Source organism: Xiphias gladius, chromosome 7 (assembly GCF_016859285.1).
Source record: "Xiphias gladius isolate SHS-SW01 ecotype Sanya breed wild chromosome 7, ASM1685928v1, whole genome shotgun sequence".
NCBI classification, from domain to species: Eukaryota; Metazoa; Chordata; class Actinopteri; order Istiophoriformes; family Xiphiidae; genus Xiphias; species Xiphias gladius.
In genome coordinates, this window is record NC_053406.1 from 25,287,988 (window position 1) to 25,348,935 (window position 60,948).

At 41.4% G+C, this 60,948-nt stretch overlaps 1 protein-coding gene and 1 long non-coding RNA gene across 10 annotated transcripts; one reads left to right on the forward strand and one right to left on the reverse strand.

Moving 5' to 3' along the window:
* Nucleotides 1-23,471: 23,471 nt before the first annotated feature.
* Nucleotides 23,472-42,805, reverse strand: LOC120791746. Of its 3 annotated transcripts, none has more exons than XR_005707735.1 (4): nt 42,462-42,696; nt 41,306-41,395; nt 26,344-26,423; nt 23,472-23,571 (listed from the first exon to the last, which is right to left on the reverse strand). It is a non-coding gene; the product is annotated as an uncharacterized LOC120791746 (long non-coding RNA). The 3 variants fall into 3 exon arrangements; XR_005707736.1 differs by lacking the exons at nt 23,472-23,571; nt 42,462-42,696 and adding exons at nt 25,670-25,735; nt 42,745-42,805; XR_005707734.1 differs by lacking the exon at nt 23,472-23,571 and adding an exon at nt 25,670-25,735.
* A 243-nt stretch (nt 42,806-43,048) lies between these two features.
* Nucleotides 43,049-60,583, forward strand: pld3 (phospholipase D family, member 3). 7 transcript variants are annotated; one of them, XR_005707729.1, is made up of 15 exons: nt 43,050-43,351; nt 43,757-43,874; nt 45,706-45,802; nt 46,611-46,658; nt 46,864-47,021; nt 47,626-47,806; nt 47,900-48,017; nt 48,550-48,677; nt 49,476-49,673; nt 49,967-50,106; nt 51,118-51,283; nt 51,383-51,482; nt 52,026-55,362; nt 55,551-56,008; nt 60,161-60,583. XR_005707729.1 is itself a non-coding variant. In XM_040130396.1 (13 exons), the coding sequence occupies exons 3-13, from the start codon at nt 45,776-45,778 to the stop codon at nt 52,211-52,213; spliced, it is 1,452 nt and encodes a 483-aa protein (XP_039986330.1). In that variant the 5' UTR covers nt 43,050-43,351; nt 43,757-43,874; nt 45,706-45,775; the 3' UTR covers nt 52,214-57,004. The 7 variants fall into 7 exon arrangements, 1 of the variants encoding a protein (XP_039986330.1); XR_005707730.1 differs by lacking the exon at nt 60,161-60,583 and adding an exon at nt 56,366-57,004; XR_005707728.1 differs by lacking the exon at nt 60,161-60,583 and having other exon boundaries at nt 55,551-57,004.
* The last annotated feature ends 365 nt before the right edge of the window (nt 60,584-60,948 follow it).

The following is a 60,948-nucleotide window of genomic DNA, read 5'->3' on the forward strand; positions in this document are numbered from 1 at the left end:
ACAGAGAGAGAGAAGGGAGAGAGAGAGAGAGACAGAGAGAGAGAAGGGAGAGAGAGAGAGAGAGAGAGAGAAGGGTGCACTTACAGTTCAGCCCTCAGGTGATACTCTCCCTTTTTTTTTAAAATAAATGGGTTGGATGACAGACGGAAAGACAGATCAGTCAGTCAGTTAGGTAGTTAGGAGATGAGCTAGTCAGTCAAGATCTGAGCCTAATCTCACAGCAAATTTGCACTTATTTGAACAAAAATGTCTTTTATTCATATAGGAATTCTGTGTGGACACTGAGGACTCCGCCAAGCACTCGTAACATCAAACTAATGATTCTGATGATGAATTATTTCTGATGCACCCATAACAGGAAATATTCACATCAAAAGGTCTTAAAATGGAATCATAAGAACATCAAAAACACAAATTTAAAAAGAGACACAAAGGCATAAATTGAGTTTTAAATTAAAAAAAATACACAGTCAGAAAATGTCAGTATGATGGTCAGTAAACAGTCAGATGGAGCTGTAGCTAATAAACAGGTAAGCTGGGAGACAGTTTGGCAGTTAACTAAAAGCTGTAAAGAGGCCATCAGACGATCGGAGGTTCAGTAAGACAGAAAGATAGTAAAACAGGTACGGCAGCAGAGGAAGACGAAGAATAAGAGACAGACAGTTCATAAGACGGTCAGAGAGAGCGGATTCCCATTTCACAACAAAGTCCAAAATGGTATGAAAGGTTTTCAGATATGTTGGATTTTAATGTGAACACCGAGGACTCAACCAGGCAGTTTTATATGAGTCACTGATTGACAGAGCATTCATTCTTTCATTCCTGTTTCAAACAGATATGCCCAATATTTTCTTTCAGGTTTGGGGACGGTTGGTTGGATAAAATAAGACATTCAAAGTTTATTGGGCCTTTTTTTTTACAATTCTCTCCCAGTCAATAAAAAAAAATATGAATCAAGAAAATAGCACATTCTCTGATAATGAAAATAATCATGACTCGCGAGCCTAAACATTACATTAATGATCCTAATGACAGATTATTTGTGTAGCAGATGTCATAGATACATTGGAGCAAGATTATGGAATTGTAATTTTATAAAATGATTTAAAAGTTACAAATGCAAACAAACCAACTAAAATTATAGTATAGTTAAAACAAAACAAAATAAATTGTAAAACGTAGCAATTAGTTGAGGGAGACACATTTAGAAAGAGATTCAATATGACCTTGGTCAGATGAAGTCGTAATAAACAGGGAGGTTAAGAAACAGTTTAGCAGCCGAACAGGCAAACAGAAAGTCAGAAGGACAAAAAGCTGCCAAAAAAAAAAAAAAAAGTCACTCAGTCAGTCAGTAAGTTATTAGGACAGAGAGACAGTCAGACAAGTAGAGCTGCAGCTAGTAAAAAAGAAAGAGAGACAGTCAGTCCATGGGACAGTCAGTTAGTATGTCATTCAGACAGACAGACAAAGCGCCACTGGACAGCAGAGAAACAGATAAGCAGTTGGACTTTGCTCCATGAGCCATGGGTGTTGCAAAGAGGCCTGAGATAAAACTGCTGGCCTGAGAGAGGAACACAGAGGAGGCGGCTGATTACATTTAACCTGGTGGTGTGTGTGTGTGTGTGTGTGTGTGTGTGTGTGTGTGTGTGTGTGTGTGTGTGTGTGTGTGTGTGTGTGTGTGTGTGTGTGTGTGTGTGTGAGTGTGTGTGTGTGTGGGGAGGGATGGACAGGGAGGACAGTATCGATCAAAACAGGACCATTGACACAGGGAGGTAACAGATGCAAGCCTGGAAAAAAAAAAAAAAAAAAAAAAAACAGCAGGCGGCAAGCGGCCTCTTTGCTGTCAAGCAAAAAGCAGCAACAACAGCAGGGAAGTGGGTTTCTAAAAAAAGGTTGCTGGTTCTAATCCCTGAGTCACTGGCTCAGATGATGCTTTCACCGATTACTGTTAATGTGCCCTGGAGCAAAAACATTATCGTTTAGTTGTAAATGATGTAGTAAACTTTGTAAATGTAAATGAAAGCAGGTCACTGCAAATACTCGAACAAATTCATTTTTCGTTCATCCAGCTTGAACAATCAAGTGATGTTTATACGATCCCTTTTGTTATATTTCCTGCCTCTACTTGTTCTCCCTGTTATGATTTTCATGATTAATTTGGATTTTCTTTCACTGCATCCTGTGTCTGTTTGCACTGACCCGGTTTCTCTCCAGGAATCATTAAAGTTTCATCTTATCTGATCTTAATTTCTCTGAGTAACATTGTCTCTGTTATGATTACACACAGAGCACCTGCTGGGCACGTCAAGTTCACTCTGTAACGTGATACGCTGCGGTTTTCAAAATAAAAGTCCTGCGGTTTTGAGAAGTATTACATTGTTTAGTGCGGTGTCTGCTTCTGCCACCGCCTGTGGATCCAACAGGGAAACGAATCTGTCTGTCACATCAGAAGTTAAAATACTGGCCAGGCTCCTGCTTCTTCTCTACGGTTTCAGGATGTTTGTATACGCAGTGGAGGAGGTGCGAAGTACAATATCCTCAGGACATTGTGCTGCCCTCTCCTTCTTGTGTACCTCCGGTGAGCCTCAGGTTGGATTTTTATGACGCTGGGCACCAAGCTCGGCGAGCAGCTATGCAGGGGGAAACCCCGGCACGGCTTGTTTGCATCACTTAAATAAACTTTGATCAACACAATCACCTTCACTTCCTAGACCTGTGGGACATCACACATCTATCTAAATGATAAATCCACTCCGACATGCAAACTAATTCTAATCACTGTATTGCTTCACCCAAGGCAAAGCTAATGCTGCTGGGATCCCCCCCCCCGGTACTGGCTGACTGCCCATACCATCAATACAATTACACCCTGCCGAGGTGCACTTGAGCAAGGCACTTATTCTCAAAATGTGGATGCACAGGAGAAGAGATGACATGTTTGATTGACTTTATCAAGTACAGTAAAGATTCATAAATGTCTGCATTAAAACAAGATTGTCAAAATGAACACATGAAGCTTGGCGGCACGTGTTACCACACGCACATATTTGAAATCACATTCCTGTGACTCCACAAAAACCCGCTGCTGCTGAACAGATGATAAGATGGCCGCCATTAAGGACTTTTAACCAGAATCCATCGAGTTGCCATGTTTGAGGCATGTAATTGTTATTTTTACCTCTAGCATCCACATCCATACACTGAGGGGAGCACTCAGATATTCCTTTTATGCATTTTTATTTTCTTTTATGTATAGCCACAGTCCATCGGAGATGTTTCATCCGTGGTCCTCCTCAGCAAACATGTTAACTGGGTTTGTCAGTGGCTGAGCCCAATTTGGCTTTGGCTTGTTACCTAGCAGCATGGCACGGAAACGCTCAAATGATGTTTATATAAAGCAGCAGGTATGATGTTGAACTGCTATCAGCCCACAATCAAACAGCAACAGGTAGTGGAGATGCTGTGGTAATCTCTGTGTGTTTAGACAAAACACGAGGCAAATTCTAGAGGGAATACAATTCCAGCCAAAGCCACTGGAAAGATGCGATTAGACCTCAATTCGCCCGGGGCGCCAAACAACGCAAAGGGTTTCGCGGGTTTCAGCTTGAGCAAAACATTCACGCTTTTACCCCCAGACTTTTCTGCACCCGCTACATAAACACGCAGTGATGAGAGTAAACAGAAGGAGACCGAAGTGAAATGACAAAAAGAACCAGAGCTTCTGCCGAGTTGTGCCATCTTGCAGGCCAACATAAGACAAACCAGAGTATTAAAATAAACAACCTTAACCCCCCTAAAAGAAAAAAATCACAAAAATAAAATTCAATAAATAGGTTTACACGTATCCTGCTTAACCAATCAAGATCTATATTACTATACTATATATAACTATATAAACTATAGCCATCATATTTTTAACTACACTCAAAGTGGGTAAAACAACTGCTGGGATGAAACAACACATTCATGATCACGCACACACAGGTCAGAATGAAAACAGACACAGAGCAGCACCTGCCCAGGCTCAATCCCAACCTCTGCTGCCGCCCATTGCATCTCATCTATCAACTGTTCAACAGTAATAGTACAACGCTTTAAAAGCAACCAGAAATCATAAATCAAGCAATATCATGTACTGGACAATACCGTTTTATGACATTAAAAGATGCACTACACTGATCTCCCAAGATCACCAAACTTTCTCCACGTTCTGGCAGAGCTCTATAAAAATCTATGCGTCATCAAGTGCGGCTTTAAGAGTCAAATCAGCCTGGGACCGAAACGTCCATTTAAAAAAAAATCTGTGGTTTGGAGTCGTGTGCAGACGTTTCTCTGTTCACTGATACAGCTGGGAGCAGAAACAACAGATATCTTTGGCAGCTCGCTTGTTATATTACCCCCCAAAATGTTACATTCAGCCATAACAAAAGAGTTACAGGCCAGTGTTTCAGCCCCGAAGCAGAGTCGACATCCTGTTTCTTCATAGCTGCTTTAAGTTTGAACAAACCGAAAAGTGGACTGTGACAGTTTCGGGACGGTGTGAGGAAACATAAAATGTCCACAAGTGTGATGAGACCTTCAGGAATGTTCACCAACATCTGGAGAGCATGTGTTGGGTCAAACACACAGTGAAAGTGCCTGTGTGTAAGTGTGTGAGAGCTACTGGCTAGACTTTAAGACAACACCACTTGAATTGACATGACAACCACCACTGTCCGCTGCCTTGTAAATCACAGACATTAAGACATACACACACACACACACATAAAGACACACAGAGCATGTCAGGGGTGCTGTTTGTCTCCAGCTCACAGACGGACAAAGACAGGGCGTCCATCCTTTGCCAAGTGACAGAATCTGACGGAGCGATGTGTCAGACTGCTCTGTTGAGCCTGGCTCTGTTCCGACATCCAAACCTGACTTTACATTGGATGTTTGGGGCCGACTGGGAGAGAACCAGCTTTGATTCTCAGCTTGAAACCAATTTGGTCGAGTCGGGCTCTAATTTCTGCGTCGAGTCAGATTTCACTTTATTTGTTCAGTTTTAATGTTTGTTATTTTAATCCCTGTATCAGAGCACATGAAACACTGACTTGTTTCAGGAAACTGCATTTCTTCTGTCCGACGTCCTGCCAGCTTTTTCTGAGACATTTAGGGGTTTGCCGGTTTGCTCTGGTTTATGAAAACGGATTCAGATGGAGAGAAGAAATAAGCGGCAGGAGGGCAAGTCTGAGGTTTGGAACAACTTCAACAGTTTTTTGCCAAAACGCCCTTTTCTGAATTTTTTATCTAACCTAATTTAAATAAGAGTTTAAGGAAAGGACAGATGAATAGAGAGTGAAAAAGTGAGAAAGGCGAAGAAAGATAGACAGATACATTAGAGCAGTAAATAATTATTATTTATTGATTATCATTATTGATTAATCTGTTTACTATTTACTTAATTAATAAATTCATTGTCTGGTCTATAGAAAAGTCTGAAAATAGTGAAACATGCCAATCACAATTTCTTAAAGCCTAGGGGATGCCATCAAATTGCTTGTTTTGTTCGACCAACAGTCCTAAACCCAAAAGTCAGTTTACTATTACAAAAGACAAAGAAAAGCAGTAAATCCCGACAATTTAGTAGCTGTCATTTGACGATGTTAAGTATTTTTGCTTGAAAAGTGACTTTAATGAATAATATACTATCAAAATAAATCCTGATTAATTTTCTTCCAAACAACAGACGGACAGATATATAGATAGATTTATTTCAGGATAAAAGAGGTAAAAACTATATTTTAATAACCCACTCCTGCACTTAATATGATGTTCAGATTTGCCTCAAGAACGCCAAAGTATCAGTAAGAAAGCAAAAAAAAAACCATTTTCCTTTTAACTCATGCAGTTCCGAACCTTTCTAATGTAGAATTTAGTTTCTCGGACCATCTCGCAGTAAATTACAGCTTAATAGTTGACGATCAAAAAACCCAAATAAAGTTTCTGCAGACTGCAACAATCAACAAGTCCTCCAACCTGAACGGCCATATAGGTCGTTTGTCCCTGTCCTCTGATACCATCCATGGGGGCGTCTCCTGAAATAGCGCCCCTACGGCGGCAGGCCTACCTACCGGACCTTCACCGTCGTGGTTACAATAATAAACACTTATGGAACAGGCCACTGACAGGGGTTTGAGAAGCAGCTCGAGCGTCCTCTCTGCTGTGACTTCAGGGCAAAATGACCCCTAAGGATTCCCAGAATTGACACGAAACATTCACAGACGCAAACACTTCATTTTGTCAACTTGTGTAAATCAAATATAAATTAAACTTGGCCTAGACTTGATCTGTGTGCGAGGAAGCAGCAGAATGGTGAGGAAGGCAGCCAGGACTTGGCAAATATCCTGATTATTTAGTGCAAATATTTGCTGCAAATCAGAGCATGAATCTTTGTTTACATCACAGACAGTCTCTGATTGTTTAATATTCTACCAGTTGAAAACCAAACTCGCTTTGAGTGGATCTCTATATATGTATCAGTGATGAGACAACTCCTGCAAAGTGTGATGACCCAGAGGCCGACGGCTCGGTTTGCCTTCGCTGAGAGGAACAAAAAAAAAAAATTCAGAACTTTTCAGCTGCAGACCCATCACATACAAACACATGCAGAAATACATACACACATATATTATACAGTATAGAGGTGCATGACAGTACACACACACACACACACACACACACACACACACACACATACATTATGCCGGCAGTTATCTTATCAGTCATCACAGGTGCGCATGTTAAAAGGACCCCACCCATTACTGGTTTCCTGCTATGAATGGATGCTTATGTGTGCTGTGTGTGTGCACGTTAGTCCCTACCTATGTACCCGTCTTTTATTAATTACTATTGTGATGTCTTTGTTAGGCAGCAGAGGAACTGATGCGTGGAACCGTCAGCTCATCTTTGCAGGCTCAGAAAAATACAACAGAGAAAACTGAAAATTACACGGGGAAAAATGAAAAATAAAATTAGGCAAAAAAATATTTATGATGAAAGACAAATACGCCAGGTGACATTATTGATAAAACAAAAGTTAAATCTACCTTTTTGATTTGATAACAGATGTGTTTCATAGTTAAATTAGACCCCAGAGAGCAAACAGCTCCATCTTCGTTAGTTAACTGCTATAAAACACTGATAACAAAAATCCAAATACACTAACCTGGGATTTGTGTACTGTCAACATCAATTACCAAAGAAGTAATGCATCATTTCTGAAAAATGTCATGAGTTCAATCATTTTCAATTCGATCATGACTGTAAGCAATTCTTCTAAAATTAGGAAAAGTCATGAAATACCAGGCCGATGAAACAATGTTTTTTAAGCATGTTCTTGGGGCTGTTAGAGAGGCCTAAACAGAACATCAGGATTCAATCTGCACCTGGAGCACTTAAATAACTGCTCTAGCCTCTATTGCAGTTTTTTTCATCATCAGCTACTTGTTCCAAATACTTTAAAAATAAATTTAAAAAATACATTTTATCAGAATATCTAGAAAATAGGCAAAAAAAAACAAAAACAAAAAAAAAAACATGCAAATTCCTGTGCATTTCCATCTACTACTTTTACACAACAGTAGAGTACAGGGAGATAAACAGTTGGCGGTGCAAATTTTCCAAGGTTTCGCGATTGAACCATTGCACAAGAAGAGGGTGCAATGAGATGATGCAATCAAAATAGCGCCAAACCTCATACAAACAAAAACTATGTGGAAATTCGGCATTTCTGTCTGTTTCATGTGTTAATTTCAGGAATCCACAATTTCAACCTTGTTTGAAATTCCAGTATTTGCATTCGGGTTTTTAATGCTCAAATTAAAAATTTTCATTAAAAAAAAAGGTGGCTGTGAAAACTCTTATTGTCATTTCAGCCAACAAAAGCTATGATAAGCGGCGGTTGCGAATGAAACCTTCTCTATAAATGCTTTGTACATTGCTCTTTACTAATAAATAAGACCCCGGCAGGAGATTTGTCAGCCTCTGAGCACCGTGAATCTGTTTTTTCCTCCACCCCGAAACCACATCCAAAATCCCCTTTCTAATTTTTAAGTTTCCCACTCTCCTTCGTTTGAATCTGTCCTCCCCCGCAACGTCAGACCAAAACGAACTCAAATCGAGCTGTTTTGTGGCCCTTGACCGAAGGCACTGAGACAGTCGCATCACTCTGACAACTGCAGCCAGGCACTTAGAGTTCATTAGCTGTGTGTGTGTACAGCTGGACACACAAACACACACACATGTAAGCAGGGACAATATAACAGCTGGGGCTGTGGCCTGTAGTGCTGAGAAGGCAAAAGGAGCTGAGAGGTTACAGAAGCAGGTTACAATCCACAGACCAGCAGCGTGAACAATTCTCTCCTGCCGTGGACGTGTCTTGGAGCAAGATGCTTCGACCACAAAATGTCCTGTGTGCAACAACAGAGGACCGATGCTGAGAAGGACAATCTTCTGGGTAATATGAACATTCATATCAGTGCTAATCCAGTTTGCAGGACACTTAAAACCCGAGAACAATACAAACATACAAAAAGTAGCGGATTAAATGTGAAGGTCTTATACATTATGGGTGTGTACAGACGATGTTTGATTGGCAGCTCTTATGTTACTTTTACCTGAAGAGGTGGGACAATTGAGGACATCTGCCACATGGCTTTGTAAACATCAAACTGAGAATGAGCCAAAATAGATGGAAACACTTGTGTGGGTGGATCAGGCTGAGGGCAGCACCTTTAAGCAGATCCTGCTTCTGTTTATTAAGCAGTTAATTTAAATATATTCACAGCAGCGCAACAAAAAAACAAAAAAATCACTGCATCTAAAGTATTTTCCCTATAATTAGTGCCAAATTACACAGTAGTTTCCAGGCAATTTCCTAGGAAATGATGAGGAAACTACAGACCTGTAAAATGAAGTGTTATAGATTAATACACATAACTTAATAAAATTGCAATGGTCTGTGTGTTTGAAGACATTTTTAAAATACAGTGAGGCCATGGTCAGCATCCCCACCCCCGCCAAGGAATCTGGAGGTCCCTCTCACTTTCACCGACCTGCTACTGCAGCTGATTTGTTTTTCCACCGCCTCCAATCAGAGGCCCCCCGGTTAGCACCAATTAACAGCAACACACACACAAACACGCGCACACATTTACCGAGTCAGCGTCTACTACAGCACCCAGCTGGGGCAGATTAGTGGCCCTCTACCCAACCTATTGTTCTGCCACGATAATCAAGGGGTCAAAGTTAACACCTACACATGAGGGACAGAGAGAAGAATAAACCCTTTAGATTTCCTGATCGGAACCTGGGCCATGTGCAGATCGGAGTCGGCCCTCCTCCAGTCCAGAGGGTGGTGATAATGAACCTGAAGCTTTGTGGTAACTGCCAAAACTGCCAAGGAAGAATAACTTCCACACTTTCGCACTCTAGATAAAACGCCAATAGTTAAGGTAGCATTCGCTAACTAACAACTATCCATATATTAACGCAAACACATGGATGAATGTATGGATTATGGGCGAGACTAAAGTTTTATCGTCGTCAGAGGCAGTAATCCACACCACTCTCTCACCCATACAGATCATTCAGCGGTCGAACTGATCAGGAGTCAGATGAACAGCACGGCGCGACTTCTGTATGACCGTGTGTTGAAGTCGCTGGAGCTGCTTTTCTTCTGTCCCAAGTGACAGGGGGAACAAGTAATTTCAGAGGAGGTTTCAATCCATTCCAAATGCTTCTTGGATGCCTTTAAATTCAGCTACTTTGACATCTGATAGCTAACCAGACTAACGACAAAATGGAAGCTATGGAAGCACCTTTTTTGAGGAAAAGTTTGAAGGGTTAATAAAATACCAAGAACATGGACAGCGTTGTTTTTTTAAGTATCTATACAAATATTGATTTCGACACAAAGAAACTTTTTCAAAACCCTGTCTCAAGCCTACTGTTGGTTAGTGTTTGATACTGAAAGGATCTTAGGAGGATTATTCCTTTGATTTTCTTCTTGTTGGAAGCCAAGTTGAACAATATGAAATCAACATTGAAGTGATCCATTTTAATTGAATGTGAATGTAGAGTCATACAAGGACTGTTGTAATATTTCAATGTCTGCAAGGAAATTTTCATTTTGTCTTCTGAACTTCCTCAAGACCATCAGAGGTCAGTCACAGCTGCATAACACTAACGCTGGACCCCGAAGGGTCCATTCAGTGTCTTGCTCAAGGACACTTCGGCGGGTGAACCAGTCTTCACTGTTGTGTGTGTTGCAGCGGCACGTGCTTTCCACTGACAGCAGAGAAAAACAAGGCAGGACTGTGGAGACAGATCACCAGTGGACACAGTCTTATATGGCTTGGCGTGCTCTGGTGTCTCTAATGGGCCAAGTTGTGTTATAGATGTATCCATCCTGTCTGTTCATTAGTCAGACTGTTTTTCTACCTTCCCAAACCCCAAAATGGACGTGGTCTGAGCAGGGGGATGATGAAGAGGAGGAGAGGAGGAGGGTGGAGGGACGAAAAAAGAAGGGGGGAGGACTGAAGGCCATTGGTTGGGGGGGGGCAACTGCTGCCAGACGATGAATGAGTGCTACTATGTCTGCTGGCTCTGGACTTTGTGTGTGTGTGTGTGTGTGTTTGCATGTGTGTGCGGCTGAACAGGGCTCCTTGAGGAGAGCCTGACAGCGTCTCACGCTCAGGTAGACAAGCTCCACTTCACAGCACCAGCTGAAAACACCACCGCACAGTTTGGGCCACTGCAGACGCCGTACAAATGAAACAGGGCTGTGACGATTTTTTTTTTTTTTTTTTTTTACATTACTGTTTAAGCAAGAGTGGTCGATGTTAATTACAAATTGTGTTTTCAGCTCTACAGCATTATTAAAAGACTGTACATGTGGGTTTCCTGCAGTTTCTGCTTATGCGCAGCCTTAAAATGGAACGTGTTGGAGTTTGTTGTTGTCTGCATTGGCAGTCGCCAAAAATATTCTGTGAATAAGTGGTTATACGGGCTAAATCACACAAAAAAAAAAAAAAATGGAGAAAATATTCCTATGCTGTTTCTAAAATAACCCACTCATCACTCTTTCACTGTTCTCTAAATGAGAATGACCTGGTACTTTAAAATGGGCACTAATCTGAGATTTCACACATTTATGAATCATCAGGATTTTGTGTCATTACCGACAGGTGTAGTGTGACACACATGGCGAACTTAATTTGATTTACTCATCTATGAAAGGTGAACCATTGCACTGTGGGATTGTAAACTAAATGTTGTGTACATGGCGGTTCAACATCCTGGTCTTGTGTCTGCAAAAGCTCTCGAGTCGGTAGGTTTCACAAATTGTTGTTGCTGTTTTAACAGTTTGAGCTCACTGATGCTTACTCCAAGACTTTAACACTATTAACAAGAGGAAGCATTAAGCTGAACAGGCTACAAAACACTCATTACCAATTAAATATTGTTTTATTATGCCGTAATCAAAATTTTATAGTTGGTATACACCTACGGCAAACTAACCTGAGCAGCTCTCATGGCAGGGCAACTACATATATACAGAAACAAAGCAAAACCATTCAGCAATGATAACATTTGAATATAGAAAGTGTATTAGCACAGTAAGCATCCAAGGTAATTGTCAGGTTTTAGGAACTGTCCTTCAGAGGGAATAAGAAACTTCATTCTACAACTGTCATTTTGCAAAATGAGAGATTAATGAGCATCGACTGGTTCTCTACCAACAGCAGCCTCAATATGCCGGGCTTCAAATCAACCATGCGTCGCCATGAGTAGACACACTGCACATGTCCTCTTCCTTGAACTCTCTGCAACTTTCCTCCCCCATCGCCCCCATTCAACCTCTAGATCTCTCTGTTTTTTAAGGGTTGGCACAGTGTTCTGGGTTAAACTCCCCATCAAACCCTCTAGCTTCTAGCCCATAATTACAAAATCTGACACTAAAATTTAAAGAGGCTGAGCAGAATTTTTACAAATTGCAACCTATCTGGACTGATAAAGGTGGCGTAAATGATAACAAATTCACAATTTAAATAGCCACAGCTGAAATACAACTGGTCCACAGTTGAGTTGGTCAAAGGCTGCCTGCATCATTTATGATGGATGACACGTTTACTTGCCAGTTGCAATTCGGCATAAGTAATATCAGCAACATCTGCGTCATAAATAAGGAAAATGTCCTGAAGTAACATGGCGCTGTGTGACGCACTCATTAATTTCCCCCCTCAGGCCAATGGAAGGCGGTGTACTCATGCTGCAGGCTCCCTGACAGTGGAGCAGAAACAGTTAGGCCCTGGGTGTATTTACCTTAAGTCCCCAGGGCCTGGAGCCATCTTCATTGTCTCGTCTTTCCTCCACCCCTCCAGACCCCCACCCCAACCGTGAGTCACTTTAATCACTGAGTGAGAAACAGAGTAAGCTATTGGTGTCACATACTCCTCATCCCTGCAGGTCAAAATATTAGCATATTTGCATTGAAATCCCCCATTCAAAAAAAAAAAAAAAAAAAAAAGGCAGGGCTTTCTGTACAAACTCTGTTTCTCTTGCCTCACTGGAACTCTGTTTTTGGAAGCAAAGGAATGTCAGAGCCTGAAATACTTCTACCTTCTCCTCTCCCTCTCTTTCTTTCTCATCTCTCCATTTCTGTCTCCCTCTGTATCCCACCCTCCCCCCTCCACTCTCGCTCCCTCCTGTCAAAATAAACACATTGAGAGCTGCCCTTCTTTTCATGCAGACACTCCGAGCCGACAGCCTCATTTAGAGCCCCGCTGTCCTCCCGTCTGTGTGTCCTGTGTCCCCTCAATGTGTGTGTGTTTCTCCCAAGTATTTATAACGCACATTGAAAAGCAGCTTTTTTTACACCCTGGCCCTCCTCCCCCTCCCCCCCCTGCCCCGGCGTGGTATCTGACATAACCGGCAATGGGTTTCTCTCCGCAGCCCTGCGTTCCTGGCAGATAGAGGGGCCGCCGACCGCCGCTGGGGGAACTTTCCTGGCTCGGGGAAGCCGTGGGACAATCACACCTTTCATGGGCCGGAGAGAACGCCGCCTGTCCAGCAGCTCCTCAGCCAGGGCACGGGGAATTTCTCTCCCTCCCTGGACCCACTCTCTCTTTTTCTGTTTCTGCCTCTAACTTGTGTTCTGTGCCACTTGTTCATTTCTGCCATCAGCATGCTCTACTATCAAAACTGACAGTTTCAACACAAGCAGTTTCATGTTTTCGTATGACGGCCATTTTCGTTTTTTGTTGCGGTGTTATTTCACCTTGAGGATAATCAGGCTTTTTAAAAGGACTCAGCATTTTTGCCTTTAACTGACTATGAGTAGGCACCAAACATGGAGGGGAATGATGAAAGAAGGGTCCCCGCCTACGTTCAAACCAGGGACAGTGTAGGTGCACATTTTACATTTTAATCTTGTACAGAAAATAAACGTAGTAACCTTATCACTACTATAACAGACAGAAACAAAACATCTATATGAAAATGTCATAAATTGCTACTTTCAGAGGCAAATATTTACACTAAAGGTACTTTTTTTTCTCAAAAGACTGTAAAAAGCTCTGGTATAAATTACTTTAATATTGTGTTCTATGATGTATGCTTGACATAGGTTATAGGAATTATTTATTCCCACACAATACCCACACATGACAACAACATTATTGTTAAGGTCTGTCTCTGGTTAGGTGACTAAAACTTACTGTCTACACAGCTGACCGTGCAGCCACAGCACTGCTGCACGGTCAGCTGCATTTCTGCAGCAATCACTGCCCCAAAACATGACCACTGTAGTTACGCACGTATGTCAGAGGCCGTCAACTCAAAGTGTTAGAAATATGCTCCAGGTCGCGGTTGTATGTATAAATCCCAAGGGAAACACGAGCCACGATGTGGCCTGTGCAGATAATGGTATTGATTAAAACTGAGGGAACAGCTGAAACACTGTAACACTGCACCATTTTAAAAAATTTGATTCCAGTACAGAGTCCACTTCTTATATTAGAATTCTTTCAAATCCCTATTTCATTTATACTGCACGTTTATTATGATATTCATCAATCCTAGCCTCACTTTTCCTGTTGTAATGGCAAAAGACCCTCAGTTGAAAAATGTGGGTACATAGTGTTTTTTACCTTAAAAAACTTCACTAATATTTATCTCATCTATCCTGTTTCTATCATACATAAAGCCGGATAGGCCATACATATGTTATCACTAAATAACTAAAAGGATGGTTCTCATACTTAAGGCAAATCGTTTGCCTTAAATACAAGGCAAACAGTAGCAGTAGGCTCTCCAGCCTACTGCACCTTTTCACACTCCTTCTCCACCCTGTTTTTTTTCCTTGATCTCTCTGCAAATTTCCTCCCCCATCTCCCTCCTTCGTCCTCTAGATCTCTCTCTCCCTCTGAAGCCACCTTGGGGTTTACAAAGCTACCTTTTTGCAGTTTTAAATTTAGAATCACCTTCTTTGGGGCCACGACTCGTACTGGAGGTTGTCCTGAAGAGAGAGCGAGAGGAGAGAGACGGAGATTTGCTAAACTCGTCCCCATAAATTGGCAGATTTTGTGAAAACCAATTTGGAGAGGCTCGGTTTGGAAGCATGAGCGGGCCGGTTATGATGTTGCGCTGTGCGCTTCCCGTAAACGCGCTGAGTAGCTTTATTCAAAGAGCTGTGGTAAAAAGGCCAAATAAAGATCAAATCAACATGGAGGAAGCTCACAGGGAGGGTTGGGTTTCTGTGCAATGGTGGGGGCAACCTGGGACATGGAAAACACAATAATAAAGGAAAAGGAGGAGCAAGAAAGGGATAAGTTCCCAATATTAATGGAGGCTTTAATAAATGGAATGAAATATTGTGGCACCATCTGAAGCACATCACAGAGTAAGTGGCTTTGGAAAAAATCTTAAAATATTATCACAGAGTAAATAAAGACAACTCATAACTAACAGCGTTAATCATACTTTAAAACCTGTGTGATTCTGAGGTATCTGAGATTAGGAAAGTTCAACAGGGAAGGAATACAAGTGGTCAAATGATCAGAGAGGATGTGAACCAACCGCCAGTTTAGCCATCTTATCTAGAACATTTATCCGTACGTGAAACACACAGTGAGCACACTCAACGACATGAGTATCTGTACAAAATGGCCTGGCAGTCCATTCAGTAATAGTTTAGATATTTTACTCTGGATCATAGTGGTGGACCAACCAACCCGCTGCTGAACCTGAGTCTCACCGCTAGCTTGGCCAAAAACACTGTGCACACAATTCAGTGAGTACGATCAAAGTTGAAACAGGAAGTCAGTCTGCAAAATCTAATAACTGACAGACAGTCGTCGTTTTCTCTTTCAAATAAATTTGGTATAGCTGGTCCATTTAATTATGATACTTTCAAAGCTAATTACTTGTTTCTTTGATCATTTTAAAACCAAACACTAGTTCCCTGCAGACGTATAGGTTGGCTCTGAGGGGTCTGTAGTTTTCCCATTCCTGGAGACAGCAGCCGCACTCAGCATGGTTTCACTGCAGCAGCAAATGGATTCTGTTAGAATCCAAGAGTTACAGCAAAAAAAGACGTTAACACAGACGCTTCTTGACTACTCCTGCAGTATAAATCACTTCTCTGCTGCTGTTGATCCATGTGCTGAGTATGCAAGTGTATCACTAAATTACATTACGTATAGGTTGACAGTGGAGCAGTGGAATTGGAGAGGTTTGTGAAGTTTCCATGGACGTTTTGATACACGTTATGTTGCACTTTTTGTTTTAAAAAGATGTGCAGGACTTCAAACCGTAAAGGAAGATATTTACATAGTCCTACTGCTAATTAAAGGATTTGAGTACATCTTCCACCACTGCTGAAATGTGCAGACTTTGTTTCAGGTGGAGTGAGCCATGAAGAAGTGTTACACATCCGCAGGATGAAAAGACACACACACACACACCCACACCCACACCCACGCACGCACACACACACACACACACACACACACACATCCTGACATGGATCAGCAGAGGGGTGGGACCTGCAGTCAGTCTTGCATCCTGGTGTCACGTCAGCCTTTTTAATTCCTTCCAGGAACCTGTGAGGATTTTCACCGTGCTAACAATGTGTACTCATGACTCAATCTCTCTCACACACACAAACACACGCACGCACGCACGCGCACACACACACACAATGTGTACTGCAATGTGTACTCATGACTCACTCTCTCTCTCTCACACACACACACACACACACACACACACACACACACACACACACACACACACACACACACAGACTGCAGCACATCACGCTCTCTCCCCATTCACCTTTCTTTGTATCCACATCTTTCTCTGTTTCCACCTCTCGGTTTCTGTATGGTTACATACTTGTTTTTGTGTCGATTTGTGTGCTTGTACCTGTGCGGGTGTTCACGCACGGATGCAAGTCTGGATCTTACACCCACATCTCTTTAGTATGGTCTGTTGCTTTTCAGTTTCCCGTCCTGTCGTCTCCTAGCACACTGAGCTGCAGTGACTCCGCTCTCTGTCCAAACTCCATCATCTCAGCCAATCAAGTGCAGTCAATGTTTCTTTCATAAAGGCTGCATTTCGCCTCATCGTAATTTCTCCTCAACCTCAGTTTGGCCAGAAGCCCCAGTATCTATAGGCTCATTCAGGAAAGGCCACGCAGTCACTGAGCGTATCGCTGTTGCCACACTAAAACCAGGCATCTGCAGAAAATGTGAGCTTTTCAGGGATGAAGAAAATAATGCTGGTCCACTCCAGGATATAGATTAATTTTTTAAATGACAGAAAATAGAAGGTTTCAGAGGGTTTACAAGTCATGATATCCACAGTCAAAACTTAAACTCTGCCTTTGACGTGACTCGGTTCTACAAAACATCAACATACTTGACCGTTTTATCCCAACAGAAAATGAGACAAAAGGTGAACCGATGCATGTCAATAAAACCCTAGCTTTAGAATGTCACTCCCAATTAAACAAAGAGAAGGCAATATGATTTACAGTTATTTTTTTGCTTTCTGGGGTCTTCCGGAGCTGTTTTATCAGCATCCACATTTTTTTTTCTAGGTTTTTTCCAGCTGTGAACAGCTCCTCCATTTCCTTTGTGCATTGCATTGTTGGGAATTGTGCATTGTGCATGCAAACTGTTTTGAGTATACCTACTTTTGTCACTTTTCTAGTGCGAACACACTACGCACTCAAATTCGCTACACACGATTTCAATAGAATTAGTGTGTAGTGTGGATTTGGGACCGGCCTTGAGAGTTTTAAGAAGTAGTTCAGTTAAAAAAACATCCACTGCATGACAGAAGTGATGACAGACAGAGAAGCAATTAACCAAAGTTAAGATTCATTTTTAGTGGTTAAAGGAACAAAACCAGACCAGAACAAAATGACTTTCATTACAAACAAACTTGGAAATTTATTTAATACACACCTTTTTCCTCTGTGCTCAGTTTTTGACTTCTCACTCACTTCAGCATACCTGAAAAGACTGGTCAGCTAACTAACATGAATTTTTTTTTTTTTTTTTAATTTTCAAACGTCACGGCTGTTTCACTTCAGTTCTGCTTGTCTCGAAACAGTTTAGCAGAACAATACGACCATGTCTCCTAAAACAGCTACATCGTTGTACCTCACAGACCTGGTAGCAAAGAGGTCGGGGTGAGCTTTTCCGTAACCTGTGTGTGGTTACGATTAGCCGAGAAACTCCCTTTGGTTAGGATACTTAACCAGATACTGAAAAAGTAAACACATCCCGTCTCATGTTACTGTTGACTTTTTCTACATTGAACCAAGACAACAGTCTTTCCCTAGCCTTTCCCAAGTGCTTTGAGTTGCCATTAAAACATGAATCATCCTTTAGTGGCCACAAGCAGAAATTTTATGGAAAATAAACAAAATACCCAGTCAGTAACATTTTGCAGATACAATCAACAGATACAATCAACTGAGCCTCTGTATATTTGCTCATTAAAAACTCCATCAACGCTCATATCCCAACGCATCAAACGGTGGTCTAACTTCACATTTAGAACGTCTTTAGTTATAGATAAACTGATTCAAACCCCAAACCATCTGACAAACTGGATCTTCAGCGGTTCAACTGAACCTGTCGTCTAACAATCGTTCGGAGCAGCGAGTGAGATTCTGGTTCAGAGCAAACACAGCGGTGCTGAGTTAGAACGGGTCAGACTGGTTTTTTTGTGGACTCTACTGATGGTTAAAGGAAGGTTAAGGGATTTCTAAGAGCCCTTCCCATTTATCAAAAATTTTCCATTCAAGAGGAATTTTTTTCCTCTATCATAATTATGTAGCAGGTGAGAAGCACCTGCCTTCACTTAGTGTTTCAAATACCCTGAAACATTCACTCTGATTATACTAAATCCGACAAACATCGAAAAAAACTAATTCAATGTGGTGCTTTTTAAACTGTATTTGTTTATACGATAATACATGGTTGCTGTAACACCTAATCTAAAATATAGTAAGGAATCATTTTAAATATTCAAGTAAATGGTGTACAATATTTTTGACCATTAGTCAGCCATTATTCATTAACACGTTAACAGACTCAGCTTATGTTAAAGGTTCTGAAAGGTTAACTATATAATCATCATCATCCTCTGCCCTTCACATGAAAAAACAACGAAAAACGTGTACAACAGTTTGAATGGCTCATTTTGAAATGAGCCATTTATCACCTGACGAGCACCTGCCTTCCTTTTCCTCCATCTGGGCTTTGTTTGAAGTTGAATGAGGCCAACAGAAGCCAAATAAAATGGCTCAAGGCTTGTTTGCTTGTAAAGACAGTTAATTAAAACTTGTCGTCCATTTAAAAGAACTACATGCCTTATGAGAAGGTGGAGTGGCAGATTAAATGAACTCTTAGGCATAGAAGGTTGGTAAAATGGCAGGGATAAGGGGGAGGGTCTTTATCATCATTTGGCCTGTAGCTATTGTGTGTGTATATATATATATATATATATATATATATAATTTTTTTTTTTTAAAAACTATAAAATGATGTATAATGTTTTGAAAATAAAAGGAATACACCAAGGTTTTGGGAATTTCCAATACTGAGTAACACCAGATCCAGAATCACCAATATCAATACTGACACTTTTATTATTAAAAAAAACCTGAGCTAATATCATGTAGGAAGAGCCACATGTCATAATTAATGAGCATATTGCACCTGTGGCCTTCTGAATATATTTCCATTACCACTAAGGAAGCTGGCCTTTTCTTTTTACTGTTCTCTGTTAATTGCTTCATCACGATAAAACGCAGGAGAGTTTTTAATGGTAAATAATAAACATGTTTTGTGTGAATTCTTTGAGCGAACGAGGTGATTGCTAAGAGGAGAGTTTGTGTGCCTAGAAAACAATCGAACCTGAGACAGATCCATAACGATACTGTTACCACTCAAAACACGACTCAGAATCTGTATTACAGATGCTTTAGGTAGCGCCCACCACTAGAGATGTGATCGAAGACCTTGTGTAGCACGTGTCCACAGCAGAAAATGTTTCCTGTGCTTCATGCTGCCGAGATGAGAGCTGATGTAGCTGCTGGGAACAACTGCAGCTGAGCATATGTGAACTTAGCTGTGTTCTGGCACTGATGGGCCAAATGTGAGTTGGCTCTGGCCCTTATATGGTTGCCAGATTTGGCAAGGTTTTGGGAGTGTGGACTGATTTGGACTGAGAGCGTTAACTTGCACCCAGTGAAAGTGGTTGCTTCATTCAGCATAAGTCTGCCATGAGTCTCACAGCAAGATTCTGGCCTAAATTGGGCCTTAATCTTCGATACTTACCTACATAGGGTCTCCTGGAGTGATGGATAGTGAACGTGCCCCACCTCAACTGAAATAACATAACGCAAAAAAAAAAAAAAAATCATTACAGCTTAACCAAATATATTAGGCTTATTAAGCTTCAGGGAAAACACAAAGTGGTGCTACAGCTGCTTAAACCGTCATCCAATAACTGCATTGATAATGAAATGTGGTCAGTGTTTACCAGCTTAGCAGTTTCCTTCTTCCCACATGAATATTGTCATCTTCCTCATTAAACTAGCTGTGGTCAATTTGTTTTTCTGCAGAACGTATCCAGAGCCTGTTCTGGGGTCACCAATGACACTTTAATAGCTATATTGCTCTCACCTTGCCCACATGCCCGGGCGGTTGGCTTTGACTCTCCTACATGGAGGTACCACTGTGAAAACGAAACCCAGGTTTAAAGAAGCAGTTTAGTTGATTCTTCTCACCTTTTTCCCCCTTGACTCCCACGGATCACTGTAGGCTTTATTTTATTTAGCAATCTAAATACATGTCACTGCTTAAAGTGCAGCAGCTGTGAGTCTCGGTCACTGTGCAGTTCTAAAAGCCCTGGGCCCCTCGTAGGCTTATTGCAGCTCTGCCGAACTTTGAGCCAATCAAAAGGTTGGGACATGTTTCGGAAAAGTTAAAGTAAGAATTGACTTTGATGGTTCTGACTTCTGACAGTAAAAATACAGACATGTGAGCTGCAGGGATGTGAGAAATGAAAACATTTGGAATTTCTGTGCTATATGTTTGTCATTTTACAGTTCAGCAGCTCTGCCTGAAACCGGGGTTTTTACACCAGGCTTCTGAAATTCTGCTCCATTTTTCCCCTCTTTCTCTCAACTTTACCTACACACGTCACACTGACACATGAACATGCATACAGACATATACACACTCACACACATACACACTCACACTCACACACACACACACACACACACACAGGCTCATTCTGTCCCTTTTTCGGGGTCTATCAGTCCCACAGGCAGCGGGGAAAAGGACGGAATTAGTGATACGACGGGTGATTTTTCACAGCTAAAGGTGCAGTCCGCCAAACCAAACAAATAACACCACTATTCATTCACTTTTCCCTCCACCACCAGTTACCCTTCCCCTTCTACTGGTCTACACTGAGAAAACACGCACACATACAAGCGAACATGTAGACCCACTCTAACAGCAACAACACACTGACAACACAGAGGCACAACATGTCAGAGCAAATACATGTCAGAAACATAGATGTAGGCATGTAGACACACGCAGACTGAACACACGCTGAGTGATGAACATATGCACTAAACACACAAGCACACATACAGTGAAAACACACTCTCCTTCCCCACATTTGGACATAAATAGCAGGATAAATAGAGAGGCCAGAGTCCCTTTTTAAAGGCCCTGGTTGAAGTGAAAAAGGTCAGACCAGTCCTCAGACGCCTGAGAAGAAACACACACCTCAACTGACCCAAAGTAAACTGGATATACTCTACTGTCTTAACAGTGTTGCTTCCATTTTGATGCAATTTGCGGTAAATTTACACTTCAGGATTGGTAGCATAACATAACATGATACATGACTGGTTTTAAAAGGCAGATTGTATGTAAAAGTCTTCCCCAAAGTAATATCACTAACTGTTTGAACCTCAGGCTTCCCCTCATCTTTTTCTTTATGGCTTTAGGCAATTACATCACCACACTGTATCATAGCAAACCAATATCCAGTATCTGCTCATTCCATTGCTACACTGAAGAAATATATTTACCGTAAGTGCACCAACTGCCCTCTCTGTTTTCTCATGAATGTTTCTCGTCAGCGATACAATAGGCCCACCTGCAGGATCAGTACGAGGCCCAATCCCGGTATTTTTTGATGGATCAGAATCAGCTAAGATAAAGTCCGGTCCATTTCTCATCAATTATTTGTTTGCCCTACATCTGCTGACAAAAACACCCTACCCCACTTCGCTAAAACACTGGAAGGACGTAATGACCTCATCATCTTACACATAAATACTCTGTGAGGCTATTTGTACTAACTGCACCTGAGTTCAGGCATCTCTTGCATTATGTAGAAGTAAAGTAAGGCTTCAAAAAGGCTGGCAGAGATAATGACAACAAAAAATTACAATTAAAGCACACTCTGCAATTGCAGTCATTTTTGACATGGTAAGAATGTGGTACACATGCTGAAAAATCCGGATTGAATCATACCCGAAGAGACTCTCAGAGAGACACAGACTGATATATCCTCCTAAGTGTTTGGTTACTTTCAAAATCCACAAAAAGTTGGTTATTGCAGGTACTGACAGCGAGTAATAGGAAGAAAAGTGACACAAACGTGAGAAAAGCAAATTAAAGGATGATGGCGATGTGGGTGAATGGACGTGATTCAGTGAGGAGACAGAAGACTGGCAGTGACTCTGGTCTGAGTGGAAAGGAAAGATCATTTCACCACTGGGGAGACAGAGGAGTCAAGTTTTTCCTTGTTCTCTCTATTAATAGTTTAAATAAATATTGAAGTAAACAGAAAAACAAGAATTAAATATAAAGTATGTGAATGTGCAGCTTCTTCTATTTATTGTGTGAATTGTTTTAAAGGTTGTCTTTTTCCACATTACTGGTTCTATTACTGGTCTGTACATGAAACTTGTTATAGGCCACTGGTTATGAGAAAAGGTCAGTTTAAATATTTTAATCGTATTTTAAATTTATACTGTAAATACTGGTAACACAAACCTACACAAAAGCAGTGGCAAACTTCTGTTTTTACCTTGTTTGTTTTAAAATTTAAAAAATTGATATGAAATGCTGCTAAAATAATTTTAATGGATGCTAGACTCTATCGTGATTTGCAATGTTTGAAAAGCCCGCGACTAATCTTAGAATGCATTTAATAAATGTATTTATTTATTCAGACATGACAAAATTAGTTTTTCTGTAAAGTTTTAAATCAAATACAATGCATGCAGGGATGTACTGTATGCTAAACAGGCCGAGCAGAAAGTTCAACCCGTTATCTTCAAGTCACAATGCTTGAAATTTTAAGTTGATCTGAAGGTAAAATAAGAAATGAATCCATTTCAATAAACAGATAAATTATTTAATCAAATTATGAAAGAGCAGTCGATTCCATTGAATTCAAGGGAGTGCTCACAGTAAAGTGTAGGGCAGAATCAGTAATGTTGGATGCATGTTCTAAATTATGCATTCAAACTTTAAAAGCCTATAAAATCAGTTTTTGTTTCGTTTTACATGGAGAATCAGACCAGTGTCAGTCTTTGCACCTTGAAATACCTTTAAATAAATGTCTTCTTCTATGGTATGGTTAGGGGTTTTAACGGCACGTTACAGGATCCTCCTTAGGACACACTGGACTTCGTGAGTCTTCATATGGAACTGACTCACAGCTTGTTTCGCACCATTCACCACAGTTTCAACAAACTGCTGACATGCAAACACACCCAAGGTAATAAACGACATTTAAATCCATTCCCCATCTCTCACATTTTAATGATATTTCTGTTTTACAGAGACGAGAGCTGGCTGCAGCTCTGAGTTTGGAGGCGGTAAAGCGAGAGTAATGAGTGGGACATTTTGGAAGTCGACTCGCTGTTACTCTGCCAGTGAGGTTTATATGGAGACATAAGGAAATGAACTGTATCAATGGAGAAAGTGTCCTTCTCCAGGTACAGGTGAGGTTCCAGTGAAAGCCAAACAGAACAGGTCCAGTTCAGTTCATTTCCACAGTAAAAACAGAGAGAGGGAGAGAGAGACCCAGAGGGTACAGTTAGTGCAGCTACATCCTCAGTCTGTTTCCTTCAAAACATCCGCTCCATGAATTAGACATCTTATTTACAGAGTGGCCCCCCCTCCTCCGCCCGAACCTCCATCCCACTCCCTCTACTCCTCTACTCCTTTTGGCCGAACACCATCACCCCACCCGTCTCGCCCCTCTCTTCTCCGTCTCCTCCCGTGTCTCTTCTCATATGCCCACAAAGAGGAAGGTTCTGTAAAGGTCTTTGGTTACCATGGTGGTTCTCTATAAAACCGCTATGACTCAAAGAGCCCTCTGATTTCTTAACAGGGAAAAAAAAAACAAACTACACATCAGAATAAATAAGCAACTGTGGTTCTTACGGTTATTTTTAGTCCACTAACTTCAGTGGTTCTTGAAGGACTTGCATGTATCATTTTAACATAAATAAACATTTATTTAATTATCATTACTATTATTATACTTACTGTGAACTAAAACTTTCAACAGTTTGTATGTATTAGCAGTAAAGGTAATAAAACACAATTCCAACATTAATTTATGTGCTAAAAATGCCCCCCCCCCTTTTTGTGTGTCCTGTGTGCAGATGAAGCAGTATACATTCCTGCCACTAATTTCACATTATTCCACTGAGTATCAGGTGGCAGTGATGTGCCATAAAATACAGCAATCTGACAACAGAAGACAGGTAAGGTATTTGATTTCATACTAGTAAACATGGCTGTAAACAATGCAAGATTTAAAACACTCAAAATCTGCTGAGTGTATGTTTTAAGAGGAAGGAAATGTATTCAATATGTTTGTTAGACATCATACTGGCCAGTAACACTGAATGTTAATATAACTTTTTTTATGTTTGTTTTTTTACTCCACAGGGCACCTCTAAAATGCTATTTTGACTTTTTTTTTGTATCTAAAATTCATAAACAACTCCAGAGCTTCTCTCTTTGTTTCTAAGTTTAAAAGTATAATCCTCTTCTCGCATTTCAGTCCTAGTTTAAATTGGCCGCACCCATGGTTGCTGGTGTTAATAGGAATTGCAGTTTAACGGTAAATCAAACAGTCACATGATGACAATTATAATCCAGCATGTTTTGCCGGACTCCACCTTCAAGTTTACAATTGTTTAATTACTCATGGAGGTGATACTACTACACATTTTTGAAAGAAGAAAAAAAAAAAAAAATCTCCGAAATGTTTTTGTCAAAAAAGACAACCTGAAATTCTGCAAAGCATTTTACATTGTGCAAATTTACAGGAAATCTTTTCCTTATGGCACAAAAAGAGAAAGAGCTCGTCTGTGAAAGAGCAGTAGCACACACAGACCTGAGGCCTTCAGCTTGTTTATAAAGAGCATGAATAAGGGCTGAAAAGCTGATTGAATGTAATTGCTTCTAATGTATGAAGGGGGTATGGACCGGATGAAGAGATCACATTGTGACAGAGAGCAAATGAGGTTTTAGCCTCGAGATATATAAATGTAGAAATTGACAGCAGTTGATTTTGTGATTTACCAATCAAAAACTCTCTTATGAATGTTTAAATATTTAAAAGCAGCAAGTTCAAAAAGCAGAATGAAAACAAAGAATGTGTAAAAATACTTAGTAATTAATACGGTTTCTAGAACGTTCTCACATAGTACATAACTATCCCTGATTTCATGTCCTGCACACACGTCTGTGGTTCCTTCCCAAAGCACTCGGGGATTTTCATTAGTTGAAACGCTGTCTTGATTATTTCTCTCTCTCTCATTAGACAGTAACAGGTCTTCGTCACCAGATCACACCCTAAAAATATCATTTCCTCTCCGTAAATCCTCCTCACCTCTCACACACGCACAAGCTGCAATTAAAGTGCATTTAATTTTAGTCTCAACTGGCATGTTAGCTGTACAAAGGTACCAGTGTTAGCTACAGGCTGGGGAGAGAGAGACAGAGAGAGCGAGAGCGAGAGAGGGAGAGGGAGAGAGAGAGCGGGGGGGGGGGGCACGGAGGTATTTATAGTGAAGAGAGTAGAGAGCAGAGGTGGAGGGAGGGGTCTGCCTCTGAGGGAGAAATAAAAGTGACAATGATTTAAAGTTGAGTGAGAATAAAGAGAATAATATTTGTTGTTTCATATTATTGTAACTGCAGTACAATGAAAGGAGCCATACTGTTGAGGCTGTCTGTGCCACTGATGAATTACTGGGTGGAGACCGAAAGGAAAGATGAATCATCAAAAACGAGAACAGAAAACAAATAAATAAATAAATAAATAAAATTTAAAAGTAATATTCGTATGTTTTAGAGAGTCAAGAAGAGGCTATCTATCTACTGATTAGAGCTGCTTTAAATAATTATTAAATTAACCTGGTTTTTTTTTTAATCTGGAGTAAGTGCTGCCAGACGCAGCCTCCATCAGTATTTACATGAACACAAATTGCATATCACGAAACATATAGCACATTGGTGATGGAACTTACCGAGTCCATGAAAGCTTCAACTATGTCTGTGGCCCCAACCCCATTTACCTGATGTATATTAGCTTGTTTCCAGAACAAATCTTTTTAAATCACAAGAGATCATTATTTTTCATTTCTGGCAACGGGGTAGAGGCAGAAGAAGAAGGAGACCTGAGACCTGACCATAACAAAGGAAAGACAGTGCCACCTACCAAAATTCAAACCTTGTTAACACGATACAGTGCCATCCGCGTTGTTTGACCAGCAGGTGATCTTAGAGCTCAGGTGACACCTGGGAAGAGCAAAAACATCACAGGAGTGAGTGGAAAGCAGCAAAGATAGAAAGCTACATTTGAAAGCAGAACAAGACTCCAACGTGACCCCACAGCAAAGCTTTTCAAGGCAATAGAAACTCTCAAAGTGTCTGTCGTTTTGCCATATTAGGCTAAAAATCTACGTTTAATGACAACCTCTAAGCAGAAATGGCACATGACATCCGAAAATAGTGGCTGAAATATTATTATTATTATCCCTTAAAGTTCTGTTTTAAACTGTCCTGCTATACCCGGCAGCAGAAGTAGATTCAGGTAAATAGTCTGAATCTGTAGCGTCTAAGTTAGTCAGGATGGGACACCTTTGTCGGGAAATATCCGACTTTTGAGTACTTTTTAAATGTAAAAATCTTCCCTGGTCCGTAGTTTAATTGTTTCTCTTCCCTCCATCCTTCTCTCTTTCTGTTCGCTGTTTCGTGTTCAGGTGCTGTGCCGGCTGGTTAATGGTTAATGTTGGGCTTGGCCCCGGCGGAGGGTGAGGGGAGGAGGTGGAAGCCATGAAGAAATGGCGACATTTCACTGCCATTATTCATCCGTGCTTTGTTCCCGCAACGCTGAGGAGTGTTTGCACTGGGATGGAGCGCAGGGCGGAGAGGGATGCCGAGATGGAGGGATGAATGGGGTAGGGTGTGGAGGAAGAAGAGGAGGAGGGAGGGAGGCAGGGGGTGATTGGGGGTTTAAGAGGTGAAGAAGTCATGGGGTTAAAGTGTGAGACACCTATAAGGAAAGGATAAGGGAGACAAAGGGCTCTGTTTTTCTGCCTCACTATCTCTGACTTTTAATCCTGACAAATTTTATTTCTTTGTTGTTTTATTTTGTGTTTTAGTTCTTTCATTTTCTTAATGTTCTTTCTCCCTCTCATTCTCTCTCTCTATCCCAAACACACACACACACACACACACATCCACACACACACACTGGGCCCACACACACTGATATACACACACACACATGCTGTTCCCAGCTGTTTACATGGTGTGTTTGCACAATATGATGGCTGGAAGGTGGAGGACAGCGCAGGAGGGGAAGGGATGTTCTCTCCTCTATTTAAACTACCACGGAAAACCTCATCAGTTGCCATACTTTTACTGTTCCATGACTGATACAATCCACCTGAATGTAACTTTGATGAGCCAATAATTGTTGATAGGTAAGGATGTGTTACACTTCTGTATATGCCATGCAATTAAAGTCTTTGCCATGATGTTTTTTTTGGCTGGACCGCAACCGTGGGGCCAGTCCTATAAACACAAATCTTGCTGAGTGAGTTAGTATCTAAGTGATAGCGTGCGTGACAAGGTTACACCACTGGCTAGCTAAACGCCGAGTGAGTGAGTGCTCAGGTTACACCATTGGTCGACCGGTTTCTACAGTTTCCACTGCATCACCAAGAGGGCACTGACCGGCAGTGTTGCCAATCTAGCGCCATTGTCACTAGATTTATAAACTTTTCACAACCCTTTAGCAACTTTTCTTCACACAAGCACTTAGCGACAAATCTAGCGACTCTTTGGACAAACCTTAGCGGCTTTCCATTGAAGAGAGTCGTCAGTCTTGCCCCGAGAGAACGAGGTCGAGCCTCAACAGGAATTGACGGCACGGCAGCTGACACAGACGTGAATGAGCTTCCAACTTTTTCCTCTGAGTGATCATTTTACAGGGTAACTATAGCTGAAGTCACAGCAAAGCCGTTGTCCTTAACTTATGTTTGTGGTGATTTTGTAGGAGACGTCGCAGCTATAAAAATCAGGATTTTAGCAGAGCAGAGCAGCAGCTTGGAAAGGGTTTGGAAGTGACTGCTGGTTAACATGTCGTCTTAATGGGCCGCGTTTCAGTCACTATTTCATACTTCTTCTGTTGTTTTTCTGTTTCAGTTTTCAGACATGTAAACGAGAACAGCTTTATTGGGAATCTGGCTGCATCAAAATACCGTATATGTGAGTATAGACAGTAGGAGAGAAGCAAGCAGATAGAGGGCGGTCCAGCCACATCCTAGGTTTTGACCTAGTCTTGTTAATACTTGCGTGATACTATTGACAAAATCCCACTAGATTAAATGAATACCTACCAGTACAATACCAGTTTAAATGGAACACCTCGCGCAAAGTCGTACTTGTTCATATGAATAGGAACTTCTTTTATTTTTATTATCTGTTATTAAGATCTGCTTTTAGGTCACTCAAGATTTTTTGAAACTGAGCCGTAAATACAACCAAGGTGTTTTATTTAAGGTGCCACTGTCAGTTGTCCAAAAAGGAGTCATCTATTTTCGGGCAGAGGTAAAAAATTTTAAATTTCTTTTAAACAAGCAGAAAAAAACTGAAGCATGAACCTCTTATCTTCAATATATTGTATCATGTATCTTTCATAAGTTTTAGATGCCAGTTGAGCCTCACTGAGGGACTGATGCTTAAAACTAGCTGCACCTAAGCACATGTACGCTACACTTGTCTGCCTGTGACGCATTGAATGTATTGTGCTTGCCTGCGTGCGCACGTGTGTGTCTGTATCTGTATACAGTGGGGTATATTCTCAGATAGATCACGCGCACACACACACACACGCACACACACACACACACAGGGTGTGCAGAACAATGGCTGGCTTTGAGAGAGCTGGGCTGACAGGAGGAGATGGGCTGGATCTATTGTGTGCTCTGTTTACTCACAGACTCACCTGGCACTGAGCTAATAGCACCAGCTCTATCTGTCAGAGCAGGGGGACGGGGGTCTCAGCCCAGACACACACACCACACACACACACACACACACACACACACACACACACACACACACACACAGTGAGACAAAGAGCTGGATACTGGATACAGCTTCAGATTTGTCTGACTGACACTAACAGACACATAAATATGAAAACTGCTTGATGAGAAAGTGATGTCTTTTTATCCTCAATCGTGTGTATGTGTATGTGTATGTGTTGCTGTGTGTGTCCGGTCACACCTGGGTGTCCTGGGAGGTTCTCGGTAAAGGGGAGGGTTTATAGAGTAGAAAGAGGAGGAGGTGGTGGGTGGGGGGGTGGGGGGGGGTTCTTTCAGGTTTTTACTACTGTGCAAACACACACAAAAAACACACACACACACACAAACCACAGTTGATGGGTTTTGATGGGATCAGTTGGAAACCTTAGAGTGACCCTGCCCCAACCCCACCCTTGTTTGATCGACAAGGCTGAGAGAAGAGGGGTATGGGGGGGGGGTCACACACACAAAACATACCGAGAGACATCAACAGTACACATATCCACATGACCACATACAACCACTTCTGCAAAAGCTAAGGGGAAAAAAAAAAAAAAAAAACTTTCTACACTACACATATACTGTAATTCATAAGCAGGTGCAACACATCATTCATGTTGCGAAAAAATGTGATAACCCCAAATAGCCCACTTTTAACGGAATAACGCACGATTCCGTACTTCCCTTAAAAAAACCAAAACCAACCAACAATGTATTTGTCCATCTCTCAGTACTTCCCAGTCGTCTCTGTAGCACTCAGCACCAAGCCCATCGGCTGCTACTGAGGCCAATGGGCTGCTAAAACAACTGGGCACCGTAGTTTTTAGCAAACATTACTCAAACACCAGTAAATAGCATTTCTGTTGAGGACTATTTTCAGCAGCGTATTCATACCCATTTTGCGCTGTAGTGAGTATCTCAAGCAGCAGGACTGTATGTGGGATTGAATTACAATAAATTACAGTGTGTGTGTGTGTGTGTGTGTGTGTGTGTGTGGTCATGGTAATGAATGTCACTCAGTGCAACAGCTTGGCTCAGTGATGTGTTTTTAATAGTTTTTGGACAACGGCGCCCTATGGTACAGAGGAATAAGATATATCAGGCTTTTGCTACAGAGACAATACTTGTTATAATGATCAGTTCATTGTTGGTTTTGGAGAAACGCACATTTCGGATGCCCATTTACAACCCTAAGTAACAGGCTTCTCATCATCATTTCAGTTGTATTGCTGTCAGGGGATGTACTGTATGTAGGGCTGAGCATTAATTCAAGTGCACAGCAATAAAATGAAACAGTGAGACGCTAAATGAAGAGACAAATAATGATTGAATTGATGAACTCATGTAATCGAGCGCTGGCTTAATCAGGGAGATTTTGTTTCCAGTCCTGTTTGCCTGTTTTTAAGTTAGCAGGATGTCTTTAAGACTTGCTACTTTGGCACCTAAAAAATTGGGACCATGGGTCAAGAGTTTTGGTTGCAGATCTCCAGGTGCAGATTAAACATTTCTAAATATTCTCAAATAATGAAATGAAAAACTGTAGTCCTTTACCATGCAATTTTGCACATCTCACCGCATCACTGCATGTTGATTTGATGTGATTGCTGTGACTGAACTGTATGTGTTTTTGTCCATCTAGCCCACTGTTAAACGTGTCTTAAAAGTCTTTGTAGATTATGGAAGCAGTATCTGTTTCACAACGCTGCCTTTTAATTTCAGTGGTTCGGACCCATGTCAGACTTTCCCCGCTTCACTCTCCAGTCTCAAGGCCTGGGCAGTCAGGAGCAGGGCCAACCTCAACTGATAAGCCATTTTTTGTTGTTTTTCTGCCTGGGACTTGGCTCCCTGCCAGCTGATAACAACATGGGGCATACCTGCTGCATTAATGATTGGTCAGCCCTGCCTCCTGTCCTCGCCCAGGTTCTTTATTTTAACATAATTCTTTATCGTTTAGGCTTTGAGCAAAAACCAAATCTTATCAAGTGAAAGCATGAGATCTATGTATGCCTATTGCAATACTTTAAAATTAACGTATAGTATGCTGAAAGAACAGATTAAATGACTTGTCATATATTCTCAAAATGAAGAGGAGCTGTGTTGTGGGGACTCTGTTTGGACTAAACAGCAGCAGTACCTGGCTGAGTCAAGCGAACCCTTATTAACATCAAACAGAGCACAGTCGACAGTCGCACTGACAGGCAGTAATGGAGGGAGGGTCTTTATCCACAGTGGCATCTGTTCACAGTGTGCTGCACACCACTGCACACCTAACTACCAACAAGTGCATGTGTAGTTGTGGGCTTTCACGTGACATAATGCATCCTGTGTCTGCCACAGCAGGTCCTCAGCAGTGGCCAAGTGCTGATTGTGTTTTGGCGAAGGCTACAACATGATCGTGGTCAACACAATTCAGTCATTACAGTGTTTGCTCTGTATATGCATAATTTCTATGGTGTTTTTGTCAGAGACTATCTCAATATTTCACATTTTCATTAAATCATCATTAGCCTGTCTTGTTGAAAAAAATCTGACCTGGACACTTGCTAATGTGTTAATATAGTGTTAATATTAGAAGCAACAAAAGTATTTGGAAGTTAACTGAGCATCAGTTGCCTTGTCAGATCGGTTGCTGGCTAGTTGGCTGTGCTACCTATGAGTGTTTTCGGCTGTGTCCGCCATCATTCACTAATTCACTCATCACCTTACTGCACACCTCTGCATTTCTCTTCTCAGCTCCTATTGTTTAATAAAATTATTCACTGATACCGAACAACAAATTGAGATGAGTGAGTCATCGACACTTCACCAAACTATTAGTCTAATCAATCAGTCCTTTGTTGCTGACCGTGACAGTGTGGAGAAAGCAAGATTTACAACCGTCATTGTGGGTTGGTATCAATAAAGGAAAGGACGCAGATTACAGCAAAGTGACTTTATTGAAGTAAAACTTCCACATATTTCTAAAGGGATATTGCTGTTTCTATTTTCTTGTTCTGTATTTTTGTCTGTAATTGTATCCTTGGGTCGACCTGAGTGTAATATCAGCAGCACATAGTAAGAGTGACATCTGAAACTGAACACTATGGGTCGGGCAGTGACCTAGGGGTTGTCTGGGCTGGATAAAAGGAAGTCCTGGTTAATGAGTAACAGTGGCAATGTGGTTTGGCGCTACAGGTGGGGTGGGTGGGGGTTAGCCAGGACACACACTGATAAGAGGGGAAGGCGGGGTGAGTTTTAGCAGGTGGGGGCAGCAGAAAACTGAGAGAGACTGGAGCTTTGTTGTCTACAACCGAATGTATTAATAGTTTTCTTTATTTTCAATAGTTCTGTCAGTCAGTTGAAGGAAGGAAATGTGCATGGAGAAGGAAAGAAAAGGAAACGAGCGAAGATGATGTTACAACAGGCCACCTGTTGGAGGCTGGAGGAAGATGTGTCAGAACTATATAACCCACCAGTATCCCCAACGTAATATACAATATTTAAGTCTTTGATTAGCGGGTTACAAGATCTGTCCGGAACTGACGTCAGTGCAGGTCAAGCTAAACACACAGCAGACGTGATAACACAACGTTAAACTACTTCACAGTCACATTCACCTGCCTTAATGATAAACAGTATTTCTAGTAGACATGCAGTAAGTAGACGTACAAGTGGTAAAAGCCTTGTAGTAGCACCAGAGGAATGACTGTGATAATACTGATGGATGCATTAGCAGTAGTTTTTGTATTAGTAACAGCAGCTGTAATAGTTTTGTTATGCACAGTAGCTAGTAATCAAAGTGACAGAAGGAGTAGAAGCAGTACGAGCAGTAACAGTAATATAGTTGCAGTGGTAACAGTAGCAGTATTAATATCAGCAATAGCAGTAGCAGCAGCACAGACATGGCAGGGTCAGTAGTACTAGTAGAATGAGTAACAGCAACACTAAGAGTAGTAGTAGCAGCATTAGCAGCAGCAGGCGCAGATATTAGCAATAGTAGTATCAACAGGAAAATAAGTACATTTACTCCTGTGTTATACTTACGTTCAATGCATTTCTAAATATACAACCATCCAATAGAGTACTTTCACAACAACACTTTAATGCTTCTCACAGACTAATGCATCAATAAAGAAAGAAAGTGTTAATCCTTCATATTGAGTACTTTCCTTTTGAAAATTTCGTCACTGACTTACTTTACTCACTTTACTTCTTCATTATACTTCAGTGCTTATGGTGGAATTTTGAATGAAGAACTTTTACTTGTAATGCAGTGATTTTTTTTTTAGTATTTGTGATGGTAGCAGTTACATTAAAGTAGTTAAAACCAGTAATAGTAGTAGTAGTGGTAATTATGGTAGTAAGTAATAGCATTAGTAGCACTGGTAGTAGGCCTGTTGTATCAGAAGTAGGAATACTGTAGCAGTATTTGTAATTGCAGAATATACACTAACATTAGAGGTAGCAGCAATAGCAGAAGTAGCAGCAGTAGTACAGCAATGGTTTATTGATCTCAAAGTGGGAAATACCTTCCCCGGCTGAAATACCGTAAGTGATGTAACACACGGACCAATCAGAGCACGGATCCCTGCAGCTGAAATCACTGTTATTGTCTGCACGTTCACTGTGGAGGTGAGCGCTGAATGCATCAACATGGGGATGTCTGAGTTATATGGTTGGACACATTTTATCTCCCAAAGTACTAACAACATCAAACGAGAATCCACCTTCAGTTTTCTACAAAAAACATTTACAGTTGTATAGTAATTTTTATTGATTATTTAGACTGCTCCAATCGAGTGAGCTGGAATGTGAAGGGGATTCACATTGATCTGGGTGCTGTCAGGCCAAGAAGTTTAGAGAGCACAGATAAGACCCCTGATACTGACCTAAAAGAGGTTGCCATGACAATCAATGTCACCTTTAACCTCAGCGGTTTAGCTTTACTTCCTCATTCTAGACAGCGAGACAGGAGGGAGACTGATACCGATGTGAGATTAACATCTCGAATCTCTTCAAACAGTTAAAGAGTCAAGATTCATTTTATCTGTAGATGATATTATGATACATGGGAAACTCTTTACTAACACTGCATCATTACAAACTCACGTCGTGCAGCCAAGCACTGCTCACTGCAATATTTCCACTAGATGTAATGGGGTATCGAAATTTAAGAAATAGCATCTTTGGTTTTGAGTATTTCATCTTCACTTTGCTTTGTTTAAATCCATTTTATTTCCGTCTTCCACACTATGTTGATGCTGTATAAATCATTAGATCTTCACCTCTCACTGGTTTTCATCTCTGACATGGGATAACTTAATTAGGTAACCTAATTAGGTAACTTGAATATAGTTTAATGAAAGAAAATCCATTTCATTTCAAACCATTACTGCAGCTTGTCATTTGAAACCCTCAGTGGCCAAATCTTGTTTGTCCAAACCGCAGAATCTTCACCCTCTTAAAGAGCTTGGCTCCACAGTGTGTTTTTCTTGTGTCTTAACTGAACAAAAGCGTGCTTTAAACACAACAATGCAGAGGAAATCCTTTGCATTCATTGTCAGGGTGTAAAGTTTAGGGTCGAAAGCTCTATGGGTTAAGAAAATGAGGATATAAAGATATACCTCAGGATGCACCACCTCCCTCTTCTTCTCCCCTCCTCTTCCCACACACAGACCTGGTTCGACCGGACTGGGTAATCAGTTACCTGCTCTAGCTGACCTGTACTACACACATAGCCTGCTAGCGCGGACGGACACACACACACACACACACACAAACACACACACACACACACCCCAAAGTCCACTAATCCACAACTCAGGCCACGTACATACTACTGTGGGTAAAAGCTGTTGGCGTGTCCATCTTACATCCCACCTTTACATGTTGTCGGTGATTTTTCCATTTTGCTGTTTTTTGTTTTTGGACCGATGTGAAGAGCGGAGGCCGCAAGCAGGTCAAGATTTTGAAAAAATGAATTATGAACATCAGACACCTGATGTCGACATTTGTGGCTAAAAAGCAGAGCAAACTTCAAGCCAAAGCCTTCAACCAATACTGAATTTCAAATCGATTTCACATCAATTTCAATCTAGTTTCACGTCAGGGTGGTCTATGATTGGTTAGTAGAATAACCAGAACACAACACAGAAGAAAAAAGCTGTGCACCGAGTGTGTAATTAACTTCAAATGGGCTGATGTGGTCTACAGTACATTTCAGCTGCAGAATTGGGTGAGATCACGTTAAAGTCACTATTCTTTTTTTTCGAAACACTAATTGATTAAAGATTCCAGCTATGTGTGAATGAAAGAAAAAGCAAACTGAAAAAGAAAAAAAAAAGCATTCTCACTGACCTTCTACATCTTTTTTCCTACAGAATCAACCCCCGACAGTTCCTAATTACCTGTACTATAACTGCTTTGACTTTACTGCCCCCAAACCAGCTCCTAACTGCTCCACCACCCTCTATTTCGATTACTACCACCTAGTAGTAAGATAGAGAGAGACAGTCCCAACAATGACAGCTTTAAACTCTATCCCGCATTGTCTGACTGTCTCTACCGCATCCTGGCTCCCTCGACAGGAGCTACCCACTGAAGGCCCAATCTTATATTTTTTATTAGTTGTTTTCCTTTTTGTTTGAAGGGGGGTTTGTATGCTGTCTGTGCACCCTGGCCCGACATGGTTCTGATCTGCCTGGTGCACCTCCCATTTTTGGGGGAAAAAAAGTGACATGCTTCATATCTACGTATCTGTGTTGTCAGGGACTTCTTTTATAACTTTAGGGTTATCTTACATACCTCTTATTGCCCCTAATGTGCATTAAATGCCTCTGCCAGCCCTTCAGCTTAGATTTAAACTACTCTCATCTTCTCCTAACTCTATAAACCTTTTCTAGCCTTCTAGCCTTACCCCTACCACCTCTAAACTACTCCCAAAATGGCCCCTCCAGCCTTGTCCATGTTGTTCTGGAGATATTTTGCAATGAAAAGTAGCACAAAATGTCCAAAACTAGACACAGGTAGCGTTTTAAACAACACAGCACCATCATTTTAAGAGTGTAACTGTCCCCCAGTATAGTCTTTGACCCCCAGTCCAGAATCTGGGCTATCTATCAGTCCTTCACCTGTGGCCGAACAGCCTGTTCTCTTTGCCCTGCTCATTCCTCCTCTGCAGTCTCACCATTGTCACCCATATACCTCCCCCATACTCCCCCGCCCCTGGTCACCGAGTCCAGCTCAGACAGACGTGGGTGGAGGACGAACAGAATGAACTGGCTCACTGTCAAAATCAATTTCTTCTTGTTTTATTTACTCTCTTATTTATCTACTGAAGTGTTATGTCAGGATCAGAGTCTTGACCAGGAACATAGTGTACAAACAAACCAACCAGATCATATGCAAAAATATTAAGTCATTTTAGTAATAAGAAAAATTAATGAAGAGATTAATGAGAGATGTTTGTTTGCATTTGTATAATGTTGCCTTTATTTAAGGGTTGAACCTGCATCAGTCTGAAGTGGATGCAAAGTGTTATCTATAGAGGGAGTAATATTTATTAACAGGGCAGCAGACACTCATAAGCATAGAGCACAGGTATGTACTGTGTAGTTTTCAGTCTGTTCATAAAATGTTATCATGCATCAGGAGTTGAGCAACTGTGACTTGCAGGAATGTTTTGTTGTTGCACACTGCGCTGGGAGAGCTAGGTGTGGTCCAGGTAATGTAGGCCTGTACTCTTGTACCTCTATGTTTGTGAGGGCCGATTTTAAAATTTTAGATCTTGAGAGAAGACAGGTTGGAAAGTGCAGACTTTTGTTCCTCGTTTCTTACTTTTTCAAAGGGCTGTCTGAGGGCAAGGACTTGGTTTATAGTTAGACTTAGAAGTTTAGGCATGTATAGTACCTGTAAAAGTTAAGGTTAGAGTTAAGGGCTAGGAAGACACAACTTGCGTCTCCACCAAGCCTGCTACAGGTCAAACAGCCAGTCAGTTAAGTAGCCTCTCAATTAGCCTGTCGGTGAGTCAGTTGGGCGGCGACTGGTTTATAACAGCCAGAGCAGTCGTTCTACTTCCTTCTCTACATCCTTTAACTGCACAGGTGACTGGCTTTCCTTAGATCCTGGAAGCTGTGTGTGTGTGTGTGTGTGTGTGTGCCGTGTCCGTGTGTGTGGTAAAAAAGAGAGAAAGAGAGAGAGAGAGAACAACAGATCAATACCGAATGACTATTGAAGCACAGTGCGCAACAAGAAGACGTGAGTCACCACAGTACATCAGGTACTAGTCTGTGGGTGTGAACCTGTGACACTCTTTTAGCTCAGTCGTTTAGCCAACAGAATGGTTTCTAAACCTATGATACTATCCCGACAGTACAACTTTGGTCGTTTATTTTATTGGTCAAAATCACTATTTTAAATGAACCCGGATCAGGAAAGGGGCATTGTATGTGCCTTTTAAATTAGGTTACAGCAAAGCTTGAAAATTAGGAATTCAGAAACCAAAAGATATTTGATTAATTATTACATGACTGAAATAACAGCAGCAAATCCTCACAAACAAGAAGCTGGAACAGGGGAATATTAATCAATCATTAATATAGTTGTTGATTATCTATTAATCAAGACAACTGATCAATAGACTAATCATTTCAGCCATGAAATTGGGATTATATTCATTATCAATTCATCAATACTTTTTTACAATTAACTGATTAATGTTCAGTCTTTACAAAAGGCCAAAAATTGGAGGACATGCCCATCACAAGGACCCACAGCCCAGGGTGATGTCTTCACATACTGTAGCTTGTTTTTTCTGACCAACAGTCCAAAACCCAAAGGTATTCAGTTTACAAAGACATAAACCAGAGAAAAACAGCAACTCCTAAAATTTGAGGGGCTGGAACCAACTCATTTTGGTTTAGCAGTTTTCCTTCATAAATGACTTAAATGACGGATGGATTGTCAATTTTTTTTTCATAAATCAACTAACTGATTAATGACTAATTGTTTCAGCGCCAACTAACAGTCTCATCTGATAGAAGAGAATGCATTCAGTCAGATTAACTATAAAAATCAACATAATTAAAGTTCGTAGATATTTAAAATATGTGGGCAAAATAAAGTTAATTTTGAGTATGCAGTGCTATATAATAAAATAAAGAAATGTTACAGAAACACACACGCTGTTGAAAAAACGGGGTATGCCAATCTGCACACCTAGAACCACAGAGTTTTTGGTCTTTCTGATGTTAGATTGGTGACCAAAAAAAAAAAAAACAAACATCTGTGTTCCAGCTTTGCAGTGTGACAAAACTACTATAAAACTGTTACGCCACCAACAGGATCACCAGCCATTACCAGCCCGGTTCAGTGATGTCAACGTATTTTATGGTCCATACAGCCGTAAATAGCAGACTCAAACCTTAGAGAGACTCTTTACCTTAAAAAAAAAAAAAAAAAGACAAGGGGCGTTTGTTATTTGCATAATCCCACACATTTTTCGAGGACAGGTGTAAACATATCCGGCAAGGACTCATTTGTTTTGGTCTTTTTTCAGTTTCCTAAACACTTTCAGTAGTGAAGAGGGGACTTCAAACAGAGATATAAATACAATTTAAGCACCCGAACATAGCTGCATTATTGTCATTAGACAATCATTTACCCAGAATTCAGAGGGCATAGCCGTTTGAGTAAGAAGTGTCTCCAAGCAAACTACACTGAGTAAAAAAAACAAGAAATGCTGTTAGTAATGAAAAGCTGAGGCACAGCTGAGTTCAGGTAGCTGCTCTGTGCCACTGGCTTCAGCCCTGACGTTGTCTCACAGGGACATAAACAAACCTACTCTGGGAAACTTGGCTGCCGAGAGGAAAATAAAATTTAAATTCGTTAATCCTCTATCAGTCCACTCTTCAAGATTCAGGAAGTTGATTAAAAAAAAAGTAAAATGAAAAAGGAGTTATGGCATTGTTACCTGTCAAAAGACTGAGGGGTATATGATGTGCTTACCACAGATTTAAGCGGTGATGGTGCGAGTTACAAACTGACGCATTTTTCATCATTACTCATCTTGCAAAGTGACTACCCACATTACAGACATACTTGTTGAGGTAGCTTCTTTCCATTTTCTACTTCAAAACAAAGCTTTTAAAATGCAAGAATGTTGCTCTGTTCATCAAAATAGCAAGAAGTCTCATTCAGACTTTCATTTCAGCCAGTTCTGTTGGATTTTCACCTTTTTACATTATTTGTGTCAAACAAACAATCACAAAATAGCGGGGCTAACCAAAACAACAACATTCAAACTGGACAACTAACAGGTAAAAGAAAAATAACGTATTACTATTGTTTGTAGGTAACTGAAAAAAAAGCATCACTGACTGGGAGGGCAGGGCAGAAGGGATCTGGACTGCGGAAGTGGAGCAAGTCAGTTTTTTATAACCGCACCATAACTCTGCCTCTGTTGCTGTAAAACAAAAAAAATAAATAAATAAAACTGTCTAGGATATTCTGGGCCCGTCTCCATGGTTACACACACACAGACACACACACACACACACACACACACACACACACGACACACAAAGTGAGAATAAACACACTTAAAAATATGCTTAGCAATAGTAATACTGTTTTGTGGTGCAGATGTTTATATTGCTCCAAAATAAATAAAAAAATAAAAAAACTACACTACAGTAAGGAGAGAGAAGGGAAAAGGTGTGTGTGTGTGTGTGTGTGTGTGTGTGTGTGTGTGGGTGTGTGTGTGTGTGTGTGTGTGTGTGTTGAATTCTTTCAGTCTGGCTCTTTCTTTCTTATCAAACAGCAGTTTTAAACCCCAACAAAAGGAAATGTGACCATTTACCACACCTTTTATAAAGGGACATTCCACTGTTTTTAAATGGCTCTTCCCAGCCACTCTGTATTTTGCGCTGTAGGTGGAAAAATAGTAAAACAATAAATCATAAACTGCACTGTCTCTCTTTTCCCCTCTATTATCCTCTCTGCTATCTCCATGTTCAGCAATCACTCATGTGTAAAGACCTCAGAAATCCCAGTCTGTACTTGCACTATGGCGCCCCCTGTTGATTCAGTTATAGTTTGCGTTACTAAACTGAAGCCAAGCTGACACTCGCACTCATGATAAAAGGTGTTTCTAGTAGGACCAGGAGTCCTGTACATTATATTTCTTTCAATAGATATCTTGCCCCTGATCTTTCTTTAAATGTTACAGTAAATGTGGACGAAAAACGGCAAATGCGTGTTCTTACAAGTAAATAGGCAGATTTAGCACAGAGCTAGTTATTGCAAACAGCTCACAGTCTGATAAATGTGTCCATGATTAGGTTAATGTGAGTGGAAAGTGAAAGATAAAGCCTGATGACACCTCTTGTCTTCACTTAGTGACGGTTTACTGGTACCAAATGCCAAAAGGTTGCTCAGGTGCAAGAACAGAAGTAAATGCAATCAGTTACTTCAACCCACGCTCACCTCATGGAGTTATGTTTTTAGTAGATATTTTAAAATTACAGTCCTTAGCGGAAAAGCATGGTCCACATGAATAAAAATTAGTTATGATGGCTCGTGCATCTATGATTGTTATACACATACAGTTTACTGTATCAGCTGAGCATCTATTTTTTTGGTTCAGCATTTCCGGTAATATAAAGGGAGTTTGTGACTATTTCTTAAATTCATTTTTGATGGACAGGAGCAGTAAGAGAGGGTTTTCATATCACACTCCGCAGTGTCCCTTGGATGAAAATGGGGCTGAGAAGCTTGTCGCAAACCCTCCTGCACAACATGTGTCTCAGTTCACTGCACAAGGGAGTGAGAAGTCATTCTGACATGCAATGCATCACAACTGCAACAAAATCTAATGAGAGTAAATATTAGTACTCTGATTTGGTCAAATATGAAAATGTATAATGTACATGTACAATTCCCATATTTACTATAATAGTGTATATACACCGAGTGGGGCAGGTACAGTCTGACATTTAAGGGAATAGAATTTGCCTTCCTGTCACTAGTCAAGATAGCCATCGGCTTCATCTGGAAGAACAAACACTGAAATTCACATGTTCTTCTTTACGAATTAGTATTTCTCACCTCTTCGCTTGTAGCTGCGCAGACGCCTTCAGGCCTTTGTCTGTACGGCTCATTTCAGCCGGTGGAAATTGAATGAGGCTTGATAAGAAGCTAAGGAGAAAGAAAAGACAGTTATGTTTTTTTCCAGATACCGTACACACGTTTAAATAAATAAAACAAAAAACACACAGGCTTATTTAATCCAAAGACAGCCAAACAGATATATTGGGACACTGCATGGCTTATGAGGAGGTGGTGAGCTGAGCAAAAAGCATGATGCAGCCTAAACTGAATACACTGAGATGTCAACAAGGGAAGGTGGATTTTGGAAAAGCTAGATGCAGCAAAAATAGATACCAAAAATAAAATACTTCCATCTTACATGGCTTTATCACATAGACAATTTGTTATTGTCACTAATGGGAAAATGTTCATGATGCACAGAACCAAATAAAATGGTAAGAGTGAGGGGGAAAAAAAGTGTCTAAAGAGAAACTCGCTAACAGTGAATCACGGTAAAGGTTCAAACTGAGTCCCAGAACTTGCTGCCTAGGACGGGGACGGACACACACACACACACACACACACACACACACACACACACACACACACACACACACACACACCTGTAAGTGAAGATTAATGATTTTTTTGTGTAAATTTTTTATGTAAATATCTTTAGCCTTTATACTGAGTTACACTCAGAGTACGTTGCAGCCCGAAAATTATGGCAAAATGGCAAAACAAATCATTGAGTAATTTAGGCCCAGTGTGTGCCTTGTGTAAAGGTAATACTTAAGAGGCACAAGCTGGAGCTGGAAAAAAAAAATATGGAAAGGGCATCACAAGGACAGATTAAACCTCCAGGCCTGAGTCTGTGTCCAGGACAGACCTGGTGACCTGCAAAAAAATACAACTGTGATGGGTCACAAGTTCATTCCCCGTTAAATCATTGGCTGTGTTCATACCGTTGCTCACCTGAGCTGCAGGTGTATTACACAGCTTCTAATTTAATGGGAAATTAAATGCACTTGTGACCCATAAGGTAAAACGGAAAGGCCACAGCGTGGCCAGTTTTTGTGTTTAATGCCAACACACACTGCAGCTGAGCGACGGACAGAGCAAGACTCGCAGTAAACTCCTATTTGTTCAGTGTTAGCCAGGTAGACTAACTTACATAAGGGTCCAGGGGCCCGAGGAGGCCTCGGCGTTTCTCACAAGTAAGATCTAAAGATATGAACTCTTCCGGAAACCATTAGTTGAACACGTATCCATCAAAAGAAGCTGCTAAGGTTGCTGCTAACGTATCACGGCTAACTCCAGGTGTTAGCAGTAACATCTTGTGAACGTCGGTCGTTGGTCGGAGCCGACGTGCAAGCTCATGGAACCATACCGGTATTTCATAATGCCACCATCGGTAAAGGGGGGGGGCTACGTTGTGTTTGCTCTCCCTAGCTTACCTGTCCTACCTAGCGGAGCTCACAGGTGAACTTCATCCTGGACGTCGGGTCAGAGGTCAGGTGAGATCCCGACCCTGCCCACTGCACGCAACGGGGGATAAACCGTTAACATGTATAATGGACATTCTTATTAAACATCACGTGTCTGTCCTGCACTGAGGCTGATTCGACTTTTAACACATTAGAAGCACATTATACGGACATATAGGATTTATTAATATACTCTGAGTAACTGTCTGTGTGTGTGTGTGTGTGTGTGTGTGTGTGTGTGTGTGTTTACGTTATGTTCATGGATGTACAGCGCCCTCTGATGGGGAAAAGTGAGAACTGCAATACTGTAAATTCGCCCGTGCTACGTCACGCGGCCAGCTTCCTTCCAATTGGCCGCCCGGCTCGGATCACATGACCACCCCTACTCTCACGGTCCTGTTTGTAGCTAAGTCGGCACTTCAGCTGCGCGGTGAATGGGCTTCTTCCTATGTTTGGGTTTGTTTGTTTTTTTTGCATTTAAAAATGAAACAATTACCTTAAATGTTATTGTGTGTAGAGAACGGACGTCGACGCTGTGATTTGCGGGATTTTACTTAACCTGGACGCATGATAACAGGTGGGGTGACAACTTTCCCTGGACGAGAGAGTTGTTTTTGTTGTTTTGCACTGTCAGCGACTCTTCGTCTGTTCGCTAAACCAGAAGTTGATTAGGAATGGTAGGAATGATAGTGCTGTTAAACACAAAATATAACCTTACAGTCACACTTGGCTCGGCATATTGCCCCTCAACTGTACACTGGATCAACTACGTCTTAACCTAATGTGGTTTTTAAGGACCTCCAATGTGCTAATCTCCAGAGGCTCCAGAGCCTACATGAATTCATGTTTTTAGCCTTGTACTAGCTATTTATCCCCGTGTCATCTACTCTGAAGCTCACAAAATAAGTGTGTTACTCTTTTATTATTCCATTGTGTAATTTAAGAATTGAGCAGTCTTCTCTGTTCACCCTCATTTCTACAGCTGGAGCCAAAACTCTTGACTCACTCGTTCCGCTGCAGAGATAGAAACAAGCTCTTCTTTGTCTCCTGCCACCGGTTGTAATTTGATGCACAGCTCCAGCACACTTTGCAGAGCAAACGTAAGGCTTTTTTGTTTACACCGAAAGCTTTATGGTATGAGTTGAGGAGATTATAGGGGTCATCTGCTTTGTACAACACAATGCAAGAGGGGTGAGATGAGGTACCTTCACAATGTGTCCCAGGTGGTGCTGGAAAATCTGTGTGAACTGCGTTACAGCGTCCAGGTGTTTTGATGGAATCGACGTGCATCATCCCGTCAACCCTTGTCAGGACTCCCACGGTTATGGCCAACAGGGCCTGTGGTGTCAGTTTAAGATTTGAAACATGTTACATTTCAAAACGTCGCTATTCCTTATTCCAGTCTGTGTTTATGGATAAGCGGGTGTAGTTCGGTCTTCAGTATCACACAGTAATTGTTTTGTGTGAGGGTTAGTTTAAATATGCAACAAAACACACAAGGAATTTTGGACATTACGTGAGAAAACCAAATGAGAGTACGCCCACCTTTTCCTCCATTTATTGCTCTCTTCCTAAACTTTGAGTTTATTTTTGTTTATTTTGTTTGGTTTTACTAGTTAAATGTTTTTTTTTTTCTTTTTACTTAATAGTGCACTCAACTATTACAGTTAGTTGTTAGGTATACGTTGTGGTTGGAAAAAAAAAAACTTAAAAAACCTACTGCATTCTGTCAGTACCACGTAACTGATCAGCACCATTTCACAGACGCGTTTGGGTAATAATAGGAATGTATGTACCATTTCTCCCCTCGGCTCCCAAAAACAAACGTAGCACCAAACTAAAGCAGCGTCCGTGCTTTGCTCACCGAGGAAAGGTATGGCTCTAGCAGGAAATGTTTAGCCTTTTTTTATCAGTTTGGCGATAAAACAGTCTGATAAATCAATATTGTTGCACAGCTTATTTCCTCCATTTGCATGACTTAGCACATTTCCAAATGCTTCTGCGTGATTCCAAGTCAAAATGCTTTTATTCAGCAATTACAGTCTATGTTCCTATTTCAGGATTTATAATGAGTCGCATGTTTCTTTGAGGTCGAGCTTCCATACTTCCTCTCGCTTTTAAGCAGTCAAATCTCATAAGTCACATGACCTCAGATTCCAGCGAACAGCCTGTCTCGATCACGTTTTGATTTTAAACCTTATTTACAGTGATTGGTGAACAGTGTTTTTTTTAGTGGTTGTGAGCTCAGCTCCCAGCAGATCCGGCTGACAGGCATGCAGCCCGTCAGCAGCTGGAGCCGCGTGTGTCTTTGTGCTGGAGATAAACTATACGGGTTATTCTCTGCCTCTGGTGTTGACAACATCTAGAACCCTCTCTTTGTAAAGTCTGTAAAGGATCAGCAGAGGTGTGTGTGTGTGTGTGTGTGTGTGTGTGTGTGTGTGTGTGTGTGTGTGTGTGTGTGTGTGTGTGTGTGTGCGTGCGTGCGTGCGTGCGTGCGTGCGTGCGTGCGTGCGTGCGTGCGTGACTGTGTAAAGGAGAGACAATGATGTTTGAGACTGCCATGTTGTTTCATAACTATGCGGCTATTTTAAGTTACACAATTCTCATACTCAAACAGAAACTTTATAGATCCCCTTTTCTCAAATTATTCAGTCGTCAGATTCACTGCATTTCTTTCTTAAGAACTAATGTTTATCCTCAGATTTACACTGGTTGGTAAAAATCAATGTGCCGAGGTCAGTTCACTAATGTCATACATAATACTTTTAATGTACTGATGTTAAATTTTTACTTATTGTTGTCATTTTGCACTGCAAACATGTAAAAGCTTCCTTGTGCAACTTCAGTATCAGGTCATTCATCAAGTCTTTCGAAAAGAAACATGAAGACATGATGTAACATTGCGTGTTTTGATCCTCTGTTTGGTCTCAGAGCTGCAAAGCATCATCTGACCTGAGCTCACAGGACTGATGCCAAATCAGATGTCATTTTGTCTGTGAACATGAAGATGGACATCACTTACAATCAGGTAAGGTGCTTTTTCATGCTCTTATTAAATTAATCAGTCAGTTTTGAAAAAATTTCACCTTTTGATTATTGGCTCAAAGCAGTTGAGTGAAAATACCCAACGTTAACCGGTTAGAGCTTACAAAGAAATTAACAGACGAATTGATCCTAAAGATTTCGGCCCTAATGATTTATATCTCTTAAAAATTGAACATTTCCATGTAAAACAGCAACACAAAGAAGTACAGGGAAACTAATGTAAATAAGGAAGAGGGAAAAAAAGACGACTAAGTTAAACTTAGATGGCAGTATGAGTATAATAATTGAGAGGTATTGGTTTGACTGTTCATGGGGAATTTGAAAAGTCGTATAGTAAATGATAATGACACTGACCGAATTAGAGATACACAGAGGCACATTCAGCCACGTTGAGAGGAACGTCCTTCATATTGTCAATGAAAGGCTGCCATATCTTGTAAAAGGTTTACTCTCTGTTCCTCAGCCAATGTGTAATATTCTCTAGTTGTGTGGACACATTCATTGTAGTAAATGGTTTAACTCGCCAAATTCCCAACTGTGGTGGAAATCAGACTGTTCGACCCCATAAGAGCATCACCGAAATCATCAAATTCTTGATATTAGGTGTCAATGCTGTCGGCTTTCAGCACTCTGCGATTCCTCTCAGCTTTCCTTTTAAAATAAATGATTTGGCTTATTTTGGTTTTAACAGCAACATTCAGGATTCAGCATTAGAGGTTTATTGTTCAGTTTGAAATGGAAAATTCTCAAGATATTGTACTGTCATTGTGTTAATCCTCTGATGCTTGCAGCTGTTGGATGTGGAGTGGAGGAGAGAAGAAAAAAGAAAAGCACCGCTGGTACATTACAGCAGACACGCACTCAAACACACACATACAGACCAGCTCAAATGAAGCACTTTCTACTTACCGGTAGTACTTTACTAGACAGAAAAGCTTTCAACACAGAAACAAAGACGTGGCAAAGAATTTATTCAGAGATAAATATGATTTACTCAACATTGATCAAAACATAGACATCTCAAGTGTCGCTCCTCCTCTCCAGTATTCCAGGTGTGTGATAGCTCTGGCCACCGTAGCTACCTTGCTGCTGGCTGCCACGGCCGTCTATAACTTCCTGACACCGAGGGTCCTCTCCTCCCATCCTGCCCCGAGCAGCAGCCTCCGTCTGCCCCAGGCCGAGTCCTGCTCCGACCCCTGCAAGTAAGAAAACATCTGCACAGACCAGCACATTTATTCAGCTGTGATGTTTCAAACTGTGTATCATATCATATCATAAGAATAGAATATTTAAAAAAAAAATAAGGATCGGTGATTTTGATGATTCATTCTTGTCCTTGGAGACTACAGCAGACAAAACTATCTGAAAGTCGACCTCCACACGAGGTGCACTTACTCATTTCATGCCATGTGATATGGTCCAAAGCTCCATAACAAGCAAGCAAGTGCATCTTAAATTGACAAAACAGTGTTTAGTTTAGTTTTGTTTTATTTAAATTGCAGGCAAGGTATGCACGGAGTTAGACATTTTAGGTTTGAAAAATAACCTTGACAATCTATGTAATGGCAACACAGTTTTTAAATGACCTCAAACATATCTTTGGCCTTTCTGTACTATAATATCTTGTTATTTATCAGCTTACATACCATATACAGTACATCCCGTGTCATATAATATATCAGCAACACGCGAGTGTCAACCAATATATTGAGACGGCTGATTTATCGGTCAGACTCAATATGCAGAACCAGGAGAACAAATATGAAACTTTATTACCAAGACATTTCCTTTCTTCTCCCGTGTCAGGATTGTTCTGTTGGAGAGCATCCCCGAAGGGCTGGAGTTTAACTCCAGCACCACTCACCCCTCCATCTTCCAGGCGTGGCTCAATCTGCTGGGCGAGGCGCGCAGCAGTCTCGACATCGCCTCCTTCTACTGGACGCTCACTAACAAAGACACCGGCACTCACGAGCCGACAGCCCATCAGGTCAGCTGGAGCTGGGAATGGTATGAAAGAATCAGTTATGGCAGAGCGAATAACATTAACAACCGGGAAATTATTTTCTCGCCGTGTGCACAGGGTGAGACCATTCTGAGGAAACTAGCTGAACTCTCAGGGAAGTTGTCTGTTCGTATCGCAGTCAACACGCCACAGGAGAGTCAACCTCAAGAGGACCTCAGGCTGCTCAACGACTCAGGTGATACTGTTTTTAAAATAATTTTATTAATTTGGTGATATTGATTCCAATCATTTGACCCAACCCTTATATTTACTTTGTATTTATTCCATTAATTGATAATAATATTTTCCTGTTAACATAACATTTTTTTCCTTTGGTTCATATATTCTGTTTCCTGGTGTGAGTTCAATTCTGATTAAACTTTTTGCTGGTTATTTTCTTGAGAAACACTGATTATTTGGAATTTCTTGGCATTAAAAAGACTGCATTTTAGATATTGAGTATCAGGAGCTTCTGCTTACAAACAAAAATATTAAAAATAATTTTAATTTGTCTCGGTACCATGTAGCAGAACATTTGCGTCTACGTTGTTTCACAGTTAATTCAGGAGTTATTTACTGCTGTTAGTAATGTCTTTGGTCTCACTAAAGCACACACTAGCACATGACATGAGACAATGTTTTGAGCTTGTGAATAAAACTGCTCTGACCATCATAACTTTTGTTATTCAGGCGATAACGAACATGTGATGTGTGTTTGTGTGTTTCAGGAGCTGCTATCAGGACACTTAACATGAGAGAGCTCACCTCAGGCGTCCTTCACACCAAGTTCTGGGTTGTGGACAAGAAGCACATATACATTGGCAGTGCCAACATGGACTGGAGGTCCCTCACACAGGTACCTGTGGATTACCTGATTGTTTTCATTGCTCTGTGGATGGTACCAGTGTTAGGCTTGTGTTAGTGCAATCATCAGAGGAAGTGGATAAGGAATTAAGCTATGTTTATGTATTTAAGTCTGATAAAGGATCCCAGGCAATATATATACTTGTGTGAGAGAATGTATATAGATACTGTATAAACTGGCAGCGTAAGGTTGTCTGGTGCCCAACCCAAGCAGAACAATGTTTCTCCTGTTTTTAAGAGGAAGTTCTTGTGCTGGCTCAAATTTTCGGTCACATGCCATGATGTAACAATCAGTTAAATTTGCTTCAGTGCTGTGATGGTCATCAATATATCAAACCACATCTCAATTTCAGCTTATTTAGTAGTCATTTTGCTGATTTGTCATTGCCATGCACGTGTTGTTTTTCTGAGAGTGCACCAACATCCTGTAAAACTGTGCACAAAAAGGAACATTTATTTCTGAAGTATTCTGAATTTTTTTTTTTTTTTTTTTTAATCTGTAGAATTACCAGGTAAATGTAATGCAAAATAAATTCAGAATCTACAAATCAAGTCAGGGTTTTTTTGCCTTGGTATAGGATGGCATTAGAAACTGAAACCATGTAAGAGTCCTGGAATAACAGTGAGGGAGAAACATTTATAGTTGTAGAAATATTAATATTATAGTAGTAATCATTTTTGTGCATGTTACTTTTGCTGTTTTCTCATGTTTGTCACTTTTTTTTTTGAATCTACGAGCTGTAAAAAATTGTGATAGAGAATAAGTTAATATTCTGCTGTTGGTCTCCAGGTGAAGGAGCTGGGTGCGGTGGTCTACAACTGCAGCTGTTTGGCTGCAGACCTGGGGAAGATCTTTGAGGCCTATTGGTTCCTGGGGGAGAGTCAGTCGATCCCATCACCGTGGCCCACCAGCTTCTCCACCCTCTACAACATGGACACACCTCTCCAGCTGCCACTCAACAACACGCCGTCCGACGTTTATCTGTCGGTAAGATACATACAGGGATGAAGGATGAGAGTTTTTTTCCTTGTATTGTTAAAATTGCGGCATATGAACAGAAAAAAACATATCAGTTAAAAATCATTTTGTTTATTTTGCTGATTCATAAGACTCTAAAGGTTTTAATACTAAAGTACAAACAACATATTTTAAGTGGCAGCATACTCTTCTTTAGTTAGATGCTAGTAAAACCATTTCTTTTATAATTTAATGTGTATGAAAAAAGTCTTTCCGAGCCATGGCTCGTCAGTGCTCTCCCTTTTCTCGTCACTCTCTCTCAGAGTTCCCCTCCGTCCTTCTGTGCAACCGGCAGGACTCCAGACCTTCAGTCCATCCTCAGTGTGATGGAGGATGCCCAGAGCTTCATCTACATCGCTGTCATGAACTACCTGCCCACCATGGAGTTTTCACATCCTAAAAGGTACAGGTAGTCAGAGATTTTTTTAGATGTAACTGCAGGGAGGAGAGTTAAGAGTCAGATTTAGGTTTTACAGTTAGTGAAGCACAAATAAAAAAATTAATAAATAGATAAAAGAAGTGGCTGATATCAAGAAATCCTACCAGTGGCTGGAAAAGGCTGGACTGAAGGACAGCACAGAAGCACTAATCATGGCAGCTCAAGAACAGGCAATCAGTACAAGATCAATAGAGGCGGGGATCCACCACACCAGACAGGACCCCAGGTGCAGGCTGAGCAAAGATGCTCCTGAGACAGTTCAGCACATAGCAGCAGGGTGTAAGATGCAGGTAGGAACAGCGTACACGGAACGCCATAACCAAGTGGCTGGCACAGTGTACAGGAACATCTGCACTGAGTATGGGTTGGAGGTGCCAAGGTCACACTGGAAGACACCTCCTAAGGTGGTTAAGGAAGTCAGAAAGAAGTCAGGATCTCCTGTGGGACCTCAGGGACTTCAAGATGACAAACTGGTGATGGCTAACAAAAAAAACGGACATCGTGTTGATCGAACAACAACAGAAGAAAGAAGTAGTGATAGCGATCCATCCTGTTTACAGCAAACATCAAGAAAGAAGGACGAAGAGAGAAGAAAAATACCAAGGGGTTGAAAGAGGAGCTAGAAAAGATGTGCCGAGTAAAGGCAACAGTGGTGCCAGTGGCAATTGGAGCATTGGGGGCTGTGACCCACAAACTGGGAGAATGGCTCCAGCAGATTCCAGGTATATATATATATAGTCTATATATATATAGACCGCATATATAGCTATATATATAGCAGAACCCTCAAACTCCCAGGCCTCTGGTAGAGGACCTGAACTTGAGGGAGACACACCACCACCACCCATTTAATATATAATATATATATATATATATATATATATATATATAATTCAGCACAATAATGTAGTAATGAATTGGGACAGAGTGTGATGGTCCCATGTCCTCATACTCTGCATACGGCGCCCTCTGCAGGTACTGGGCAGACATCGACACCCAGCTGAGGAGAGTGGCGTACGAGAAGCGGGTCGAAGTGCGCCTGCTGATCAGCTGCTGGGCCAGCACCCAGCCAGTCATGTTCTCTTTCCTGAAGTCTCTGGCCTCAGTTTACGACCCCAAGAGCAAACTAAACATCCAGGTGGTGAGTAGCGCTTCTTTATTTCTTTATGGGAAAAATGAGGAAAGAGGTTGTATATTTTATGAAGAATATCCTTTATATATCCTTTTTCCCCTTATCAAGAGGCTGTTTGTGGTGCCTGCCAGCCCCAAGCAGAAGGAGATTCCCTTTGCCAGAGTCAACCACAACAAGTACATGGTGACTGACAAAATAGCTTACATAGGTAAGGCTGCAGATAGACTGCGTGGTTCATGTGAAACGCACTTGGATAAAAATCTATGTTGTTAGTTACTAGCTTTGTAATAGCTTCTTTTAATGAATCATGCTCTGAGAAATGCAACGTTTATTCACTCACACACCTGACTGTGAACATACACAAATGTCAGTGTTCACAGGACTCTCTCTCTACTTCCCTTAAAACCTGTCATTATGTTAAAAGATAATTAATTTTATCATGAGAAATTTGTGTTTAAAATACTTCATATTATTGCACAGATGTACAGTACTTTGCGGTTTTTCTGTCAAAAGAAACACTTTGACATATTCTGGGTTCTGGGAGCTTGACAGGCTGACATGTCATTTTTTTAAACATTTCACAGGCTAAATGAATAATTGATTAATGTTTTTTAATAATAATAGTAATGAATTAATCTGGTTGTACTCACTTAATAGTACACATTAATACTTATCATCTCTCCAATCAGCCTTTTCTTTAGGAAAAAGTGATAAATGGGCTACAACATAATCTGTGTCTTCCTGTTTTCAGGTACATCTAACTGGTCAGGTGACTACTTTGTGAGCACAGCTGGCTCAGCTTTGGTTGTCAACCAGACTTCATCCCAGTCCCCGGAGCCAACCGTCCAATCACAGCTGAAGGCTGTGTTTGAGAGGGACTGGAGCTCTGACTACAGCACTCCTCTCACCCAAAACTCAAACCTCAAAGACTTCTGTTAGTTTCAGCAGCCAGTATTAAAAAAAACAACACATCAGTCTACATAACTGCACCACAGTCGGGAACTTCTGTTCAACACATATTACAGCGCTATAGTTGCACATTTATTTTGGTTTTCAAATTCTCATGCGCCGGCTCAGTTGCTCCGGTCAGCCGAAACAATTGTTCACACAGTGGACATGGAAACTCCTGAGAGTTTCCCTGTTTGCTCAGGTCCAAAGGAAGAGAGTCACCCTCCAGTACACTTGGCTTATCGCAGCTCTAGTTCCAAACTCCGACTTGAGAGTAATGTGCCATCAAACCACTTAACTGCTTGGTGCTGCCAGTCTTACACTGTCAAGAGTTGTTCGAGGGTAGCTGATTTTTTTTTCTTTTCTTTTTTTTTTTTCTTAAAGGCAAGAATGTCTTTGCATCTGTTCTATCAAAGCTGGCGTGGGATTTCAAACTACATGTTTGCAAAATAAGCTGGATAAAATTTACTGTTACTCTGCCGTAACATCGGATCAGTGCAAAACACGGGTTCCCAGGCAGAAGGTACTGTGACATGTTACCGGCATTGACAAACAGTGAACAGGCAGTGTTACCTTTTTTACAAACAACTTTAACAGATGCATGTACATTTAACTTTTAAGTAGTTTAATCATGTGGTTGTGTCAGGTAGTGCTGGTAACACTAGGGGGCGCTGTGTAATCTTTCCATTCAGGTCGGTGTCATGCGCAGGCACAGTGACGTTTTCATCTGGCTCCCATACTCACTTATGCTCAGTGATCTATTCATTGGTCACTTGTTTTAAAGCGTAATAACAATTCATTTTCTTTCATACAACTTCAGCCTCTGCGGGAGATTTTTATTCAGGCTCATCTCAGGGAGCAAAGATTGTGCTTTTTCTTAATGGATCATTTTAGTTTGCTGGAATCTGGAACAATGAATGCACAAACTGGTGTGCTGTGCCTGTTCTGTAAATAAGATGGGCCTTTTAAAATCCACTCTCAGTTGTAAAATAAATTCATGTAATACCAAAGCCGGCAGTGCGCACAAAAGACTGGAAGAACAAATTTAATTTCCACTGTGTGGAGCGACTAGAACCACTAAATAGTGAAGGGATGGTTATTATGGCAACTGTCCAAAGAAGCATGTTTACTAGTAAGAGCATGCTTATAAAAAAAAAAAAAGCTCTTGAGCAGTTATGTACACGTGATTATCTCCTTCCTCCTTATGAAGAAATGACTCTCAATAAATGTCTTTCATTCAATCAAATCTGTTCCAGCCTGTTTTAAGTTCGTCATGTGCTCCCTGACACTCATATATTCAGTTACTTTAAAAGTGCCTGTTCAGGGCTCAGGAGAAGAAAAAAAAAAAATTACATGGCACGGGGGATTTTATCCCAGTCTGTTATCGATTTGCTAGCAAAAAGCCTTTGCATAACTTGTTAAGATCAGAGCTCGATCAGTGTCTCAGGCACCTTCACATGGTTGTATGATGTTAAAGAGTCAAGAGATGGCTTAATTCACCTCATACTCTCCTCACGAGTTCAGGGCGTTCTGTTCGCCCTTACACATCCGAATGTATGACACGTGCATCCAAGGGCCAACTGAACACGATTAAAAGAACATACAATGAAGTTCGTAGTCATTTTGCATCTCTTTCAGTCTGGGGGTCTTTCTATACAGTCGCCTCAGAGAGTATTCAGACCCCTTCACTTTTTGCACATTTTGTGTTGTAGATTAAAATTTGCCATTCTTGCCACCAATCTACACTCAATAACACATTTAACAAAATGAAAAGATGTTTATAGAATTGTTTGCAAATCTATTAAAAACGAAAAACTGAAATCCCTCATTTACAAAAGTATTCCGACCCTTAATTCAGTCTCTGTAGAAGCACCTCTGGCAGCAGTTACAGCTTCTAGTCTTCATGGGCAAGTCTCTACAAGGTTTTTTACAGCTGGATTTGAGCAGTATATCCCATTCTTCCTGGCAGACCCTATCGAGCCCCCGTCAGATTGGATGGGAAGTGGCCGTGAACGGCCATCTTCGGGTCTCTCCACAGATGATCTATGGGGTTTCATTCTAGGCTTGGGCTGGGCCACCCAAGCAGAGTCAGAGACCTGTCCGTTGTCTTGGCTGTATGCTTTGGGTTATTGTCGTGCTTACAGGTGAACCGTCGCCCCAGTCTCGGGTGACGAGCACTCTGAAGCAGGTTTTCTTCATGGACCTCTCTTCCTTTGGCTGCATTAGTCTTTCCCTCATGTCTGACCGGTCTCCCTGTCCCTGCCGCTGAGAAGCACCTCCGTAGCATGATGCTGCCACCACCGCGCTTCACCGCGGGGATGGTGTTGAGTAGTTCTTGGTGTTCGCCCGACATAGTGTTCGGGGTTGCGCCAAAAGAGTTTATTTGTTGTCTCATCAGACCAGAAAATCCTTTTCCTCATGCTCTCAGAGTCCATGAAATGCTCTTTGGCAAACTCCAAGCGAGCTGTCATGCGCCTCTTACTCAAAGTGGCTTCCATCTGGCCACTATACCATAAAGACCTGATTGTTGGAGTGCTGCTGAGATGATCGTCCTTCTGGCAGATTCTCCCATCCCTGCAAAGGACTTCTGAAGCTCTGTTAAGAGTGACCGCCGGGCTCCTGGTCCCCTCCCTGACCGAAGCCTTTCTTGCCCGGTCGCTCAGTTTGGCTGGACAGCTAAGTGCGGGAAGAGTCCCGGTGGTTCCAAACTTCTTCCATTTCACAATTAATGAGGCCACTGTGCTCCTGGGAAAACTCAAAGCTTTATTATTGGTTGTATACCTTTGCCTGATATGCAGTGTGAATTGTGAACCCTTCGTAATTGTATCCAATCGGTTCAGTTTGCCACAGGCGGACTCCGACCACGTTCCAGACACGTCTCAAGCATAATCAAAGCAAACAGGATGCACCTGACCACAATTTGGAGAACCAGGGCAAAGGGGCGGAACACTTCTGTGTGTAGATTTTGATTTGTAATACATCTGAAAAAAATTCTCAAAACATGTTTTCCATTAGTGGTTATGGGCTACTGAGTCTAGATTGTGGGGCAAAAAAATTCCATTCTATCCATTTAAAATGAAATCTACAACACAGTGAAGTGAGCAAAAAGTGAAGGGGTCTTAACACTTTCTGAGGCCAAGGTAAGTAGGAAGGGCGAGGGACCTTTTGGGCTGCGTGTCACACAAGTGTCCCCACTTGGATAAATAACAGCATGAACTACAGCTGAAAACCTCCCTTCGAGGCTGAACAGTCTATTAATGAGCCATACTGCTTATTGCTCTAAAATGAAGAGCCACTATCGCTGGTATTATTATTATTCCTCCGACAGTAACCGGGGCAGCTGGACTGTCCTCTGGCCGCCTGCTGTGATGATGTTTCCGCTGTTGAGCTGTCAGGTTGCCCCCAGACAACGCTACAAGAGACCTGCTGCGCTCTTCCGTCTCCACGCGTTCCTATAAGCCTCCATCTGCGCACAGGGGCGCGGAGGGGGGGAGCGTCGGCGGCACCAGGACCGGGCAGCAGCCTGGACATGGCGGCACGCAGCCCCGCTTATCGCGGCTGAACCGGAGAGGCTGTTTGGCAGACTTTGTGCCGCAGAATGATTTGATAGAACACAGTTTGGTGCCGCCTGTGATCATGGACGAGCCGCATTCGTTTGCATTTCTTCCTGCGCGCAGTTGCTGCTGCTGGCGTTAAGGTGCGAAAGAACCGGGACTTTCTGCGGGCGAGGCTGCAAAGTTTCCAGTCCGAGCTCCCAACCGGCGCCGCTGTGTCAGAGGAACGAAGGTATGTGAATATGGGACCAAGGTCCCCCAAGTCCAAGGGAATTAAAAACGTTTTTTCTGATCAGAACTTCTCTTTCAATCCCGTTTCTTGCGCGTCTTTCTCCGACTCCCCGTCAAGTTTGTTGGCTGTGGATTAAAGCAGCAGCAAGTCCCACTGTACCATCTATGTAGTGTAACTTACAGTTGACCTTGGCTACGTCCAGCTCTTGAAGGCTGTTATTAGACATACAGCATATAGATCCCAAAGAGTGAACAAAAGCGCACATGTTGCATCCACTTAGTGGAAAGTCCGAGCGATAATCAGAGTTTTACAGTTGACTCACTGGTCAGTTTTACACTCCATTGACCCCCCCCGCAGGCCTCACACAGTCGCCCTGCACCCTGCTGTTTTAGTGGGGGGAGGTCGGTCGTCTCTCAAACTGCTGCCTCCATCCGCACGGCCCGAGGCCCCGCCGATGTCCCCTGTGTCCCGCTGCTCTGGGCCAAGGTGCCGCGGGTTCCTACGTCTGCCTTTTCTGCTCTCAACCCTGCTCCCTGCGCTCCGTCCCCTTCACGCTTTCATGTCAAGAAACCTTTGAGGGTTTTGAAAGAACTGGGGTCTCTTTATTCTCCGGGAGGAAAACCTGGGGGTCTCGCCTTGGCCCACCAGTCGCTTCAGTTACCCGTGTTCCTTTTTTAAAAGTGCAATAATCCATCATTTTGTCGAGAGAGGTGAATGACTACATTCTCCACACATGTTTTGAAGAGACAGATATTTGATTTAGTTGAACATTAATTTTATTTATTTTTTTTCAACTTTTAAAAAAACATTGCGATTCAACATTGAGTTCAAATGGAATTCTGTAAATGGGAATTTTAGCCATGTGGAAACAATTCATTGTATATCATTTATCATGTTATGTTCATGTTTTCCATTTTATGTAAATGCGTTTGCTGTGCACTTTTGTCTTCATTCAGTCAATCAATCAAGACACCAATTAAACAATCAATCACAACATTTTATCCGTCATGCATTTTCTATTTGAACTATTTAAGTATTTCAAATGAGTATGTTTTTTTTTTTTATTTCTGACTAATAGCACCTCACTGCTGACAAGTCATTACAACGTCCAAATTTAGTAGCAGGAATTTATGAAGAGCACTTGAAGGCAGCATGTAAATCCCAGAAATGATGGGAAGAGAGATGCTCTTCACCAACCAGCACTTGTGGTTTACAGAAAAACAACAGTGCCATAACTTATCAGAATGGTCACTGATTATTTTCATTCCCGATTTCAATATCAAACTTTTGCTATTTTTATTTTCCACCTTCTTTTTTTATCATTTCCAGTGGGAGGTTATTCGGCACGTGTCATGTTGCAGTAGCAGACTTCTATCACTTGTGTGCAGCATTGGTGCAGGTTTAAACTGAGGCACTTAAACGGTGCTCAAGATCTCCAGACGCTCCTCTGGAATTCAAGGAGAAATTGCAGTCGGCTAAAACTCAGGATGAAAATTAGAGCTCGGTTGAATCCTAAATTTTACCGGTTTCACCAGAAGAGAAAACTAAATCACCAGACAGCCCTGGGACATGTCCTTCCTGTCACACTGCAGCCCAAAATGATCATAAACACATGGAGTTCAGTAACAGTTATGTTTTTATCCTGGCACATGTATATTACATTGTGTAATTGATTATATTTCAAACCTCGATCACAGTCCAGACCAGAGGATTTTAGCAAAAACTCTGACCAGTGTTAGACTCAGAATCCGCCTGCGGTCGACTGGATCTCAGTGTTTACAAGAGTGTGTAAAAGGTGAGAGTCAAACACACCCAGTCTCTGCTGACCGCAGACCAGCCTGAGAAGTGCCATTTCATAGATACTCACCGACTGACCCAGAGCAAGCTGTGTGGCGTTTTAATCCAAATACGATGAATCCATCAGGAGACTCACAATGTTCCATCACGTTCTCTCGTCTTTCTGTCCCTCTCTCACAACCTCCCAGCATTTTCAGCATTTTTCAGCATTAGACTGGCCAAAACTGAAAAGAGTATTGGGCTTCCAAGTGCTGTTCCTCACAAATATAGCTAAACCAGGACACACACACACACACACACACACACCGAGGTATCTCCTGCATGTCCCTGTGTGTAAACTATTCAGTGTCGTCAGGGGCCATGGAATGCAGCAGAGCCCAGTCCAGGAGGTTATTTCTGTCTCTGTTAACCATCAAGCCACCACCCATCCAGTGACCCACTAAGTGTTTGTGTGTGTGTGTGTGTGTGTGTGTGTGTGTGTGTGCGGGGGGGGGGGCTGGCAGTGTTAAATAGATCTTGCTCCAGTACACTGAGAGAGTTCAGGTGCACAGGTGGTGCAGGGGTGGAGTTTTTTTTTTGGATAGACCCAGGGTTCGATTCACAGTAGCCTTACCTCCGACCTGGTTATGTGTAATTACAGGTAGAACGCCAGCTGCGTGTTTGTCTCTGCGTCCTCAAACTCATGTTGGTTGGTCACTGTGTTGAAATAAGCGATTTGAAAAAAATAAAAATAAAAAGTGTTTTGCAAAAGTGAAATTAAAAATGCCAAGAAATGTGTTGAAGTAGAAATGTGCATGGGCAAGAGATTTCAATTCCTAATAAGCACATTTTTAGACGTCCTCCTTGTAGTAATAAATAACCTAAGATTAAATATTGATAATAATAATAAAGTAAGGCAATGACTATGTGAAAAAGAATTAGAATAATAAGAATAGTAACACTAATATGACTAATAATAATAAGAAGAAGAAACCCTCAACCTACAAATATAATTGTTCTTATAATTGTTCTTATCCCAATGAGCAGGAGAATGTCACTGAGCTAATTGCACTTTAATTACCACAGCGTCCCCTCAGTGGACACGTGTGGTGACGAGGGTGCGAACAGTAAATGGTGGAGTCCCGTCCCATTAACACGGTGGGTCCTGATCATTCCTGCCTGATGAGTGGGGGGGGGGATGTGGCTCCACTACACCGTCAGAACCGGTTGGATGTTCCATTATGACCGGCGGACGATACCCAATAAGGCAAACTTTATAGTTACAGGTTTTATCACTAGTAACTATATTAATATGAACACCATTTGTGATAACGCCCTTTAGCTGATGTCTTTAATTGATGGATAATTATAAAATGAGAAATCCATGACACTTTATTAATAGCTTGTTAGTGTAACTGGTTAATTAGAAAGTGAGACCTTTAATTAGGGTTTCTCACTTCATAAGTCATCAGCTCTGCAGTTATAAAGGGTAGTAAATCATTAATTAGAATTCTCGCTACAATAATCCATCAGTTTTTTAATGGGTAGTCTTGGAATTGTAAACAAAGATAATACTAATGCTACTACTACGATTAAAATGAATTCCATTTTTAATTATGTTGTCCCACAAAGAGAGGGGTGCTGGTGGGCCCAAAAACTAGATGAAATATAGACCCGCAGGTGTAAATGTACGATCGTAGTGTTGGATTTGGGTCTGGATTCTCTGCTAGTGGTCAGACCGCCTGTCGGGCGATCCTCCTGCACGATGAGCTGAAGACCCAGGCAAAGAGAAATAAGTTAATAAGTTAAAAGAGGATACACTCTAGCCTGCTGACTGCTTATCACTATTTTTAAAATGACTAAAGCCATCGGGTATTTACTTAACTTATAAATGATTTGTGTAGATTGCTTTCTCAGATGGGTGATACTGTGATGCTTTGGTCATCTTTTTAGTTGCTCTGAAGGCGAGTGTGAGCTAAGCACGGAAGGTATGCGCCAGTGTCAGTTTGACTGGTTAAAAAGAATCTTGTATGTGATTCTCTAGATGCCGTGGACTGACTTGGTGCAGACAGGGACAGAAGCAAATAAAATGCCGTCTGAGAGAGTAATAACGGGAGGTCAGGCTGGAGGTTCTGGTGCTCAAAACTTGTCTGTCATTATATATTACTTGTTACTTTAGGTCTGTTAGACTTCACTTGTCAATATGAGTGTGAATGCTGTGCGCCTGTCGGTCCGCATGTGTACGGCAGAGACTGGCCGCATGTCCAGGTTTACCCTGAAACAACTCTCCAACCTTTAGGGAAACCACTTTGACACTGTGTGTTTTTAAGTACTGACATTAACTGAAGGACTCTTCCCTCCCTCTCTCTCCCTCAGGCACGGTCAGCGTCGAACAAACACCTCAGCAGCCAAGAGAAGAACCGTGTCATCACAACTGCACACAGAACTGGATGCAGTGTGTGTCTTCATTTTTTATGATGACACATTTCCATTATTATCATTTAACTGTTTATTGATAAATTGGATGATACTTGAGCAGTTTTTCAGACAAATCCAAGACATATGACAAACATTAGGAAGGAACTTTTTTCATTTTTGTACAACCTGGGCCTTCCTGTCATTGGCATTTACATATAGTAAAGCTTAACACTGTATGACCTCTGTGGTGGAGGAAATCAAATTTTCCTTCTCTTGCTCACAGTCCCTCCTCTCATCTGCCCATGCCCCTGAATCTAATCAACCAATTTAAATCATTTCTGAGTTCTCTCCTCTGTGATTAGATTAAATTCAGTTGGCCATAAATGGATCTGAAGGGGCCGACGCCAACCTGTTTCACCAGGTCTCCGGTGTAATTCATTCAAGGTCTTTAACTCATACAAGATACTTTTCTGAAGCACCAAAGAGGATTGCCAAATCTTTCTTTCCAAGATGGGGCTCTCTAAAAACGCCTCTTCATTAAATCTGGTCCACGTGGTGACGCTGCCAACACAAAATACTGTTCTTGCTTAAGTAAAAGACAAATATTAGCAGTAAAAATATATTTGAGTGTCAAAAGTAAATTGCAACGGATCATTTGGTTTCAGTGTATTGACAGAAATCCTCCCAGACTGGAGGTTTTGGGGGATTTCCTGCTTTCAGATGAGTAATGGGGAAATAGAAAGCAA

What these genes read in the sequence shown, in the direction of transcription:
- pld3 (XM_040130396.1), top strand. Translation starts at nt 45,776, where the DNA reads ATGAAGATGGACATCACTTACAATCAG. An exon ending in ACTGGAGGTCCCTCACACAG is followed by an intron (nt 48,678 to 49,475) that starts GTACCTGTGGAT and finishes GTTGGTCTCCAG; the next exon opens with GTGAAGGAGCTGGGTGCGGT. An exon ending in GAGTTTTCACATCCTAAAAG is followed by an intron (nt 50,107 to 51,117) that starts GTACAGGTAGTC and finishes CGCCCTCTGCAG; the next exon opens with GTACTGGGCAGACATCGACA.